Source organism: Dufourea novaeangliae, unplaced genomic scaffold (genome assembly GCF_001272555.1).
Source record: "Dufourea novaeangliae isolate 0120121106 unplaced genomic scaffold, ASM127255v1 scaffold47, whole genome shotgun sequence".
In the NCBI taxonomy this organism is placed as follows: domain Eukaryota; kingdom Metazoa; phylum Arthropoda; class Insecta; order Hymenoptera; family Halictidae; genus Dufourea; species Dufourea novaeangliae.
Window position 1 is genome coordinate 27,167 of NW_015373920.1, and position 72,089 is coordinate 99,255.

Below are 72,089 nucleotides of genomic sequence, written 5' to 3' on the forward strand. Positions count from 1 at the left end.
GTCGATGACAATGCAGAGCCAGGTAGAAGGAGGAGAAGGAAGAAGGAGGTGTTCGCGCAAATCCGATCGAATGGCCCCGTAACACGATCCTCGGGCGATAAGTACTTTATAATCACCCTGTGTACTTGTGGGAGAGGGTTGGGGGGCGAGGGGGTGGTTGCATTCCACGAACTCCCCGGAGGAAGTACGCAGACCGCGGAGTTTGAGGGAGGTTAAGATGATAGACGAGCCGATACGTTCCCACGCGGTCTCTCGCGAGTAAGTCTGAAAGCCGTCGAGCTCTCTCTGGCTGCTCTTTCTCTCCGTTCTCGCCCTCCCCGCCGCTGTAGTGGGCGGTTATAAGGCCCCTCGGGGCCCGAACCGGGGCCCCTAATCACAGGCTCGCCCCCTCGCTCGTACGCGGACTGGTATATACGCGTGTTCTTCTTAAACGCGCCAGGCTTAAAAGCCGAGTATAACGCGAACGTTCTTAAATACACGCTGTTAACTTTCCCCTCCCACCTCCTCCTCCGTCCCAGTGCCGCGAGATTTCTGCCCTTTCGTTTTCTGCAACCTATTCCCCTCTCTCCCCTACATCCCTCAGTGGTCCCTTTGTTTCTGCGCCTCAATCCTATCCTCCGCGCTCCTCTCTATTCTCTTTTACTGCGTCGCTGTGTTTGTTCTCGCGTGTTTTCCCGCCGTTCGTTTTTTCCCCCGGCGACGTCCATTTCCCTTTACCGTTCTTGTTGCCCTTAATTCCCGTTTAACTTCTTTGTTTGGACTCTCGGTCCCGCGACTGTGTATACCTTCTTTGGTTATGTGGCCCTTCCTTTGCTAGGATCTGCATAAGTCTCTAGTATCCTGTCTCTAGATTAACGTGACCCAAGTAGGATACTCGATTCCCATTAATTGTTGTGTTCTGTGAGTTTGTTAAAAAAATTTCACAGAACAATAGGGGATACATTTCAGGAGAGTGTTCTACTTATTTTTTAGGATCAGCGTAAAATTAACCCACTACTCCAGTTAATTTCCGAATCCCATACGCTACGGATACAAGGGTAAATTCTTCGTCCAGTGTCTTTTCCATCTAATCCGTTCCTTTCTGTACACCAGATAGTACCTGGACACTCTACCAAAGCAATCGAAAAAGAAGATTAGATCCACAAACTTTCTCCTGAGAGTCGATAATTCCGTCATCGGCCACCCCCGATGTTTCGCCCTTCGTATCTTCATTTTTCTCCGTTCCTCTTGCTCACGAGCTCGATCATCCGCCTCGTCTCCATTCCTCAGTTATCTCTCGCGATTTCCCCGCACAAGGGTGCCCATCGTCGGCCCCGTAGCTCACACGGAGGAGGATGCTCTCGTGTCCGCCGTTGCATATTATATGTCCGTTGGTCGCGATACACACGCGGTTTACACGCACGACGGGGATATAGCCGAGCCGAATAGGAGGAGAAGGTACAGAACGGCTTACACGGGGCCGGGTACGAAATAAAATTATCGCGAGCGCGCGGCGCTTTAGCGTTCTATGGTAAATCTGCCGGAGGAACGGTTTAAACTAACAGTTTCGCGTGGTGGGCACGTTTGCCATTCGCTGCTTTGCTCTTTACTGCCGCGGGGCTGGTCAATTTACGAGGATCGATGGATCGTCGTGTCCCGCTCGAAGACAGCCTTGAAACGACATTAAACCACCTAAATCATCCCCCGTTCCGCCGACCCGCCAGGATATTTTTCCAGCGTCGATTGGCTTCGTGGAGACCTTCTTCTCTCCGTGCCACTCTCGTATTCGATCGTCGCTGGCCGCCAGATCGTTTCGGAATCGGAGGTATGAACGAACGGATAGAGAGAGTGTCGACGATTCTAATAATGTAGTTGTCCTCGGGGTGAATATGTTTGAGCTGAATCGAACCAGAAATAATTTGGTTGCGAAAAGGCTCCGTTCGCGTGGCTGGAATCAAGCCAAACGTCGAGCGTTTTCGGTGCCATTGGCGGGCATCATTTTTCGATTCGCATCAGTGACGTTCGATTTCGTCAGTGTATGTATGTACATACGCCGATGGGGTTATCGAGAATACGGATCGAATTGAACGCGGTTCCCTGTTCCGTGTCACCAGTTGATTTCATCCTGGGCGGGCTAACAAGTGTGTTTAAAGATTGTTCGTTCACCTGATCCAAGGATCGAAATTCTGATCTTGTTCGAGAGGAACGTTTGGGAATTACTCTGTAGAGTTTCGTCGTTTGAGCTGGCTGGGGCATGTCGGAAATTTATCGGCTGTTAATGCGTTTTAAACTCGTCGGACGTTCGTAAATTTGTCGGACGGCAGAGAGGTTCCCTCGCTGTCGCCGCGGGCGCTGCCTTTCATGGAGAGGAGAAAATCGCGCGCTGTGAATCTGAACGTGTATGATGGAGAGTATTAGCTACGTGTCACGATCCTACCGACACTTCTACTCACGTTCAGATTTTCGATCCTGCAAAGAATCATATCTAATGAGATAGGTTGTCTAGTACTGACTAGATTGTGGATTTTATACATTTATAGCGTAGGTATATTCGATTGTTTAAAATTCGATTTTAATAGTTACAAAATCTCTTAACTGTTCATTCGTTGGTGCATTTATCCTATTCCTATACTGCTGGAAATCTCACTGGTCCGCTTCCTGTATGCTCCATTTTTTCCCCAGAGATAGCAAAGTCGACGTATCTACATCAACGGGAGAACCGTAAGATCCTCGGCCCCGTACATAAATTCCCATCTGCTTTATGAGGTCTGTTTACATCGGGACGTGGTTAGGGGATCCTTTTAACGGGTCTGACATCCTCGCCTGAGATATAAGCACTCGTGTAGTAGCTTCCTTATCCGAACCGCTCGACTATTGCCACCCAGTTCGAAACCTGCGATCTACGACGATCCACCGGCCGATTGGACGGCGAGATTTCGTTGCGAGATAGTGAACGAGGGAGGGGGAAAAGCATCGATTCGGCGGGGACGAATGGTTTCCTTTCCTGGTGTCGGGGATATCCATCTCCCCCTCCCCTCTTCATGGCTGCTCGATCAAGAATTCCGATCTCGGTCCGCGCGCGTCCCAACTACCGGTGGCCCCGGTGATCGTGTCGCAGCGGCGGATCTCCTGCGATCGCGAATACTGTAATTCACCGTGGGTGGCACGTGTCGAGTCACCGTACGCTTCCCTCTTCTTCATCGCTCTTTATGCATCCCATTAAGCGACGTTCACAGCGTGTGTACACCCAGGATTGCTCGAGGGTGTCGCCTGACGAATGGATCGTTCGGTTAACGAGATCAGGGACGGTACAGGCCCGTGGAAACGATCCAGCTTGTGCTCGTAAAATGTAGGCCCATCTGGACAGGTGGGTCCTAGCGATGCCTGTATTTTGTGCGCGTTGTTTTGGCTTTGATGGTTTGAAAAGGTGATCAATGTTGTTATGTAAATTGTAAAATTGCAAGATCTTAGTGAGTTAACCCTCTCGCTGCTACGAGTGGTTACAGTGATACTGGTGAATGGAACAGTTGGAAATTTTGGTAGTTGGATTGAACATCAATATTTGATGAAAAATGACAAGGGTCAAGTCTATATGGGTGACAATACACCCAATAGAAATAAAGCTACTGATTTTTTGAAAAATTAAAATCTTCAAACTAAAATTTCATTTCAGATCGTTAAGGGTTGTTGTAGCTTTCTGCATATTCGGTCCGATTCTGGATGCATTTGTGGGGGACGCTTAAAATATCGAAGCCAGTTTCTGTCGACGAATAATAAGGTTTATCGACGATTAAGGCAGGATTAATTGGAGGGTCGTCGTGTTCGCGTGTCGAATGATCGTCAGCGCTACCGGCACGGCTTGTCGCGATTCTTTAGGCGGCCAAATCGACGCCATGTTTCGGTTAATTAATGCTCTGGACGGATCCTATATTACGACGATATCGTTCACGGTGTTAGTCCTTCTCTGGGGAACCGTGAAACAAGCTCGGTATACACTTGTTTCTCCTCCAAGCTCTGAACTACCTGTGTGAAAATATTCAACGAGCATTACATTTCATTACGATCATTGTTCGGTTTTCAAAGCTGGTGCCGTAACTATGGAACCCCGGAGATATGCGTATAAAATATAGCTGTGTTCGCCGAAAATATACGTTGTTAATCGTGGCTCGGCGGCGGTGGTAACGGAACCGTTAATATGTTTATTGTTGGCCGGTAAAATGGGAATGGTCGCGCTATTAAATCGTCCCGTTGTCTACCATAATCCACGGATATATCCCTCCCATAACCCTTGGAGCCGCTGTTGTTTTATTCGTGTCTCATAAACGGGGGGAAATGTATCAATTCTCGTGCGCGCCGGCGCGTGCGCGCGTTGGGGAGGAATTCCAAGGCGGCCTACTATTAACCGTAACGGTGCTTTTTACCGTCAGGGCACTAAAAAAAGCTTTCCTTTCTGTTCGCGTCGGGGGAAAAAATTACGTTAGCGTTCCCTTTCATCCCCTCGTTGAGTCAGCGTAAAACCGGACAAAGAACGGGCAGTTAATACAGAGAGAGAGTCGACCTTCGCGTTTCAGGGTCTTACGATCGCGAACAGGATCGATCGATCCGTTCCTCCGCGTAGAATTATCAGCTATTAGGTGTACAAATTCATTCCTGGCCCCCTCGCAATTAATTATCGACTCAAAACCGTTGTCATTTTTTTCATTAAAAGACATTTTTAATTGATCAGCTTACATTCGAAAACTCTAACAGTAATAACTGTATGATGCCGGGTCGAGAAAGTCTCGAAACTCTGACCTAATTAAATTATCATCACTTACGCAGTGAATTATTGTCATTTTCAGGTCTCCGTGAGATCGATCAAGTCGACGATCCATCCCGAGGATGCTCCGGTGAAAGCGAAAGAAAACATTTATCGCAGGCGAACGTGGATTCTGGGATCGATCCCCGTTTTCCCAGGCTCAATTTACGAAATTGTGAGGGGGGTGGAAACTTATCCTCGAAATTCGAGCCACGTAGCCGTTGGAGGAGTCGATCTCTGAGCTCAAGGGCCCGCGCAAAGCTTGACCGCTCGTCGAGGATGCTTTCGTTTCTCAAGGAAGCACCGATCGGTAGGGATTCGATTCAATTAAACGTAGCAGGATCGGCCCCAGCCGAGGGGAAGGATCGCGTTCGAGATGAAAGAGTCGTCCTCCACTTCAAGATAGGAAATCCTATTAATCGCTATAAGGTCTCATTAAAACCGCGGTGTCGTAAAGAGAGCCTGGTGGACACCGGCGACACGGATAATTAACTGTTTGCTCGCGAGCGTAGGAAGGTTAAGAGCTCTGATCGAGGGGATTGAAAGAGGAAGAGAGAGAGAGAGAGAGAAAGGGGGATTGATTCCGAGGCAGCCACGAGAGACGCCTCGTCGTTTCCTTGGCCGATTAGAGACGGTTTTCTGAGCCAAAAGGGCCCAGAGATTAATATGTGCTTTGGACGTGTGCCGGGGGCTGGAAGTTACGAGACCGGCGAGAACACCGAGGACACCTGTCGAAAGGAAGACGAGGGAATCGAGGCGCAATCTGGCTACCCAGGTGTAGCTTATCCAACGGGAATGGGTATGCTGCTGCCCGATGAGACGTACGAGGAACGATCCTCGTCCTCGAGACGCAGCTCGTGCCCGAACGTTCTCGCGGACATCGACGAGGTCGAGGCCGCCAAGGCGCTCGCAGCGTTCCGAAAGTGCGACGAGTTCCTCAAGAGGCACGGTATCAGGCCCGAGTTCTTCTGCAGGCACAGGGAACGGCTGGCGTTGCAGACCTGGCTGTTGCAGAGGTCCAAGCTGTCCTCCGGTGAGTCTTACGATGATGATGATGATGAATACATTGGCGTTCAATTTTTTATCTATATTTCTTTGTGGAAGGTTCTTTGGTATCAGGTTCACCTGGGCCGTGTCTTTTTTAGGCGTTTGTATCGACAAGCTCGTCATACTTTTATCAAATACAATTAACCCGGAGGATTTACTTGAACGGTTACACGGTTGTCTATCCCGATTTCCATGTTATTGTTAACAGATTTCGGTGCGAGAAAGAACAACCCGCTCTCGGCGCAAGGGTGACAATTTACGCCGCGTAGACCGTTTCAAGCTGGTCTCGCGTGTCGCAGATATGGAACAGTTAAATTGACCGATCGGACACGAGCAGTTAAATCGACGTTTCTCGTTACTTTCCCCGGTTATTTTGTTGCGGCAGCTTTTTCGCACAATGAAACGCGCGTGCATCGTTCCGGTAATTGGATACACCCTTCCCCCCCTCCGAGCTGACGCGTTTTCGTTAGTGGATCCAGTCGAGCTCCCTTCCACAAAGAGATTTATGCGCCATGGGATCGGGCGTAGAGCCATTGTTCTCTCGTTTTCTTAATTTCACTCCGGTATGTGGATAGTATTAATAAAGTACTACGGAGAATGGTAGTTCAATTAGTGGAAAAAGTTGATCGTATGCGTGCATAGATGGACTAGTTGGAATTTCCTAAGTGATCTAGCTGGAACAATTTGCTCAACACATTGACGACTATGGTGGTCATTGATGATCGGAACCATTGAATTACACGAAGAAATATTTAATTTATAAATAATTTTAAAATCGTTCAAATATATCGAGTATACGAACAATCCTAAGGATTAGATCCTTATCTAGTTTTATCGATATCGCGAGCCCAATTTTCCCTGTGACAAACATGATTCGGTCATTTTTCCAGTGGAGGCTTTGTAGCGACAGCGTCCCCCGTCGATGTTAATTTCGATTTCGGCCGGTCCCCGATAATTTCGTTACGAGAGGGGGGTTAGCGTACTTAACGACCCGGCGGAAATGCGCGATTTCGCGGCCCAGCGCCGCACGCTCGCGCGGACGGACAGCATTAATTTTTCTTTTTAACGAGCCCCGCGTATTTATGCAGCGCGGCGCATTAGCGCAATTGATTTAATGCCAGCGCATTAATCGAGGCCATTCAGGCCCCCCTCCCGTAAATTATGAATGGAAAAGTTAATTTGCCGGCGGCGCGCGTTGTTTCACGTCAACCACGGCGCACTTTATCCTCTCACAATGGGATCTATGGTCCAGGTCGAATCGGCTTTACGATCCCCGGGTCACGATACTGATGGATCATTTCTCGTAATGAAATTCTCCTTGATGAATCTTTTAGCCCTTACGAATTGTTGTTCAATATATTACGCTTCTCAAGAGTTTATCTTTGGGTCATTCCACGCGAAATCTGACATTTTTTAGAGTAACATTTTGGATTTTATTGAAACTTGGACAAGAATTTTTTAACATTTGTCCATAAAGAGGACACATAGGACTATATCTTGCATTTTTTCAAATTTGTCAGTAGTGTTCCGCTATTATAAAATGGAATTTTTTTAAAGCAATTACAGAATAAATAGTTAACATATATCTATTTTAAAATGAAACAATTTTTAAAATCTTCAAAAATCCTTATATTTTCTATCCTATACTACTAAAAACCATAATGTATCCAGTTTCAACAGAATCCGAAACATTGCTCCAAAAAGTGTCTGATTTCGCGTCCAATGACTCTTCTGCTATAGAATACAAATTCACTAATTTTTGAGAAAATATTCAATGATACCAAGATAAGTACTAATCACACAACGCATGATTCGATGCTTTCTTACGCAACAGTTACAGGAAATGTGCGTTAACTATTTGACGTGCCGCGCGGCAGACGTCTAAATCGTCAGATCCTGCACCGCTCAGAATGAAGATCCTGATTTCAACGGATTATTTCTTCTCGACGTGAAGGATTTATAATCAAACCCGCTCGCTCACGGTACGCGATTCATTCGTTTCCTGTCCCTGGAACGCAACGAGTTATGGTTGCTCGACACCTCAAGCTATCGCCTCGTGTATTTTCGACGCAAGCGGTTTAAGACCTTATTTTAGCTTATATCATCATCGCCCGGCAAGTTAGCGTATTATCAGGGAACTAGTTGGACGTGGCTGGCCCAGCATTTGCGGTAATCTTGTCTGACGCGCTGAACGAATAACCGCGGCGTGTACGCAAAGTTCCGCGGCATCGTTAAAATGCCCCAATTCCCCGAGGAATTGTTAACAAAATTCGCGACCTTTTTGCGATTATCGCAAAATTATCTATACTGCTCTTTATGATTGTCAGGTTTTTTAGGAAAGGTCTGCAAAAAGGGTATATACTGTATTCGACCCAATAAATGTCAGGACGAACGTTTATCATTAATACGTTAATGTTCCACCGATCCGTAATAACTTAGTGGGATATATATTAGCTTAGCGACGTTCAAAGGGTGGCCTCTATCTTTCAAGAACTTGCTTCACCCCGTCTTAATCTCGTAATTCCTCGAGAGTACGGATTCGTCGAGTTTAATTTATAATCTCATTATGGCCGTTCCAATTTTCTTCCGTTAGTACCCGGAGGCATACCGGTGCGTAGATCCGTGAGGATAACTTCTAGGCTTCTTTAATCACGGGGCCAGATAAACTTTTCTTTTCAACCCGGTCGACAACAGAAGGTCTCTTTAACCTTCGAGGGGTGGGTAGGGCAACTACTCGCGAGTCTTTACTCGCCCAACGAAAAGTTTCAAGTTCGCGCTGCAAAACTTTCTTAACTATCAAATCATCAGATATCACGGTCCGCTTATCCTACCTTCTCTCCCAGTAGAATCTATCCCCCTGGGGGAAACCCAGCCTATTTACGTTCCGTTTCCGTCCCACATTTCTTTATAACTCCGTCCAGTTCCTTCTCACGAACCACACAACATCCCCTGGGATTTAATTAAATATCTTTCTTCCATAGTGTTTGGACTTCAGCTGAACCCCATGAAAGCATCTCTCAGAGTGTTTGTATCGACAGTCTTCCACGTTGTCCTAGTTATTAAGGTGAAATATTCAACCCTCAGAAGGTGGACATTTTTGATAATCAAATAGACGGTGGTACCTGGGTCCAGACAGACCCCTATTCATCTGTCTTTAGACTGAAACGTCTCAATTAGTAAAACGATAATTATAGAAATTGTTTAAATAGACATCGGTGTCTGAGGGTTAAGTAGTCTATGGCCACGAAATCGAGACCATATTATAGAGAATTATAGCTAATCGCAATCGGTGTGCCATAGGTTATACCACTAATTCCTCGTTCGATCGCGAAAGAAAATGATAACGAGCGATTACCCGGGCCGGAATACGCAATTACGAGTAAATTCCGCGTCGTGACGCTTTGTTGTTTCCAGATCAGAATATAAAGGCCGGCGTAATTACCGAGGGGGTGGGGGTGTATGGTGAACGACGAAATTACACCGTGTTTTATAATCAACGTAATCGCATCCCGCACTCCAAAACGAACAATTAACGTTCACGTACCCGGGGCCCGGTTTTATCATATTAATCGGCTGCGAGCGCGTGTTTTCGATCCTCCGCGCAACCCAAACTGACACGGTTCTCTTTCTCTCTTTCTCTGTCTCCCTCTCACCTGGTGGCACGGTTCTCCATCCCTCTTTTTCTTTCCACCATTTCCAACGTTTGTTTATTGCTCGTCCCCCGGAATCGAATGCAGGAGGTGCACCGTCCCCCTCCCTTGTTCCACCGGAGAGATAACGCGCGGGCCGGGGATTCTCTCGTTCGCTTAACTTTCTTCATATAACTTCTTCCATTTGTTGTCCCCGGGCCCGTATCGCGTTGTCGTCGTCGTCGTTCCCGGCATCAGCGAGTTACGCGCTCGCGAAATTGCATTCATGCATTGGCACTCGCGATAAAGGAACGGCAGACAGCGTGTAAGTGGAAAAATAGCGTCCTCGCCACCCTAGACTCTTGTAACAAAAAGTTTGATAAAGCGCCGCCAATTTTACAGCTTCGGGGGAACCATTGAACATAACCGGTGTGACGTGGTCCGCGACGACGCACGCTGAGATATGAGACGTGTTCCGATTCGATTACGTAATTTTTCCTCTTGGGGAGGAGGGTCACCTGCTACGCCTATGCAACGGTATTATGTATATATGAGAGGTGAATTTCAATGATTAATTGAAAATTCACGATGGTTACGTTTCAAATGATATGCCACCGGGCGAGATCCACCTTGATTTGTAGCACGGCAACAGTACAAGGCAACGATGTACGAATAGGCTAATTGGAGGGCTCAGCAGAACCATCAGCAGTCAAAGATAGAACGACACGAAATCGTGGCCCGTGTGTCTACTTAGGGCTGGGGGAGGAGAGGGGGCTTGTGTGTTGGTCGTGGATTCACGTAATTAGCGTACTCGGTGGTAATGAAGCCTCCATTATAGGCCTGGTCCGTCGGTTAATTAGGTTGCGCCGTGATTTATTGCGATCGCGAGGTGTCCGTTTGTTAGAGACGCGTGGACGCGCGTCGTACAGCGCGGACCTCCTTCTCCGCCTCTGTGGGGGGATCGTAGGTGAAAACACAAAAGAGTCATTTGTCTTGTAATTGAAAGGGAACCGAGGGCGTGCACTTTGACGCCTCCAGATCGGTGGAAAAGAAAAAGTGCATGTAGACGGATAGAGAAAGGCGGAACGGGATCTGAAAAATGATATTCTAATTGGTTCTGACGTTCTGACGGGTTGCCTGAATTGATTTCTGTAGTGGAGATTGGATCGAAGCGATAGGAGTAACGTAAAAACTGGATGTTAGTAATGAACGTGTTCCGCGGTATAACGAGTATTCCCTACGAACCAGCAGGCCCCATATTCAAGTCTAGCCAGATGCCAAATCAATTTTTAATAAACTTATACGAGACAGAGATTTATATTTAGCAGCAGAAAAGAATTTTGATTTAAATTTTAAACAAAAATAGTAAGAATTCTAAACCTACAATTTAAATTAAAAGTTTCGTTACTTCAAATAAAATCCAAAATGTCGAAAGGAACTGAAACTCTGATATTCAAATTTGAAATGAAATTGAAAGGTATTCAAATTGAAATTTGAAACGCCAGGTTTAAATGCGACATAAAAGTTCTAAAATGGAAGTTTCAGACTAAAGTTTCCCAATTGCACGGTGTAAAAAACGGTGTGTAATTTCGTTGATCTGAAAAAGAGGTTTGGTTCTGTCATGAGTATCATCGAAAAGTATATTGCGTGTGTTTGATGAAGTACCAACCGATATATCAATGGAACGCTTGCGCACCGCGGACGTGCGAGAAATCTTCGGCAAATTGGTCAAGCAACACAGACATACGCACACGACGACAAGAGAGACGGAGAAACGCACGTCATTCGTTTTCGTTCCCGAACGGACCGCCTCGAATTTACTTACTCACCAAACGATAAATCATTTCGCGCGCGGTCTCTCTAAATTATGGGCTAAGCATCGCGCGCGCGCGCGTGTACGTTTATTCCGTTATTCATTTGGCGGAAATTTACGGGCACATATATTATGAAAATTGATATTTTCAGCAAATGGTAGACACGCGTCCGTGTTTGACGCTCGTCGAAGCGTGGTTCAGAGAAGGATACGAAACCGAACGAGCAATCAATTCCCCGTGATGAATTGAATGTGGCGTTAATCGAAAAAGAATCGCATGGGGCAGCAGCTCCCGTTCCCGTCGATGCGCTTTTATAACAGTTTATACACGGTTGTTGATCACAATTATTATTCCAACGTATCGTAATGTATGCAATAACGAACAAACGTAATTACCGTTCTTTCGCCGTTCGTAAAGTCACAACGATATTCGTGTTATTCGCATAAACAGGTAAATCGATTGCTTCTTTCCGGGACAAAATTAATGAGCTCGCATTGCAAGAAATTTCGCCCTGTTTTAGTACCCGTCGTATAAAACAAGCCACCGTTAAATATCCCATTGTGCCTGTTGTCGTGTCACGAAATTCGGAACGTCAGGAAACATTTCATACGCATTAATCTAGTAATTGAAAGTACTCGCGATGCGGAAATTAACGGCGCGGGATCGTTGTTCGAGCTCTAGCGGACAATGGGTAGATTGTCCAGGGGGGTGGGAGTGGGAGGAGGGTGGGGGAACGTATGAAAAACAACTGGCGTGCTTAATCCGATGTTAAATTGAAACGCGTCGGTTCAAAGCGTTTATCCCCGCTCAGAGAAGTGTGTTCGGACCGTGGCCACGCGGAATAGGGATTACTTGGGCCGAATCGTGAATTATTTTAACTGCCATGGATACTCTGGTCGTATCGCGAGACCCCCTGGTTCTGGTTATAGGAGGATTGCCGGGGCTGAAACCCAGTCGAATATCTTTTTGTTCTGAGCCCCAAATCGTTATCGGTTCAGAAAAGTTAAACCAGGCCTCGAAACCGGAAGCTTCCTTCTTCCTCTTAAATTCGTTTTTAACGGTCTTCCGGGGGTGGGGGCGGTACGATTAATTCCTTGTCGGAAGCGCAAACGATATCTCGACCGTGGTCAGCGATTCAACTTTTTTTTTATATTTGTAATCCTGCGTATAGAGAATGGACCACGAAACGTGATCAGCTTAGACCATTCTACTGCTAGCTGTTCGATCGGAAAAATTTCTTCCTAGTATAACATGACTCAAGGAGAGCTTTAAGATGATTGTACTAAATTTTTTATCAACCCTTTTTTGTCCAGAGTTAAGGTCACCGTCAGAATATCGGCAAGCATAATTGTAAATAATTGTTTTTCTTCTAAACCAAAGAAACATTAGGAAAATATCATTTATCTTAATTGAAACGATGTTAAAAATGGAGACCACCAGCTGCAATACACTCGAGTGAAACGATTAAGAAACTGCTTAGTTCTATTTATGACGTATGGTTATGTATGCAAAAAGATTTTTCCATTGAGCAGCTAGCAGTAGAATAATCTAAGCTGATCACGTTTCGTGGTTTATCCTGTATAGTGGTCGAAATATTACACGCGATATCCATCAGCACCGTCTAATGCTTTATGAACAACGCTTATAAGAGACCGGTTTAATTACGATCCGGAATCGAAGTTTCGTTCGGCGGTTCTTGCTCGGAATATTTCATTTCCGGTCGCGTTTTACGATCCGCGCACCTCCGCGCGAGCTTTAACTGTCCGTCCTGTAATCACAGTGCGCCGAGAGGGTGAAAAAGAGAGAGAGAGAAGCACAGTTATTATTCCTCGAAGCGAACCGTGTCGTCGACGACTCTGTGTGTGTTTTCGAAAAATTTTCATCCTTCCGGATTATCCCTATGCCTGTTGCGGTCCTAAAATATCCTCGCGAATACATCGTAAGAATAATATTGATCGAGATGTGAGGTTAGTAGTACACTTTGTGCCGCGTTAAATATTTGACGGGCACGAGTCTCCGTCGGGGTTCGGTTCTTTATTTAAAATTTGATAGCCAGGGTGTGTCAGTGGAACCGGGATTAAAAGCAACGTTCAAGGAAACTGTAATTACGCGATTAAATTGCACGCGAATTGCTGTTCCTCCCTCCTTTCACACTGCCAACATTTGCTTTTTCTACGTTTCTCGCCTCCGGTTGATTTATAACCGGCCACGCTTTTTAATTTACCTGGGGAGGGATTGACTTCTAGAAGGTGGCGTATCCTATGGGATGTTCCCCGCGGTGTGCAAACAGATTTGTTGCGCTTCCCAAGTCTCAATTAACGTCAATTCGACGCTGTTTGCCGAACATTGCGGATTATTTCGTTGTACGAATGAAGCGTGGTGAATAAAACATTGATCTCTTTTGTTCTTCAACGTCTTAAGATTACCAAATAATTACCAAATAACGGTGTACATGATTTGAAGCTTTTATCTGGATAAATTTAATGATATTGTGTACCTTGACAACCAACTGAGAGCAATTCTGCCAATAGATTTAAACCGTGTAATCAGGGGGGTTAAGTCGTGTATAGGAACACGTAAAAAAGTTCAAAGATCCGATAGAAGCGTCTCGATAGGTACTTAGACGGTGAAGCTTCTCCGGGGTTACGGAGGGAGAGGGAGTGAAGAGACTGGAAATTTTATTGGGATTTATTAGCCACGGGAAATCGACTGGGGCTCCGGTAATGACCGAGGCATTACTAATGGGCGCGTGAGGGGAGCTAGGGGGGCAAAAAAGGGCGGAACTGGCTGCCAACGTAACAACGCTTGATGCAAAAGCGAACAAAATGCCGTCAGGTGTTGCACCCATAAATCACGTCGTGCACGTACTACCTTTCTTAGTCTTCGTCGTGACGTGGGGCGCGCGGGGGGGGGGGCGCCATTGGCATCGGGGACCGATGCGTTCGATAAATAAAACATGCAGCGCGAAGAGAAGGATAGATTTCGCTGACGATTGCATTGCTAATTCGGGTGTACGCGTCGTTGCGTAACCGCTTCGTCACGTCGCCGTTTTAACGGACGAGTTTCTTTCCTCGTACCTGTGATCTCGAAAGCGAGAGACAGGGTGTTTCGACGAAATGGGAACTTTATCCCTTGTGTAGGCAACCATAATTATTCACGATTGCTGTGCTATCAGGGTACTCGGAATCACCAATTTATTACCGAATTATTCCTCCGGTTATCTTTTATCCCCTTGAAAATATCGAGTTCTATGGGACGTCGAAATAAATAACCGGAAAGCCTCTTACAACGGAAATTCGCGAAAGCAAAGGGCGGGGAGGGGGGCAGTGAGGGCTCGCGTGCTCTTTCAGTCAGGCCAGCGGCACAGATCGATTTTTCGCTTCCCTCCGATATTTTTTTCGCCGCTGGCTTTCGTCCAGCTGTAAATTCTTTCGTGTAACGTCTCGTGTAACGGCGTGTGGGGGCTGTGCGCGAACGTATTACACCCGGCGAGCCTATTTACGCGACGAGCGTCTGCTTCCTATTCACGACGGTGCAGTAAATATAGTCCAATGTAGACAGAAAGAGAGGGAGACACTTTCTATCGTCGTTATCATAAATTTGCATTAGGGCAGCCCGGGTCTGCGGTGGGCGTCGTTGCCCTCTGTCTCTACGGAGGGCAGAAAACCACGGAACCGTGGGTGTCATAGACCACGTTGGATCACCTGTTCCTGCGCGAAATGAAGATTCAGTTACGTCCACCACCTAATTCAAACGATATTTTCATGTCATCTACAGGGTCTGTTAATAAAAATGTGCGATACATAAGTGCACAAAATCGGCAGTCTAGTTCTAAGTAGTATAATCTATCGAGTCAGACATATTTTAGTCGTATTTTTCCTGTATTTTCAACAATAATTAATAATATACCATTTCTATCGATGCATAACCTGCGTACCTGGTGAATTTTGTACGATGAAAAACGGTAAAGGAATATCTTTCCGAAGGTTAATCACGAGATATTACGCAGAGCTCGACGAAACAGAGAAAACAGAGTATGGCCAGATCCACGAGAACACAGACCGATTTGGTGCATTTGCAAAATTTCCATTTTGCCTGCCCACACCGCTCAGATAATCTACCTAAGCAATTTTATTCTCCGCGCTGCTGGATTGAGACTGAACAGAGAGAGACAGAGATAGCCGCCGCTGGCTGGCAACCGGTAGCCCGACCACTAAATCGCGAGTAAATCCCACGCAAGCTCGAACCGCGGGCGCGCGTGTGTGCTAGCTAGCTAGCGGTCACACGAGGTTTCCGTTGTGGAAAGAGTCCACAGTCCCACGCGCTCGCTGAGGCCCTGGTAACGGATCGTTAATCATTCGCGTAGGACCGAATGGAGGATCACAACGACGAAAGAGTTTCGTCGCCCGGTACACCGTGGCCTTATCGGTCGAGCAGGGTAATTTTTTAAGCGAGCCCCGGTAATTACAAGGCATTATGAAGCATCGATGTGTGAGAGAGAGAGGGAGAGAGGTGGACCTTCGTTATAAATCAAGGGAGAATCGTAGATTCCTACGAGAGGCCCGGCAGATAAATCACTTGCCCGCGAGAACCTCCTTTAAAATTCGTCGAACTTACTATATACATGTATGATATACATATACGTACGTACATATATATGTATATGCGGGAGGAGGACTCTCTCCGGTTGCGTTTTATCCGCTTTATCAGGTTTCCAAGCCGGGGCCGTCCGATACGCCGTCCATTGTTCGGGGGCATAATTAGATCGTTGGCTCGCCGGATCCGCATATATTTATTGCCTTCTATGCTGCTGAGCCGGCGGCGGCCGTGTGTGCACGTTGCTGGTGCTCGCGGGAATGTGTGCGCGTGCGTGACCACGCGTCTGTGTAGACGAAATACACACAGATATGGAGAAAGTGTGTCTGTTTGTGAGAAAGAGAGAGAGAGAGAGAGACAGGGCCGAGTGGGACGATAACTCAGCTAGGAGGTATACAATTATCAAACTGCGTAATTGTTAATTATTGTGCCATTGTTGCCGGCCGGTAATTAATGCGGTGCCAAACTCCGCGGGTACGTGTCTCACGCGATCGTACGATTGATTGGGGAATCCTCTTCGGTTGGTCGCCGTACGGGAACGGGACCTTTAAACGCCCTCGGGGAGAATCTGGAAACGTTTGATCTTGCGAGGCGTGTGACAATACTGTTTCGAGAATCATTTTTAGCGCGTACGGTTCACCGTTCACTTTTAGGGAAATGAAGTTGTACTCGATACTTTATTGTCATTATCTGGGAATCTAACGCAACGTATTTCATTTGTTCCATGGTTCAGGTCAGTGTAGTGAGTCACCGAACGTAAGTACTTATCTCACTTGATTTTGATTTGCAAAAAATTAATTTTAATAAATGTTCAAGGTGATGTGTCTATCAATTTCGATAAGTTTTTGCACTAATTATTTTGTTATTTAAGTCTACTCTCAGACATTAGTGGATTTTTCGTACTCGAGGTCACACGAAGGTCATTTGATTGGTCTTGATTTCAACTATTACGCCACACTGATAAGAATATGGTAATAAATTATTATTTCCGAAACTTCATTGTCACATTTCGTACGTAAAACAGTCCTTGCAACAACCCGCCTCATTACGTGCATTTATGTCCATTTACCCGCAATTCCCGAATAATCGGATGTATCCGTAATTCAATTCCTGAAAGGTTCCGCGGGTAGGTCCCGTTACAGGTGTCTATCGATACACTGCGATTCCATCGATCACTCCGGGCAATTTCCCCGTCGAACGCGATGGATTTCATTTTCTAATTCTATGCGGTCGCCGCGGGAGCAGCCGGCCGAGCGATCCAGTTTTCTGGGGATCGTACATACATACGGTAACGTTCGCCCCCTGTGTTGTGTTCCTACGGAAAATAAATCCGGGCGGGCGGGCACAATCGATCATACCCGCTAATTAATTCATCCGTCAATTAGCAACGGTGCCGCGGTTTAACCGTGGTTCGTACGTGTGTACCCTGCCAGCCATCACGCGCACGTGTGTATACGTGTGCGTGTGTATGCGATCGTTCTCGCGCCTAAGAGATTTCTGGCCACGGCGGACACGAGTAGGACAAAAAAGAAAATGTGGTGTCGTACGGAAGAGGGAGAAAGAGAGAGCGAGAGAAGAGGGACGGGAAAAAAGGGGGCGCGAGAGTGGAGCCACACCGGGAATTTAATTAAACGGAGCAGGCAACGGAGGGGTAAGGCGATACAGGAGGACTCGGTGTCGGCTGCAAGAAGCTTCCATCGAAGCCCCCGTTCTTTCGACTCGCCTCCCTAATGATTTTCTCGCTCGCTTGTCTACCTCTGTGTGTGTGTGTGTGTGTATCGCGCGACGGGGACCCGCGAATGCGAAGCTTCCCTTGCTCGCCTTCTTCCCACCTTTTCTTCCAGCTTCCCTCGCGAGCGAAACGACCGACCGTCGGTCCCTCCTTCCCCTGCTCGGTTTACTGCTCTTAGAGACGCGTGCCTGCGCGTCGAATTCGTCCGGTCGCGATAAAAGCGTCGATCTAAGTTCTATGGAACACTTTATATTCAAATATGGGTCTCGAATTGCTGCTACTACCGAGGGCTTTTCTCCTGGTGGTGTTTCTGGATGTTGTCTCTGTCGGTCGAAAAGGATTGTCCAAATCTTGTCCTTGCATAGATTCGTTGGATTAATGTGCTCGGGTTGGATAGCACACCGAGTTCGCAACTGTTATAATATATGTGTCTTTAACCATGTTGCCTAGGCTGGGAAGCTTGATCATGTCCGAGTATATATTCGCCCCTCTTCCCCTCGAATGTGTTCCCGGCGATGCTTAATTGTGTTCTCCCAGGTGTGTGATTGGTGTGGCCGGGACTACCGCTATGGTGTACATATACTTGGTAATGTCTGATTGTGCTCTCGCAGATGCGTGCGCGATGGTGTTTCATCTTGTTGTGCCTGATTCTGATATGAGCGTAGGGAGGTTGCTTGGTACAGACATTTACACGTGAGAGGTCAAAAGATTGAGCTCGTTCGAAAGTGGATTTTTAATGAGGGCATTACAAATGGATCTTCTAGCTTCTAGACCGTAAGAATCACCAGTGTTTTTCATGAATTTTTGTCCAAAAAAAAACATTTTTTTATGTAAAGGAGAGTATTGATCTTATGAAAACAGAAAATGAACTGCTTACTACGAACTCTATCTCCCACCCGCAGACCCCAATAAAGGGTTGAAGACCCAATATACACCATGGGCAACGATTCAAGCAATCCCAAAACGAGCCCAGAGAATTTCATTAATACTCTACAATCACATCCCGGCGCGCAGCGATTTCCACGGCGACACCGGCGAAACAGCATATTTAGCATCTGTTCATCCCGATCGCAAAATATTAAACAGCGGGTCCGATTCAAAGGGAGGGGTGCGCCGCAGTTTTTATCGACAGCTCCGGACCAGGCCGATAATTAATTGTCGTTCGATAGATATTACACCGGTTCTCAGCGAACTACGGTGGTGCTGCTCTATACATTTTCTCTCTCCCTTTCGCTTCTTCCTCCTATGATTGAGTTTACAATGGAATACGAGGCCCCGGTAGCGAAACTCGAGGAAATAAATCACTCTCTTTTCCGCTCTGAGTCATTAGTCATTACCGGGTCGCTTATTACGATTCCCGGGCGGGATCGAGCCGGATAAGGAGTCCAATAAATTCTAATTAGATCGCGAGACAAGAGGAGGACGCGCGAGCCATTTTCTAACGCCTGGATCGCTCGTCTCTAGTCGTTCGAGTGCATTACCGCATGTACCACGGCGTTGAACGGATATAAATCATCTATCGCGATGCTGCACTCTGTATACATACATACATGGCCACCGTGTCTTGGCCTTACGTGTCTCCTCCAGTCGTGTCGGAGGATCTCTTTCATTTCTTCGCGACCAAGCCTATCGGATCGGTGCTGAGCTCGTTACCGTGCTCGACGTTCCACTTAATCGATTCGAAAATTCACGCTCGACATCGGTGAAAAACGTGCCTCGAAAGACGTCACGAAAGTACTACAGCACACACGATCATATCCAGCGTTCCGTCGGTTGATAAGCCTCGGTGTTCGAGAGCCTCCATCAGGTTTCCCGGCAGACTCTTTTCTTCTTCCCCTCCTGGTCACGAAAGGCTCGATTGCGTCGCGGAAAACCGTCTTGCCTCGCTTAAAACTGCTCGGCATTGTTATTGCTCTCGCCGTCTCGAGATAGAGAGGGAACGGTTGCCGAGCTAATTGTCGCGAAAAGTCTCGCGGAATCGTCGTCGCGACGCAGTTTGTTCCACGGTTAATGTCCTCCCGAGTCGCCCTCCAGCGTCGTTAAGTGCCCACTGACGCCGTCGGATATCCTCCTTTTTTTTTCTCTCTGGGGAGCATGATGGGAGTTGGAGGGGTTTCGAACCCGAAAGAAATTGAATTCGACGTCGGTGGACACCGATTTTTGTGATGGATCACCACCATTACGCGCCCTTGTTCCTAATCGTCGACGAGACTCGCGATTGCAAATGAAAAGGGAAACTGTTGTCCTCGTAAGTTAGGTATCTCAAGGGTTCAGCTCTATCCTCATCGTGAAACCCCTCTCGACAGGCTTAATCGAATGCGGATTAAACTCGTATGGGCTACCCGATCGAAATTAGTTTTTTTTTTTTACCGCTAACAGTATCACCGGGGACGGGTACGTGACACTGTCATAAAGTTGAAACAAAAACGAGAATGAAATTGGCGGCCGGCCAGGCCGTGTCCGGCCTTTTCCATATAAATCACTCGTATCCTCCACCCCCTCTCTACTATGCCACGATATATCGCCAAGAGAGGGAAGGGAGGAGTGGTGGGGATTAAAAACAAGCGGAACAATCGCGAAGTGCAGCTCTCTCGGTACTCGTGCAACGGGTTAATCTTCTATCATGGATCTCGAAGAATCATCGGGACCATCCACTATGCATAGACGCGTCTCGAACACCGCGCCGCGGCCCATACCGAATCTCATTTTCTCCTATGGCCGCCATAGCTTCTCCGAGCGAGATAAGCCGTGTACTCGTTGAATCTTAAGGATGCGGCTGTGAGTCTTCGGCGAGTAGACGGCCGTAAGTAGAGGGAACCGGAGGGTAGATAAGGCCTGGTGGATCGTTTCGAGGTATCCTAAGGCACGTTCGTCGAAACGGGCCGTAATATTAATAGCGGGGGCCCGCCACCGCGGCGGCCCTCTCTCTCTGTCTTTCTCCCGTGCGCAGGTTCTTCTTTTCCCTTCGATATCGTGCCCAGCAATTTTCGTAATCCCGCGATACACCTACGGACCAGGCGGTAAATATCAAAGCACTCTCGGTTTCGTGATAGCCGAGCGCGCACGGTTGGCCTTTCGCGCGATGGTCTTCGCGATCCTTGGCTATCGGCAGGTATCGAAATGGATCGAGCTTGGACTTCTGCTGTATCGTAATTTGGCGGTTCTTTTTAGATACTGCTGTACTTCTTTACCTGATGGGTCGATCTTGTTCCTCTTGACCCTGGTAGGCTCCTCGGACCCATCTTTCGACTTGAAACACGTTTTCGGTTCATTAACACGTAGATTGCCGTTCAGTGACGTCCTGGTGGTCACAAATGTACTGGGCAATTTTTTAGTCCTTGAAGTCTTCTAACCTTCCTTGGTCCCCTACTCTTTTGTAAATATCTGTTCGATCAACGAATTTAAAACACTCGTCGCTTCCTTACTAAAGCGATCAACTCATCAAAAGACAAAAGAAGATGCTGGATTCTCGAATGTATTTGTTCAACGAATTTAAAGTACTTGTCACCATCAAAACCCAAAAAAAGATGATAGATTCTCGAATGAAAAGTAAAAGGGACCAGATGATTTTCCTTTCGACGAGGCCGTGCGTGTGTGTGTTTGTACGCGCCAGTGATACGAGGATTCGCGCGAGCGATCCATCATTCCGCGTCGCCGGTGCTACGAGGTACACGAGCCGGCATAATTTGTTCGCTCGATTAGATATTGAAAAGCAGCAAACCCGGTCTGATCGGGTCGTCGAGTAGTGAACGAGCGAAAGAAAGAGAGAGAGAATGTTCTTCGAGGATCTCGTCGCGCGTGCTCGCCGGAAAGAGACACGCCGCGGCTCTCGCGTAGGTATACCTCCATCGCCACACTTTCTGATCTCGATACACTCAAGATTGGATCTTCTCGCGAGGTGTCCATAAAATAATCTGCCTCCTGGCGCGTGCAGGCCTCTGTAGGCAGCGTTGGGATTCGAGGAAGCGGAAAAAAATCGGCCTAGGCGGTTTCCAACATCACGCTGAGCTCTCTGCCTTTTCGTGTTCCCGTCCCCGACGAGAACCAGTTAAAAGTACACACCGTTCGCTTATCTCTCATCGTTTCTCCTCATATATATATATATTTTTTTTTTCGCTCGAGGATCGATCATCTCCGCTCTGGCGGAGACCGGTCCTCGTTTCGCCGAGCGTTTCAGGCCACACCGCGAGAGCGATTACGCGACCAGGACGACGAAGACGACGACGGGCCCCGTGTTTCGTGGGTCGATGCCTCCTTCGAGATCCGTCCAATTAAACGTCGACCAGAGGGGAACAGGCTGAGACGGCGAGTCGGAGGAGAAAGTAGAGGAATAACGTCTGTATCAGGAAAATATTCAGAATGGGGGATACATTTCGCAGATTCTTTATTTCATCCTCGAAGGTATCCGGTCACACGTTTTTGGTAGGTACGTTCGAATTTTCTCCGTCATGCGTGTCACGAGTATTCGAGGAGACGTTTGGTGGTAGCCAACCGCGTCCGAGAACGAAAATGAGGCCGATTTCGGGGGCCACAGAGGCGGTAGCAGGCTGGAATTCGAGTGGACGCAAGATGAAGGAATTCATCACCCAGAAGAGATGTCCCCGGCATTTGATCTCCTCCTTCGTCGTTGTGCGCACGGGTTTTCGTTGCCTCCTTTTCTTACCTACGTCTTTCCTCTCTCCAGTCCCACCAGAATCCCCCGGGCAACACGCAAAAACCGAATAAGCTCTTGGCGTAGCGATCCTGAAATAACGTTGCGATCGTCCTCAAGAGCTGTACTCTCTCTCCTGTTGCCCACGGTACGGTTACTACGTACTACCTTTGGAAAGTGTCCCTTCAGGCGGAGTTGACACGTGTTATTCCAGCCGTCAGGCGAGCGTGAGTTATAAAGTGTTGTCGTTCCTCCCGTCGCCGCTGGGATCAGAACCCGCGGATAGATCAATTTGCCTGGCACGACACCGATACCACGGAATTTTTCTGGTAATCGTAGCCGTTGGACAGATGCTCGTCGAAAAAACCTTCTGTTCGTCGGAAGAACACGGAATCGTCGCGCAGCACACACCTGTCCGATCGAGCGTTATCTAATCAATTACAGAATAGAGGCGGCGGCGACGACGACGACAAGAAGAAGAGACAGGAAGAAGCATGTAGGAATTTCTTCCGTAATTTGTTCTCCCCGGCCACGAGATTTCGCTTGCCCGTTCGCTTCTCGCGAACCACTCTCGCGTCGATCGGTCTCTTGTTCCCCTCGAAGTCACCAGGAGTCTTTTTCCCCCCCACGACTCGTGGGGCTCCGCTTGATCGCGATCAACGGGCGCGCGCGCGTTTACCGCAGACTGGACAAACGCAGCGAGAGAGAGAAAGATAGAGGTTTCGGTGGGGGACCCAAGAAAGACCTTGGGACGGGCTTACGGGCCCATCCGTCACCCGCTGACACCGGACCCGATGCGTTTTTGTCTCCCTCCGCCTGGGCCCCTCTGGCCGACTTCTGATTCGCCGACCCGCGGCCTGCCAACGAAACCGCCGGAAAAAATTCGGTATATACCTACCTTACCCGTAACCACGGCCTCTCGTCACCGAGGGATCGTCGTTCGGGATCGCGGTGGCTTCTGGCTTTCGAACGATCGCCTCGAGTCTCTTGCCCGATTTCTTTTCTCGTGGAATACCGTCCGCGGACGTTAACGACCGTGATCTTTGGAGATTCAGGAACCAGACGCGTTCTGGCATTCTTCAAGGTTTCCATTGTATATACCTGGGTCTAATCAGATTTTCGGTGGAATACTCTTTGGGATTATCGAGTTGTTGCTGCAAAGAGGACATTGAACTCTTTGTGGGGGACCAGAGCAAGAATCTCTGAGACTTGCTGCCGAAGTGTTCTGCAATGTCATCTGGTTCTTAACACTATGACGACCGATTGGTTTCGCAGTGACCGGTTGGTCTTGTCGAGAATTAACAAAATATGGTTTTTGCTAAGTGTATAAAAAAATTCAGTAACTTTTGGTATGTGAGAAGTAATTGTGGCGTCATCGGTCGTCGTAACCTTAATGATCATTACTCTGCTCCTATCCAACAATTTCTCAATTTCAGTACACTCTTAGATCGGCAAGATCGTTTGGAAGTACCAAACATTTCAGCTCTCGCTCGTGATAGTTGTGTTCAATGCATGAACCGGTTCATTTCAAAGACCATCAAAAGACTGCCGTCATGATATCGAAAGTCAACTCCGTTTCAGTCTGTTTCACACTTTATAGCATTATTATCATTCGCTTGTTAATATTATCATATTTGGTCTCGCTTTAATCCTGTATATCAGATAGGGTATGAAAAGTGTGTGTACTACTGAATGAACGTCAGAAAGTGAAGCGAAAATCCTCCATTTGTAGTCATCCAGCTGGTAAAACCGGGAAGACTAGAAAGTCAGGAATGGAACTGCGGTGCACCGTACCAGATCGGGCATTATTTCACGCCGCCTGACGCAAAGTGGCCGCGTCATCGTTCGGCGCGGATGGCCAACGATTGTTCATCCCTCCCTTCTCCTGATAATAGGGGGCGAGCCTCGAAAGGGATCGCGAGCCAGGCCAGCGCAAATGGGACGTCCCTGTTCTGTCGACTTATCGGCTGATAAGCGCCGCGACAAAAACGAGAGAGGTAGATAGGAGGCGAAATGCTCGCTAATCCAGTTTTCTGCGTCCGTTGATTACCCCGACGCGACGCCCCGGTCCGGTCGTTCGATGCCCACGTATCGGCGATCTCAAAAGCCTGGCCTAATTAAAATACTCGTTGCTTCCTCTCTCTCCACTGTGGGGGAGGGATCACTCGAAGCCTCGAATCCCTTTATCCGGAATCCACCAACCACCACCATCCCCCCACACATACTCAGTTTAACTCCTATCTTTCGATTTTCGTTATTTCGACTATCGCTTCCCGGCAGGATTTTAATGCTCGATCATAGAGAGATTTTCAACGGGGGGGATAATCGTCCAGGACTCCCCGTTACTTTCGTCAATACGAACACACGGCACGTTGCCCCGGTTTCGAATAATCCGGACTTGGAACATCGCGGAATTTATTGGAAACGTTACTGGGGATCGAGTATATAGGGTGAGTCACTTAACTGTACCACCTACATTTATTTATGATTTTTTTTAGTAGTATATACTCCTACAGAACTAATGTACGCGACAGCAATATCGAAAAGATATGTTTGTAAACATTGAACTCTATTAAGCAGATAAGTGCTGTATGGACTTATGGGGCACAGAAGTTCCATAATCTTTTACTACAACAAATTTCGGTGGTACAGTTAAGTGACTCACCTTGTATATCGGTTCTATTCGAGAGAAGCGCAGGCAGATCATGTTGGATTTTTGAACGAAGAAAAGTGGATTTTTTTTCCGTATCGATCGCGCGTAAACAAGCAAAACCGGACGAAATTAATGAATCGGAGAAACCGTTTACGGGTGGATAACGAATGAACGGATATATGTTAAATGTTTCGAACGGAGTAATTTATCAGAGAAATCGTTTACGCCGCGCGCACGCCCATGGGATATACACTACCGGCCAAAAGTATGAGACCAGAGTTCATGATTGGTGGAACAGTAACTTATTCTTCTGTTACGATATAATAAAAGTTACGGAATCGGTAGATACACAAATTATTTCCAATTTGTTTTAGCGTATTACATTCATCCAATGTTTGTAGAATAATATTTTCCTCTTTCTTTAATTATTACACCTAGTCCCATACTTATGGGCGGTAGTGTATGTACATAGTAGTGTGCTCTTTGCCGTAAAACGCGATAACGAGTAATTGCGATCGTCTCGTGCACTTCATTACAGGCGAGTAATTGATATATATTCGATGGCCTCGGCGGCAATTCTCTGATTTTTCTGATAATCGTTCTCCCCGCCCGGGATTGGTTTCTTTTTTTTTTTGGTTGTTAACAAAATCTATGCGTGGAGGGATACTCGCGGTGCTACGAGAGCCGTATACGGGAATTAAAGGCCCTTTATAGGCCATGGCGTCGGACGAAAGTAATCGTCGGTGATTAAGCTAATCGTTTTCACGCCTATTCCGTAGCGAAAGCAACATGCAATTTCTGTCATCGCCGGGACCGTCTAATCGGAACCGTGACTAATTAACGCGCGTTATCCGGCTCCACGCGAGTTTTGTCGCCTCGATTATCCCCAGCCACTTATCCGTTTCGTAACCAGCGTGATATAATCGTGGAAAATTCTTCGCTGAACGCGATCGAAATCAAGCCTGGCCGCGAACACGATTTCGCGACACGATAGGCATCGATTAACACCAGTTGTATTGTTGGAAACCCGGCGAGCCATGCACACAAGGATGACAATATAATAAATATATTTCGAGTACAACGTGGATTTTTCCATCGATGGAATTTTATACGATCGTGGAATACGTTGAGTGCAATAGCGTCACTTTGATGTATGTACGGTCGGCGGTCATCAAGGGCCATATTGGTCTTTGAAAGGCAATTAAAAGTTTCCAGTACCTTCAAAGGATCACCGATGCCCTCTAAGTACTTCTTAAGGCTTAAGGCCCTTCCAGAGCCCTCAAAGGACGAAGACCAAAAATTACGTCGACGATTCTCCTGTAACGCAAGCTTGGGACGATTCATCGTTTTTGTGAACTTTCGTCCAGGTTCATTCGTTTCACGGGACAGTAATTCGCGAAGACAAGGGACCAGGCTGGCCTAGCCGGGTGATTAAAACCCGCGACGAAAATGACTCGCGGTAACGACCAAGAGATACAGAGAGAGATAGAGAAGCTAGAGCGAAATTACGGTACTGGTCCCGATGCACGATGTAAATTATTGACCCAGAATCTCGCCCCGGCGCCTTCTTTCACCGTAGGAAATATATCGAGCCTTGAATCACTCGGAATCATCTCCCGTCCTACGTGTGTACGATTTACGTACGTGTCTGTGGTGTGTGGTAGGTACGTGTGCTCGACTCATTACGGTGAGTCACGACCGGCTTGACTCCCTTAATCGAAGGTTAAATCGTGCCGCATGGCTCCGCTGGCTCGATGTCTGTATTTTATTAACACTCCGTGAGCGTTCCTCGACCCGCCTCCGCCGCCGTCGCTGAGAGAGAAAGAAACGCCCTGTAGTGTGACCCCGAAAGCGGCACTAACGCGCGTCGCCCCCGATTATTGCTTTCGGTGAAGGTTTATGGATCCGTCGGTGTCTTATATCGAGCGCATCTTGAAGACACGTTCACGGGAGAGATTTATTGGGTGCTATAAATATCAGACGCGGCTGGATTCGAGCCCTTAATTGCTCCACCGAAGCTGGGGCACCATCGGATGCTGTTGGTCCTGACGCTCCCTTCAGGTAGACGTCAGGTACTTCAGCTAGACGGTGGGCTCTTCTTCTCGAGGAGTAAGCTTCTTTTGTTTGCTTCGAGTCTCGTAATCCACGCCTTAACAGAATTCCCGACGAAGACTTCAAAACAAGGATACAAGAATTTATGTATGGAGATTTAAAACGTGAGGATTACGAATTACATTGCTAGATGATGAGATGGAGGTATTTATAGGCTTCCGAAACACGATCTTCCACTCTGTAAGTAATCGAGGATACAACTTGCTTTATAAGTAGGACAGGTAGAATGAAGTGTGAATGAAAAGCAGACTAATCCGATACACGTGACGAATTAACATCTTGACCAACCAGTTAACAGCCTCACCGCAGTAGCGACTATACTCCATCCAACGAGTCGAGTCGGTAACCATAAACAAAGGGAGACGATGACAATTTAGGTAGGCTGTAGCGGACTGACCAGGATGTCAACTTGACCGATGGCAAGTAGACCTCCTTAAACATTAAACAATATATTAAATTGTCAGTAGCTCTCCCCCCTGTATTCTGACAACTATTTTTAAAACAGTTGTCAGCCAATAGTTGAGCATAACACATGAATATTTCGTTTATTTTTACTGATTCGTGTCGTTAAACGGACTATAGACTCAGGATTTTTGTTCCCCTCGAGAACCATCAAAGGGTACCCACGTGAATCGACTTTCCACGGATCGGTAAAGCATCGTCGGAGCAGAACGGGGCCCGTTCACGCTTGTCGGTAACGTATCCCAGGGCCCAACAGTCGAACACTTGCGGCGCCAGCTCGCCAGATCGTGCTGTATGTACACGGGCCCCGTTGGTCCCCCTCGATCGTTGCCTGTTTTATCGGCGTGGAGTTACCACGAACGGGGTATGGGGCCCGATGGCCCCCTCGAGCACCGTAGCCAGCTTGATCGGAGGGAAGGAAAACCGGTTCCGTGCGGGCGTATACACACGGGAGATCTCTCGACGGAGATTTGAATTTCACCGCTAAGAGCGGATCCTCTTCCTCCTTCTCATCGTCGCACCTTTCTCCTCCGATCGAAAAGAAGGCTCCGGGGCCTGAAATCAACGACGGAGGGTAGGCCCCCGATGTGTGTTTCCATCGAGCCCAGGTCCCCCGTGTTTTCGTTTGCCTGGCGCGGTTTTACGCGTCTCGGAACGATTACACGGTTCTCGACCGTGGATTTTCGATGGTACCCTGTTCCACTCGAAGACTCTATCAAGCAGAGGAATATTTTGCTGTGGTTCGACACAACCGGGCTGAGATTCTTTTCGCGTTTATTTATTATTTTAGGGAGTTTGGTAAAAAATGATCGGATGTTCTCGTACTGATGGTGCATTGATTCGAGGTACCTACCAAGATGAAGCGGTGATTAGTGAAAGATTTTAGTGGCCGGTTTCGGTGCACGAGACACCGGGCCTGCTCTTAAAATCTCACGCGCGACAGGTGCTACGACGGGGGCCACGCTGGGAGGGCCGAGGCGTCCTCGAAATTCAGGCTCTCACACGTTTCGAGGCATGCGCTCGTTAATCAACCGTGTGGCCCTTCGGGTAACCTCCTTGCAGCTGATCCTTCGCCAAGAACCTACTTACTTAAACGGTCGTGTGTCTCTTGGCAACCGTTCGGATCAATTCGGGGACCACATGTGTTAAGCGTACCAGCCGGTCTATATCTTGTGACATTCGACTTTCTTAACCTCGTGCCACTCTCTTTGTCCACTATACTGGACATCAACTTTATTAATGGGTTACTAATATCGGAAACATGGTATATTAGTATCTCATTGATAAAGTTGATGCTATGTATAGATGACAAAAACAATGGGTTAACCGCGATGACCACATACGGATTCAGACTTATTTTTTCCCTAGCTAAATATCTCCGTTCTGTCATCTTTATGTAGAAAATTACGTCGAAGCCTTTATATAGACTGATCGAATACAAAGTTGCATCTGTTTCTGTAGCTCTGAAAAGGTTTCAAAGCCAGCTCACGCACCCTCGACACGAAACTCCGTGCCAAATCTCCGGACGGTGTAGCAACGAGCCGAGTTTAATCTCCGCATAATCGTGTTCGAGGAGGCCGAGCAGGTAGTGGGGGGAAAGGCAGGCGGTAGAGTTGGGTCCGGTAGTGGTCGTCGGCCCCTGGTGAGACCTACCTTTCCTCTTCTTCCCAGCGGCTTCCCCACGGAGCCTGCGATCCTACTCTCGTGGAGGGTCGTAGGAGGCCCGGTGGAGTGGGACGACGCGACGCGACTATGGTGCGGTTGCTCCAGAGGAAAGGGACAGGGGAGGGAGATCGGAGGCAGCTAGAAGTAGCGATGGGAGTCCTTTGGCGTTTGCGTGTTCTCGAGCTGAGTCGATCCTATGCAAAATTAAGATCAAGACTGCTATACAATGCCGAACCTCTTCTAGGACTCTAGATCTCTTAATTTTCACTTACACGTTCCATGACCCCATAAAATATCAGTATCCAACATTCATGAAGTTGACGGTTGATCGAGTCAAGGCGAAAAATGTTCCTTCGAAGACGTTCTTCGAGGTTCAATTCGTATCTCGAGGACATCGTTGGCGCGATTAATGGACAATCTCTGGCGCGATTAATGGAAAAGGAGAAAGACCGTACACGAGCGAAGTCGGCCGACGATGACGGTGTATTGTTTACGACACAGGGTAAACCATCGGCCATATTGGATTCCTCTCGGCGCTGTAGATCAAAATTATAAGGCGGAACACGGTTCGGGACGTCCGTTCAGGATCCACCCGTGAACGAGAGACGTTTCCTCCTCCTTTCCCTCTTGTCGCCCCAGGATCCATCTCGCTCCGCCTCGACTGAATCTTGTTCCGTCTCCATTACTCTCACGACCGATCTGTCTGATTCCCGACCTGGTTGGCCCGTCGGCGAAACAGTGAAGACACACAGCTTCGATCTTGTTTCGGGTCGTATCCTTTCGACGGTGCCTGGTTAGCAGCACCGCGAGTTTCGGGAAACCATTCAATTGGCCCGATAGCTCGGATGACACGCGGTATCGCGTGTCACCGTGCCAGTTTGTACCCTACTTTGTCGGTCAGAGGGATCCTGTGGAGCAGGGATTGGCTGCGGTACACTTTTTGCGACCTTGATCGACCGTGTCGTTCCAAAGTAAGCACCATTCTGTTTCTTATGGTACGAAGCTTTAAGAGAAGCAAATCTTCGTTAACCCATTTCATTCGTCCCCTCCCCATTCTTCGTTAAAACTCCATTCCAGTAAATAGACTATTCTTACAATATAATTTATACCTTCTACTTGACTCTACTAAATCGGTAATATGAAACTTGAGTGGGTATGTACTTCAATAAATTGTGTTTAACGAACTGTACCGAACATCAGCCGGTAGGTCTATATGGGCTAAGCCTCGCCCAGCCTATCCAGGTCATTTTTGACTCATATTTCTGGTCCAATAATATAAGCGTTACTAGATGATATTTTGTATATAAAACATCAATATGGATAAAAAGTGACCAGGATCGACGTCTTTTTAACAAGGCGGTTCGAAGGTTAATTCAATGCACCACTAGTACCCTATATTTTTTAGTAACCTCGAATGTCTTCTACTCCCTTCCTAAAAGTATATTCAGACGTAGACGTAACATGCCCAGGAATATTGACCGAACTCGACTGCGAGCAGAATGCTTCGGGTACACGGTGGAAAGAGCGCATTATTACCCGATGCGTTTCACCCCAGGAGTACCAGAGGGAGCGACGTTTAGTCGAATGACTTTATCGTTTCGCGAAGTATCCCGATATCTTGAAAGCCGTTCACAATGTACCTGTAAGGGCGCGCGCGCTCAAGTCACTCATTTAGAACGTAGCGAAACGTCGCGCAACTTTCCGCGGGGGAGACGCGCGTGAAGTTCCAAGATACGCGAAGTTAAAGTGGCGGTATTTACAGAGAGGCGGTTGTCGCTTTAACGTTTCCTGCTCTCGTCGTCGGAGAGCGTTTAAGTGGCGTGGAGAACGGCGGGAGGGGGCAGGCGGATGACATTTTAAGCCTCTGTACGGCGCGAAGTAGCGCGACACACGTCGAAAATACACGATATTCCTTTCATCCCTGCTGTTCCCCCCCAATCGAGAGGTTCGAGTGATTACCAAACGTTCGAACCGATTCACCACCCCCATCACGGTACGGAAATGACGTTCCATGTATACATATATTGGACGACCTATTGACTTTGAGTCACTCTACGAATAACTGTAACCACGCGCTACTCTGTCCTAAACCACTTAGTTACCCTTATTTTGCCCAAAGTCCGAAGTCCTTACTCATCCTGTACTAAGGCCCACAAGCACTTTCTCTCTACCACAGGAAATACAGGCTGTCTATAATCTATTGGTTATTAAAAAATGTTTTAAACAAAAGATAAATGATATCAGGGGACACACAATGTGGATGCGTAGAGGTGTTGCACTCGATTTTGCAACGTATATATACATTGGGAACTCGACCCCTGGCTATCGCTTTTTTGTCCCTTTCCACTGTCATCTTTGTCCTCATCGGAACCATTATGAAACATTGCCGGAACGAGGTATTTAGCGTAACCTCGGCTCGGTTTTTACGAACGAGCTGCCGCCGTAATGCCCTGCGCCGCGGCGGCGGCCCGCGTCCATTAACGTTAACCACGGCTCAACGTTTCGGGACGGGCATAAATCACGGGTAAAGGTCCGCTGCCTAGATACGGGGTAACGAGCAATTAACAATGAACCCCGACCACTCGACTTAGGTAGCAATTATCTCTACGCATCGATAACTCGTGGTACCGAAAACGTCTCCGTGAACGCAGGCACACACAAACGGTACGGGGGACGTGCAATTAAGAAACACCTGGTTGGTAACCTTGTGAAATCGTTTGTAATTCACCCGATAAATATTATTCGTTCGTTCGGTTGCGAATGTCCCTGGTCGTCCAATTAACGGTTTGAAGAAAGAAGGAATGTTTAGAACGCGCAGGCACGCTTCCTTTTTTCACCCTGGTGAACGTGTATATACATCGGTTAATTGGTTGATATCGATTATCCATTGGTCGGATCTTTTACGTTCGTTCGAGAAACGCGCGTTCGAAAACAGTCTGTTTTTTGCCTTCGCGTGGTTTTGAGTACTCGTTGAAATTCATGAAGAGCACGCGCAACCGTCGGGACTCACGGATTTCGATAACAAAACAAGCTTGTGTGTGTGTGTTCGTTCAGAGTTCGGACGATTTAAATCAGATTGCGGAAACCCCCGATGCGATGAATTTTCGAAGAGAGAACGAGATATCGGTCACGCCAGATGCTGTTCCCGGTGGTCGAATCTTCGATGCTCTCGTATGGAACATCGGAAAAATCGAAATTCGTCTCCTCTGGACGGAGGAAAGAAGTCTCGAACGAGGAATGTATACAAATTTTCATCCATTTTTCATTCGCCCACCTGGAGTAGCGATATGTCAACCATGTTAACCGAAGAACCCCTGTGTATTTCTTTAAAAAACGAAAAATTCATACAAGATATCATAACCGACTGGTATAACTCTGTTCGAGCATCATCCACAAGAAAACCGAGCTCGTAATTTCGTTCGGTGCAACGGGTAATTATCATCGTGTACAAGCATCCCAACGCAAAATATCAATCTGGTATCCAGTACATCGAGCGCATACGTAAACAGCAACAGTTCATCGAACGACGCATAAGAAGACTCGTGTGTGTTTATGTGTGTTTTCCCCGGCGAAAGAGGATCGAGCGGAATAAATAGTTACTCGCGAGTGGATCCGCGGCAAGCCTGAGGAGGTCGAGGTGGATGCCTAAGGTGAGTCTAGGACCCCAGCCATTTTTCCGCTCAGCATCCACGAGCAACGGTCCAGTCTGTGGTACGGTAGGGTGAGGGGGGCGTAAGGGGGCCCGTTGCCCCCTCCCCCATCCCCCTCTCCGACCACCCCCTCCACTTCCACGGGCCTATTGCCCGGCCAGACATCCTGGACCCCGGTACGCCCGTAGTACGTTCCACCTAACTCGCGGAGCGGCCAGGCGAGGCTCCCGGAGTTATCCCGAACGGACCTTAGAAGAGATAGGGCCCAGGCCACGGAGGTGGGTTCCAGCCAACAATGACGCCCAGTTCAACTCGGCGACTCGCCACTCTTCGTGCCTCCTGGTAAACGCGCGCAGCGGGCCCCCCGTGTGACTCTTCCTCGACGGGAATGTTCTAAGGTTACGAAACGCTCGACAGGTGTCAGTGGGTCTAGAAAAGGTAGTACTGTATCCTTGTGCCTGGGGGCGAAAAATCGTGGGCTTCTTCTGTGCAACGCAAGGAACGAAGGAGAGGAGACAGGAGAAGGAGCATCAGTTGCTGCTCCTGGAGTGGGATGTAAGGGACAAGTATTTTTCGACGGTGGTGTTTCTGGACATTTCTCGAGGAAAACTCGCCCTCCCCCCACCACCTCCAAGCACTTCTTCCCATCATTGGACGGGGTTTTCTGGTTCGAACTTCGAAGAGAGAGAGAGAGAGAGAGAGAGCAGTTTCTCGGTCACAGGCGGTGTGTAAAACGGTTAGTCACCGCGTCGTCCTCGCGTGTTCGGATCGTGTCGTACCAAACAGATTTATTCACGGATTTCCTGGACGGTGCTCGTCGACCGGTCGTGGGCGCCCCCGGGGTGGAGTGGTGGTGTTCCTCGACTCGCGATCGGCTGTTGGTGGTGCTATGTGAACCCGCCAAGGCAGTGTGTTTATACTCGAGGGGCGCGCGCGCGGGGCCAGTTCTCAGCCTGCTGGGGTGACAGGTTCTCAGGATTATTTCAACGGGGGGGGCTGACAACTCGAGGTGAGGGGGCGAAGATGTGCTGCGAGTGCGGTGACGAGTGTGCCGAGGACACGATGATGATGAAGTGGCAGCTCGCGAGACGTCCCGGTGATCTGTGAGCATAATTGCGATCGTGTTTCGTGTCTGTCACAATATCGCGTATTTGTTTTTGTTTTTCCTGTTTCCCTCGGTGTTATACATATATATCAATACGTGCTGGTGTGCGAAACGGTAGTGTGAGCAAGGTGTGCGTTCGAGAGAGAGAGAGACAACGCGTGAACCAAGGAGAAAGAGAGAGAGGGGAGAGGCAGCCGAGGAAAATTCTGGCCAGTAACGAGCCTCGAGCGCCTGAGATGGCCACCCTCGGCCTCTCCAAGGTTTTCATACTGGACAAGTACTTCACGGAGCTGCAGAAGTTCTGGGAGACCGAGAAGAAACTGCAAGGTACGCCATTGGAAGCGTGCGCGAGCGCGCGCGCGTCCCCGCAATATCCTCCTTTTTGGCAGCCGCTGCCGAGCGTCGATTTCATGGACGTTGCACGATTTAAATACGACTTGTGGGAGAAGGGGTAGGGGTGGGGGGATTGGTCCACGAGCTTGTGCTTTCGGTTAGAGGACCGTGAAGCTCTCTTGTACGTACTCCTCCGGTGCCTCGAGTTTTTTCATCCGTAGAGAAAAAAGAAACAATCGGGTGGGTGGAGGGGAGGACTTCGTTTGACTGTGATTCAGAACGTCGAAAGCACCGTGGGACCCTCGAGCCGTGGAGCGAAGGACCCGCGGATTAAGGGGGAATTTTTAATAGTTGTTGGAAAACTCGGCGACCGTCAGCCGTTTATGCCCTTCGCGTCGTATGCCTCCTTTGCATTTCATTCTTGGCGCTCTACCCCTCTAGTCGTCCTGCTCCTTTTTACGCCGCCATCAAAACCGCCCTTCTCACTCCCCGGGTTTTATTCGTCGCGCGGGACCTCGATTCAACGTCTGAATCGTAATCAAGTCACAAGTGGCCTTCCCTTTTTTTTTAATGTGGCTACAGTATTTTGAAATTGCCAGGCCCTTTAACCAGACGTAAGAGGGAGGGGTTAGGGGGGAAGGGGGCCGACGGACGTTCGCTACGCCACTGTCAGCTGAAAACGAACAGGATAGTCGTTAGGCGAAGTTACCTGCGTTTTACAGTTAAAACAGTCCCCGCGGTTTCTCCGCGCTGATTGCCACGCTGCATTCTTGCCACTGGATGGACAGGTTAAGGTCTTCACCGGGGGGGAAAATCGTCGGAGATTTTCCTCTCGCCGCGTTTTACTATTTATTCAGACGCGCTCGAGTTATCTGCCACTCCCGCTCTTCTTCATCTTTCATCGCTATTTGGACTCGTTAACGTTAAGTTTATTTTATATAGAAATTCGTGAACATGATTATTAACTCGTGGTGGAATAATTCTTGTTCCGTTAGGTATATTCGAACGTTCTCCGTTATACAATTAAACCCTTGAACCATTCACTGTCGTGAGCCTTATTTTGGAATCCACGCGTATTTAAGCTGCTCGTTGCATCGTTTTGGTATCTTGTACAAACATTTCTTTTTCACATAATCATGTATACGATCGACTTGCCACTTGAGGGGTTAATTACTATCAACATGCTTCTTCTCACTTCCGATTAGTTTTTGTCATTCAGAGATTAATTGAACTCAGTTGGTTAATTTTCTTTCGAAAAGTATATTTGTCGATAAATCAGTTCCTTTTTTCAATGATCTGCAATATTCTCATATACGGAAGCATCGTGTATTCCGTAACAGAATCTCACAAGTGAAATTCGTCGAACCGCAGAGAGATAAATCTTGACGATCGATTCCGCCTGAGGCAGTAAGCTTCTATACATTATTTTACTCCACGTCGTTGTCTCGTATCCGCGAGGTTGAGTCCACCCTTATTTTCGAAGAATTCTTCAGACTCCCCCTCCAATTTCTTTTCGCGGCAGTCTCCTTCCAATTCGCGGAACTTTTCAGATTTCTGGAGTCGTCCCTCTCTCCCCCCTCCTTCTCTATTGCTCCTTATCTGCTCGTTTCCCCGCCGCAATGCCACCGGATGCGGATTCTACGGGTAAAAGAGATTGGATCCGTTGGCGGTGGGTGGAGGGGAGGGGGGTGTAGATGGTAGCAGGTTAGATTCGAGAAAGGGTCCTTCGCGCGGCGGCGCATCTTCCTTCGCTCTCTATTTTTCTAGAATTTATACGGTCTCCGCGATTCCCGTCACGTACGCGTTGCCGTAATCTCCCTGACGCGACAGAGATTAAAATTTTCGAGCGTTTTCCATGCCGTACACTTTATTTCGCAGCTTTTCACCCCATCCACCCAGCCTCCCCCCTTGGTCCCTTTTTCTCTCCTTTCTTCGGTCTGTGGAGTTTTCTTTTTTCCTTTTTCTCCCACGCGCAACGAAACCCCCGTTGTTGTTGCTGCTGCACATCGCGGTACGTCGGGCGCGGGCGCGCAGTTAACGAAATTTATTATCTCATCACAGTTTATTCCGCCCTTCTACCGCGACGCGATGGCAATCGTAATTCTTACTTTATACATTAATCCCCGGAGGCATATTGTTTCCTCTCATAGAGCACCCGCTGAAACATTAACCGCTTTATCATCCGTTTCAACCCGTCGTTTCTGGCGCTAGTTCCTGAACAACGATACGAAAAGCAAAAACGAACTAGAGCTTGAAGGAACGAACAGTTAAAGAAACGGGGGAAACAGAGTTTATAAAACGAGTGTGTCTGAATCACAAAGAAGGGACTCGGTTTACGATAGTTCCTTTGCACACAACTGGTCACGATTCATTCTTCTCTTTCGTTCCTTCCCTCCTCCCTTTGGTCCTTCTGATATCCGAATCCTGGCGAGTCGTCGAGCACCATTCTGTGCCCACTTATTCTCTCACGCCCACACACGCGGCGATCGCGCTTCCATCGTCGTGAGTTTTTTTGTTTGTCCAGCGAAAGGCGAAACCGCGAAAGAAATTGCGAGGGACTCGGCTGGTGTACCCGATTTCCGTTATTAAGCAACCCCCGGACGATTGGCCAACCGAGCGTCGCGTTACGTTCGAACACGTGCTCGATCCGGAACGATGAAATTTATGGCTGCCCGAGACCGTGCGGAGCGCACCACGTTCACCGAGCAATCCTGATGGGCTGCGATCGATGTTCCTTTTCACGAAGAAACGATCGATGTTTCTCTGTGTACAGGTCTTTTTTTTTATTTTTTTTTTTTTAGGGTTTCGGCAGATTACTTTTCGACCCTCATCGTCGAAGTATTGCCGGGAGATTTTGTATTTTAAGAGCATTCTATTAGAGACGATCGTTGTATAACACGGTAGTTCGGGTTTAATGGTATCCTCCCGTAGTGTGAAATCATGTTAAACTGGCCATAAAATCCTGTACAAACAGGGGGGATTATATTCCGGAAGTAGAGGAAAATACCCTTTGGAATCTTAACGTTTCTTAATGCACTGTGAATGTTTATGTAAAGACAGATTTCTGTTGCTCGATTTGCGCAAAAGGGAATTGAAGAAAAATTTGTTTATAGTCTATAAACTACTATCACTAACAGTTATAAATATGGATTCCTACGATTGATTTATAGAAATAGAAATGGAAGAAAAATTGGATTATATTCTGTAATCTACTATTACTAGCAGTACTAAACAGTAATCCACACTAATCCGAAGTGGTTCGTTTCTACTCCAATTAGCGAACCTTGTTAGAGTTCATTAAATCGTAAGGAAATGACATTGAATCTCTTGTAGTAATTAAAAGAAAGATTGTTTCGAGCACTGTAGGGTCACTATTAGTTGAGAAGCCTCGAATCGATCGTCCGCGCGAAACACGGATTGCCACGAGTCTGTTATCGCTGCAACAGATTGTATATCGCAATTACGGGGACAAAAGGAGCGAATGCACCGATTCAATTGTGAAAAACAGAATCAGCGGCACAGGAAACGGTTGCTAGGCCTTGGGCTTAGTAATTATGTTTCTTACGAGAGGAGGCACGCATAATTGTCTCCCGGACGTGAGGGATCCTACGAGGTATCGTTACATTCCATCGTGTTATTCAGGAATTTATTCTTCCGTCTCCTCCGTTGGAGTAATTAACAGTTTTTGCCGTTCGATTAAATCACGCTTTCGTTGATTTTACTTCGTTCCACGTGAAACCGACCACCGTGTGGCTGTTGCCAAAGAAATCACCGGAAGAGACACCGTAGTAAGTGTAATTGGGGATCGATCCGTTTCACAAACGACGCGTGGTACACCTCCGATTAAATCCGTCAACGTGTTAGACACACTCGTGCCGCGAGCGTGTCGAAAGTTTTCGGAGAGCGAAGGGTACCACGGTTTGGTGTGAAACAGATTGGAGGGTCTGACGCGCGGGGTGTCCTTGAGGATCGTTAACGATCGCTTTCGGTAACCGGTCGACCGCCCGCGTTCCCGTGACCTTAAGCGAAGAATCTTTATGGTCGTGGATCTGCTCGAGGATCGTGCGTTATATTCCCTGTGCAAAGAATATTTTCTATAATGAACCGTTTCGATACTGTATGGGCGACTATAGTCGCTTACTTGGAAACGATATCCGTGTGCTATGAACGACTAAAGTTGCCACGAAGTAACCACCGGGTACACTACCGGCTAAACGTATGAGATTAAAGAAAGAGGAAACTATTATTCTATAAAGAGTTTTAATCAAGGTAATGTGTTAAAATTGATGGGAAGTGATTTGTATATGCACTGATTCCGTAACTGTTCCATGAATCATGAACTCTGGTCCTATACTTTTGGTCGGTAGTGTATATGTAATGGACCAAGTGATTAATACGAGCATACAATTAAACAATTCTGAAGCTGTCGAAATAGATTCAATATGAAAATTTTGTTTAAGTGTCTACTAAACGTTCCTTCTTTCATTCGAAGATTATTCATAGAAGGATAACCAACCTTAGTACAGTTCCATTCGAACAGGCCGTATCATAATCACGTGACACGTTTTACTAGATGCACACAGCCGACACAGTCAATCTACCGTCTCAACTGACCCACAATCGTTCAACTGGTAAAACCAAAAAGGAATAATCCCAACCGTGGGACCTCCTACGACCGGTTCATCTCGCCTCTATCTTCCATGCAACCCAAAGGATCTCCCAGAAGGCCTGCTGGCGAACCTTAAGAATCACAAGCTTCGGCACGGCCGAGGGTCCTTCAATCTGTTTATTCCCACGGATCTCGGCCGGGGTCCAACTTCCTCGCGACGTCCACCCGCGTGACGTCTCTCCCGGCGGACTCCCTTGACCCATCTTTGAAAGTTCGCGGAATAAACTCCGCGTACGGAATCCAAGAGGCTGACCAAGGGAGGGTAGGGGGTGGGGAGGACTCCAGGCCGCATCTCGCAATCCTCTCGCTCGGATTTATGCGGGGCAACGGCCTAAGCGAGTGTGTGTGCATCCACTGCAACTGTCCGGTTCGTGCTTGGTCCTGGTGTGCACCACGTGTGGCCGCGATACGTGTGCACACCGACGAGCCCAGGTAAACACGGACGCGTATTGTGCATAGCGACTAGCGATGGCCTCGAGTCGCCTGTACGGTCCCCTGAGAAACGAGTCCGCGGTTACATTTCGATTCCTTCGAAATAGCAGTTTATACTTTATAGGGCAGTGACGATGCTTTCTGGTTTCGAACTTTCGTCCTGGAGGACGTGGTCGTTTGGACTATACAGCGTTTCTTCGACGGGGTAAAACGAGAGTCAATGATGGTTTCATGAATTTTGTATATGACATGTATACAATGTTTGTGTAATATTTTTAAATGTATGGTCGATTGCTTAGAATCTTGTTGAATCTAACTTGATCGGTATTTAGAGCGAACAGAGCTGAAATCCATAGGAATCCATGAGTGTTAATACTTTGTGAAAGTATTTGAGAAATTATCCGTCTGAAGTATAGTCCATTTCACATTCTCCTATAGTGGTAATTAGGAATATTTCAGGAAAAGGATGGTTTTCTTTAATTTTTATTTTATTTCAATTTCAACCTTCGTCGATCCGGTGGCTCGGAAACCTACGGAGCCAAGGCAGCCATCGCTGACAGCCTCGCGAGCCCGCACACACGCCTCTACCGTCACGATTGCCCCTGTGTCTGTGTATTTTTCTCGGTGCAGGTCGCTTTAAGAGGCGCTCATACCGAAATCCCCGTGATTCGAAGAATTTTCATAGGAAGATCCTTCCTTCTCCCGAATGTATCCTTACCATCGTGACATAAAACTGAAATCTATCGATTTCGAATCGTCAACAATATGTAACCAGTAATCGATGCCAATTAATTTCTGTTGCACCAAGGTCTTCACCTTGAATTCCTGAGCCAGTCAGTTACAGAGAGATATCGCCAACTCGAAAACGACCGTCTTCGAGGCGAGCACAGGATCGAGGCAACTCTTTCGCTCCGAATCGCCGTTACTTCTGCTTCCTGGTTTGATAACACGGCCTGGCGCAAGGTCGTTACGCTTATTGCCACTTCGTTACTGTTATAAATTTCGAAAGCAGATCGCCGCCGTGGGAAATGAAGGTGTAATTAAACCGCGTCCGATTTCGTCCACGCTAATATGCTGATACGACTCAACGCACCGTTTGCCTTTCGTTCGTTGTGTACGTTTTTATTTATTTTATTCTTCTTTTTGTTTTTCGGCTCCTCTTTGAGCGGCTACGTTACCGGTATTTTTCCGAGCGAACGCTCTCCCGTGCAATTAAGCTGTTTTAGCAGAATCCCACCTCGCCTATTCTCCGCCCCCGCCCACGACCTCGTAATTCGCCAATTTTCTCGCAGTTTCGCGGTACATATAACCCTCGCGTATTCACCGCCCGCTAATGAACAACTTCGTTGCCATCGCTGAACGCCTCGGCGGTTTCAGTTTCCTTGAATTCCCATTACGAATCGAGCAAGGTGATCTACTCGAGGCGAGATTAGATTCTGGTTTGCTCAACGCGAAGTTCGACTCATACTTTGGACCAAAATGTTAGATAGACATTATTAAGTAGATTGTAGACTCATTAAGCGATAGTACATTCCATGATTCGATATCGATTAAAGAGATTGAACTGGAAGGTTAGATAACCGTGGCGATATTAGACTACGTCCCTCCTTTAATTAAAATCTGCGAGTCTAATCTAAATTTGCGAGATCTACAGTGAATCATCGATAAGTGTTCGAAGGCTCCTCGACATTGAGTATTGTCGGATGACGTCTGAACACTCAGCGTCAAGGAGCCTTCGAACACTCATCGATGATTTACTGCATTCCATATGTAAGGGATGCAAAGGAGTATGACCCTACCATAAGAACAGAGAAACGACTGCAAGCATTTTCCTGAAATTCAATTAAACACCAATCACCTATCTGGACGTAGAAAGGAACCCGAGAATTACAAATATTAGTTGAAATCCACTTGTTAACGGTCCACTTTACGACCACACCGTACAGTTATGCTCCTAGTAGAATCCTGGGACGATCATATCGTTGTTGGACCCGTACTAAGAAGATCGACCCGGTCAGAGTTCGTCTTCTCCCACGTGTGTGAACGGCCCTTAAGGGCAGAGAAACAGCCGGGATTAACCCGCATCTGATTAGACCCCGAGGTCGAGGCGGGCTCCTCTCGCGCACACAGAGACTAAGAGCCCCGGGGTCTCTCTTTTCTCTCTGTGGGGCCCCCTTTTGTATATCAGCGCGAAGGCGGAGCGGAGAGACGGTACTCGCGCGGGAGTTTCGGTTTCACTCGAATGGTCGTGAAAAAGGTAGCCATCGACGCGTATTTCGTCGACTTTCTTCGACTTCTCGGAAGGTATACACACGCATTCCCAGGGCACGACGTCATCCTCTCGCGTGAGATAGTTCACTGGGCGGTTTCGGTCGAGTCCTCGAAAATTTTGCGTTTCTGTATTCCGTGTTCATCCGAATTCCGTGTGTCTCTCTATCTCTCTCGATGCCACAGATAGGTTCCTCGAGAACTTTGTTTTTCGAATATTTCGGCTCGGTTGACCTCACGTCTGGTCAGTCTTATATAAAGGATTTCAATTCTCGGACGATGCTTCGTGCTCTGCCTCGTTTATCTAGCTTCCTCTTTTTGGTTCGGTTTTGTTGTTTTGTCTGTGGTCTCGAAGGCGCAGAGCCAGAACGATACTCGTGTTCGATTATTAGATCGATATATCGTGCCCGGAAATCATCGACGGTGGCTTTCAACGTGATCCGGTAATCGGCGAGCCACACGGAGGAATGCTGAATATCTTGTCCGATCGATTCGTCTTCCTTCTTATCTGGCTACTCGTGCCGAACAGGCGTACTTAAGATAGCCCCTGGGCTCTCTCTTCTTTCTCTCGACACTTTGACTTCCTTATTTCGATCTGCTCATCTTTGGTGGTTTATTTTCCTATCGATTATTATACTGCTTTTGTTTGTGTATTGGAAATATTATTTCCGAAGTGTATACATGTACTCGTAATTTCTATTCACGTGTAGGAACTGAGGAATACGTCGATAGACTGAGAATAGATGGGTCATATTACAGTCAAAGTGGTCTCTTCCTGCTCGAAAGAAAACGATAATATTCCTTCGACTTCACCTTTTGATATAATTCAAGTCTCAAAGCTTCGAACTGTAGATCCCAAATAATTGCGAGTTTCTTCGCGAACTGAACTTCTCGAAGAAGTTTACGATCGCTCTGTGAACTTGCACGACAAACGCATTTAAGTGACTGTATATAATTTCATTCACTGTGTAAAGAGTTAAGAGTTTCAACGGGTCTCCCAGCTCCGGTGGTATTCGAAGCGGAAGGAGAGGCTGTCGTGCGGCACGATCTTAATGAAAATTTCCATTCGAAACTCTTGACGGACGGTGTGTATCTGGGGCAAAGTTTTGAGTAATTGGACGACCCCGTTCGTCGGGTTTTTAACATGGCGAACGAGGATGGAGGATAAAAGTATAAAGAACATACCGGTAAGAAATCTTAACTTCGGAAACTGTATTTCTTAATACCACTAGGAATCTGACGTTTTCCTTTACGGTAACAATCACGTTCCTCGGTTCATATTCAAGTCATGCATTTCCTAATTGTTCAACTGTTGATTCAACAATTGATCCTAAAATTGGAAGGTCCATATTAACGCTTTTATGTAAAATGCAATAAAACAGAAACTTGATAAAGATTAACAGTAGAAATTTTATTCAACTTAAATTCACAGTTACATATGCACATACGTGTCGGTATAATATACGAAGTACTTTATTTTAGACAACTATGTTCACGAGAATCTTATAAAAAATCTGGTAACACTGGTCCAGTTCTCCTTCCTTCAAAATATTTTCCTATATAATAACCTGACTAGATCATATCTATGCAAATTCACATTTGTGTGGAGTCATTTTCCTCATTCAAATGTCTTAGAGCATAAAATCCTTAATCTTCTCACAGCAGAGCTCGATCCACAGGGTCTCAATGAGGGCCCAGAGTATCGAAAACCAAACAAGGCCCCCTTGCGTCCTGAGCTTACCTCTGCTGATCGTCGCAGAGTTAATGCGAACGGGGTGTAGAGACACACGCTCGCGCGCTCTGTCCCGTGAGAAGAAGAAGACGAAAAAGAACTTGTTTTCTCCGAAGGAGAAGCGTTCAGCCCCGAAGGTACCTGTTCGCTTTAATTCCGCCGCGGTAGGACCTGCTCCTCTCCCGCCGCGTATACCTGCGCCCAGAGGCCCAGCGTCCTTTTCGTTTGTCTCTCGTTCTGCTCTCCTCTCCTCTCGATTCTCTCTCCCATCGCTCTCCGCGTACATGTATACGTATAGTCGCCGTGCTCGTTCACGACAACCCATCGAAAGTGGCGAGGATGATTAATCATCAACGCGCGTTGGCCGCGATCCATGACTTCGCCTGGGAAAAGCCGAATCGGTATATACATACCTGGCTGGAATGAATTTGCGGTTGAGCACCGATCACGATTGGTTTCGGGAATGGTGACATCGACAGGCACTGTAGAGCACACGGTGACGTATGGATAATCACTAATCAGGGAGAAACCTACGCTCCCGCGCTCATAAGTACTAGGACACTTAACGAATATACGGTAAACGTTACAAGGTATTACGAAATTGCTGAAAGCCTGAAATAAATATTGTTTAGGGGATATTGAAGCTTGATTGACAACACTTATGCCAAATTAAAATAATAGGAATCTTTCTTTCGTTTTTTCCAGTACAGATGATTGTAGATCAAAATTGAAGCATTTGCACTTACGACCTAATATTAAAATTTTTTAGAAACCTTCGTCCTATTAGAATACGCAGTGTTATTCCACGTATTCGATTGGGTTTGCTATCAAGGATCTCGTTGGGCTCCAAGCAACACAAACGTTTCAATCTACGTTCATTATATCTGTTATCGTGCTGACAATCAGACGATATCGCCCGCTGGAATCGCATAAAATTCACAGTCTATCGATTCCACGTAAAAACTGTAATCGGCGATCGGTTTCAACGGTATCCAAAATCACGGGGTTGATCGCTCGTATCAGCGATGCGTTGCCCGCGGAATTCGACTAATTTTTATTTTGTGTACGTTTCGTAAAACATCGACCACTCTCGTCTATCAACCGATTGCGCGGCTGTGTCGCGCGTCAATGGGCCTGCGTTTCGCAGCAATATTTTTTTTTTACATCTCGATCGGTGAATCTACTTCAATTAATGCTACCGTCCGCGAACGAAGTATCGATGAGAGCGGAGTGGCTCGATGTAAAAATTGTTTTTATCGCGATACTCGCGCCACTTAAAACGCGACCCAGCTCCGCCGGTAAACAATGCATCGGTTCCGTGAATAAAGACCCCACCCGTTCGTATCGCTTTCAGACTCGACCGGGGTTTCGATTGCCCGGGCAATTGAAAGTGTTCACCCGCGATCGAGGTTTTATGAATCGCGATGCATTTTCTGGGTGTCCCGAGAATGGGCCACTAAACTTTTACCTCATTGTGATATACGATCCCCTTCCTTCCATTCGTCTCTCTGTCTCTTATTCTGGTCTGACTCTTTCCTATTCTGGTGGAAGTTTTGGTTTTGTTTCCTCTCCACCTTTCGATCTTTCTTACTTCGTCTCCCGATCGTTTAGTTCCATCTATGGTTTCGTGGCTCTCTATGGTCTATCGTCGTCCACGTTTTATTTATTCTCCTCTTTTCCTTCCCTTTTGTTCTTTCCGGTGGTGTCCCTTGCCTGTGGCCTCCTCTGTATTTATTCCCGTTCTTTTAGTTTCGTGGCTATCTTTAGTCTTTCCACGGTGAATTCCTCTTTTTGTGACACCGTTCTCTTGTCGCGGCTTCGACTTCATTCTAATGTATTCCGTCTGCGCTACCTTTCGTTTCTTTCCTCGATCCCTTGGGTTGTCTTCTCCGTGTACGATGTCTGTAGTGCCGCGACCACCCCTGTAATTTTTCCTTTATTTTACCTTCTCATTGTGTTCACCTGGGTTCTACGTCGTACTTCTACACAACTGGTTTGATGTCGATTTCCGGATGCGAGATTAGTTACGTAATCGGTTCTGAGAATTGGAAATATATGTTATTTAACGCCGGATCGGCGTGCATACGCGCCGTTATTTACGTGACTGGTTTGTCTCGGTGTTCCGCGTTCCCCCGATCCTGCAAACGTGGGATCGATTCGGCATTCGACGCGATAATAATAATGTCTGTCTGATAATCGACGCGGTATGGACACGATAAACACAAGACCCCAGTCCTAAGTTTGATCTGAAGCTCGATATTTGAAAACATCCTCACTTTAAACCCTTTTTGAACTCCCAAAGATCAGTTCAGGCCCTAAAATGTAAGGTATGAGATCAGAACTATGTCAGGGATATAAAAGATCTAAAAGACAACTGTCGGTTGCTGTTTCACATTCGACCAACGTCCTCCAGACACCAGGAACAAGGAAACTTTTGCCCAGGAAGCGGATAGGGGGATCGCGATATATCGTCGTAAATTCGCCACCGCAGAAAATCGACGACGGTACGAGTCGCGCGAACGAATCCGCGTAAACGCGCTTTTCAACAACGGTCGCGCACACCAGTTCGACTGGTTTCACGAATATGGGACACGAGGGAACGGCCGGTTCCGTGGTCCACGGGGTGTATGTACATACGCAGATACGCGTAGGTCGGGTCGTCATACCACCGAACGGACGTGTTCGTTTTTTAAACGGTCTGATTAGAAACCAGTATATACACGGTAGTTTCCGCGGAGAAACGGACGCGAGACCAGCGCTAATCTGGACGAGTTCTCCTGGCCTGTAGATGGAAAACAGTGATAGAACTCCATGACTCCGAGTAAACCTAGCGCCCCGAGACAATGTTTCGATTGATATCAGCTTGGCGAGGCGATTCGTATCGTTCGAAGGTGTCCTGCGGGGACCACTGGCATAGGTAGATTGAATTCCTTGTAGGCAAGCAGCTGCAGAACTGCAAAGCAGACTTTGCCCCCCTCCCCCCTTTCGACGATGATTCAGTCTTGGTAGCTGTCATTCCATGTGAGAAAGTATCAGGCTTAACGATAACTATTTCTTGAACAAGTTCAGCGTACAGTAGGGAGTACATTAATCATTATACTAACTGGTGCTGTGAAGCTTGAATATTCATTGGTGGAACCTAATTACTTTCCTTACCTCCATCTATCTTTATACCTGTGGGGTGTAAAATGGTACTCAAGTGTATCGACCGTTACCAGAATCCGTCTATATTCTCGACTTATCTCACACAGAAGCACTTGCTCATCGTGGATTTGCTGTATAGTGGTGTAAAGAGGTTTTCACAGTCTTTAAGCAATGACTGTCCCCGATCATCTTGAATTGCACCAGGTCTCAATGTCAACTGCGTCACAGTTCCCCGAGTTTTTTCGCCGATGTAGGCAAAAAAGAACACATCTGTCGATTTAACGCCAGGAGGTCAGAAAAGAGAATAGCACAGCTGTCTCTCGCGCGACAGAGCTCTGAACGGATCGAGGGATCCTCTGTCCCGAGTTTACGCTCGTCCCTCCGCTATTGTAGTTCGGATCAACGGTACACAGGTGCGCGCAGAGGTCGAGAACAGAGCGTCGCGAAGCTCGCAGGTGGTTAGAGAAGAGAGAGCAACAGCGTCCAAGAAGAAAAGCACAGTAGGACAAGAAACCGGGGCGCCACTTGTCGCCTTGTTTTTTCCTCGAACCGTCGAAGAAAGCCGTGGCTTCATTTTTTTTTACCACAAAACTTGGGCCGAGAACGGCGCCAGGGCCAAACAGGCTGGAAAGAACAACCGTTCTCCTCCTCCTCATTTTTAATTTTATACGAAAGAGTGGAGAGCACCAAGGGAAACTTCTTGGTTTCTTTCGAGAATCGTGGCTGGAATGAAGGAACTCGAGTCTAAGCCGAGTGTTACTACGTAGGAAATAATTACATCCCCCTTTTTTCAAGCACGGTTGACAGGGAAGGAAGAATTTACGAGCGTCCACGCGCGAAAACAACACGAGAACAACACACACCGTGGTGGACTCTGTTACTTTCTCGCGCCCCATCTCCGCCATTCATGGACGATCGACCGTTTTCATTCATCTTCGACCCCCTTCGCGATTCTTCCCCCTGTCTGCCCTCCCTTTCTTCCGTCCACTTGCCATCCCCCTCCACCGCCTCTGGCCGCGATAAAACGGCTGGGAATATTTTAGATCGCGTGGTCTTCTGGTTCAATTAGCCAAAATTTAACTGGTCGAACCTTGACTTTGACTAGGCGAAAACGATGCTACCAGGAATATATCGCCTACAGGGAACCAAGTCTCGTTATTTAATAGACACACCTCGTATTTTCTAGAAGGGATCGATGAATAGTTTCTCGTGGCTCATCCTCGTTTCAACAGGTCGTCTTGTATCTTTCATTAAGTCGTTACAGGTTTCTCTACAACCTTGAAGCTTCCACCCGAACAGTTTCTCCGACTCAGGAGCGCTATTATACCACTCGCAATTTACGCAATGCAAATGACCGCTAGAACGGCGAGAGACCGAGCGAATGGGCCCATTAGCGTCCGCGTGCCCGTCACGCAACGACAACGCTACAGTAAATCTTCACCCGGCAATAAAATCGCGCGCAAACCACCGACGACGACGACTCGACCTCGAAGTTTTCCGCTCGCTCGGACGATTCTCGGATACTCTCCGGTGGCCTCCAAGCGTACTCCAACCTCGTTTTCGATCGTATCCCGTTGATCGCGGAACGAATAAATAACTAATTGCTCCAGCGTCATTAGAGCGGGGTTGGGGAGTGTTTTTGAGGATGGCGCTGTGTGTCGCGCGGTAATTTCCCTGAAATATTCATCGGGATTCGCGGGGAAAGAGGCCTTCGACGGCGAGTAATTTTCCGTTATTAGCGAAACGCCGCGCTGAACATTTGCTGGGCCTTTAACGCCCCCCATCCCTCGTTAAATTGCCTATAATGTGGACACGCTGGAAAATGCAGTCGCTGCACACACACACACACACACAGTAGCGAAAAGTCCGGTGAGGATCGGTGGTCCGAACGGAATTTACGCTTTCGCCCTCTCGTACCCCTGCCAGGTAGAAATAATTCATTTAGAAAACGAGGCCCAGCCGAATTTGCGATACGTTGTTTGCCCTGGCTCGCGAAACGCGTGATAACCCTTTTATCGTGCGCTCGAGAGTTCGTTTGCCCGGTCTCGACGGGGCCGTGCCTCGCATCGGCAACAGTTCGTCGAGGAGAATTTTTACGTGGGGATAACACGGTTCGAAGGTTGGACTGGGTGGATTTTACTGATTAAACTACTTCCCCGCGTTTAATCCGTCGCGTTATGAGTGGGGAAACAACCGTGGAACGTCGATGAATGTTAAGCAGCCAGTAATTGTTTCTGGGATAAAATAATATTCCACGTTTGATTGACCGTTTGCAACTCTTCTATACTGAATCTATTCGTTGTTTATCCTTTTCAACGGTTTGCTGTTTCTGACTTCCGGGTGTGAAGTGCCTTTTGACCGAACAGTTGTACAGTGTAAATAGGTCAAGGGAATTTGTTGGAGGTGTCTGTATAATCCTTGGGAATCGTGGGAATCATTTTTCGAGGGAAAATGTCTCACATGCACTACTGATCAGAAGTATGAGACTAAGTCTGTAAAAGTTCAATAACTGAATCTTCCACGTCATCGTTATTCAACGTAAGGTCCGGATTTCAAGAGCCCCCTCCCCTTTCTCCACTAATTTCTCTACTTTGTCTACATGAATTACTAACTATAGTAATATAATACTACTAAATACTACTTTGTCATACACTCAAACGAATTGTGGCGCGAAGAAGGGACTGGACTGATGGTGGAGGGGCCTCAACCTCGCTCCGAGTAGTGGCGGGAAGTATCGACCGTTCAAGGTCATCGATCCCCACCATCATCCGTTCGACAACCTTCGATCCACGGAATCCCCACGTTCGAGGATCAACGGGGAGAGCTCACGAATCTGCTTTGCCTTTTACAGATGCCTCGTCCTCGAACGAAGCGGTGCATCTACAGCAGCGTCTCAGGAGCCTGAGCACGGAACTGGTGACCCTGAGGAACCGGCTGCACGTCAGCCAGCCGGCGAACAATTCAGGGCCGAATGGTGCCACCGCGGCGCCCCTGTCGTCGTCGAAAAGCCCGGAAAAGGGAGGTGGCGTGCCGTCGTCCCCTGCGCCCGCTGTACCGCCCAGGACCACGCTGCCGTTGGCGAACACATTGCCGCACGGCCTCGGTCATCCTTCGGGGCACACGTTGACGGCGTCCGCGATCGTTCATCCGCACGTGAATCACACAGGCGCGAACACGCTCGGCCACAACTCGACCGCAGCTAACAATTTAATATCTGGTCAGTATATCCGATACAGACGAGTCGGTTTATGATTCCGTGCTGTGCATTCTCCGGGGGGATTTCGTGACCAATGCCCCCCACCCCTCCAATCCTATCTTGTCACTCAGGAGTGCTCGAGAATACGAAAAGTGCTCGATTGATTTGGTAACGATCTGTGTATAGTGGAGAGTGCAGATTTTCGATGAGTCGGATTGAGTATACAGACCCTTTTCATGATCACACTCTAAATGTTTTGAATGATGTATACACGGACGACCTGGATGATTCAGTCGGGAAGAACGCGTTATCCAGCTGTTCTCGGAAACTCGCAACTTCATCAATATATTATCCGGGCGTCGGTCGTTGCATCATAGTCTCTATATTCGGATCGTTACCGCCCCCCTTCTCTTTCGATAACACATACAGAAATTGCTTGTAACGTAGCTCGGCGAAGGTTTTAATCGGCGTTGCATTTCGAGGCGATTATCGCGAATTAAAACGAGGACTCTGGATCGTGTGTACGTCCACGTGGGACAGCGTGCATTCATCCAACTCTGGGATGGAGGTGGTTCGTTAATATTTAAACGCCGCGGTAATATCGTCACTGCGGCGTTAATTCGTGATACGCGCACATTTCCTGAAAACGACGATCGTTAGAGGGACGGCGCCCTTTCGATCGTGGGAATCATATATTTTAAATAACCGGGAGAGGAGGGTGGAAGGGAGGCGATTTCTCCGCAAAATCATCGGAATTGGTGAACGTTTCACCATGCTATTTACACAACGGCGGCTATTTCCCCGGGATTCGAAGCGTTTCATGATTTATTTACCATTTTTGGCGCCAGAGTCGGTCCGCTGCTTTTTTCCATTCGGTAGTTAGAAGGAAAGGAGAAAATAAATAAAATTCGCCCACGTTTAATCCATCGATTCGTCCTCCCCTTCACCCATCCGTGATTTCGACTGGACGGAGAATGAAAATATTTGCGATGCCGGCCAAAGCGGTTTACTCGCGCGATCCAGTCCGTCTGATCTCGAATACTTTCTGGTTAATCGAGCTTGCTGAATCGAGCGCGGAGTATATACAGTTACTCCGTGGTTCGGTTCGAATTCACTTCCGTTCCTGGCCATTATCGCCGCGATGATTCATTGTTCTGGAGAAATTTTATTATATTATGGAAAAATTAAAAATCCTATTTTACACTAGTCTGATATTTACACATGTCGACGTGGGATATTTCCCGCGGATTTCTGCGCAGACTTGGACTCCCCGAAACGTCACAATGGGATCCCAGACGATGGTATAGTGTCCTGCGTGACGGCTCTGGGCTGTTTACGGTCTCCACCGATCTCCAGTATCATTGCGGACGTGAAAAACGCGAAAAGCAACCAGGGCCAGCATCGATGTCCCCCGAAAGGGACGTCAGCCTCCTCCGGTCCCACGACCTCCACGGCCTTGGACGACCTCATCCACCTACCGGGCCCCCTGACGGAGGATGCCGTGCTTAAGTGTCTCCAGGCTCGATTTTGCGCCAAGCAGTATCACGTAAGTGCTGTTAGATATTTAAAAATCGTGATCCAGAAGGTCAGTACACCTATGTGCCAAAATATACGTCAGATACCGATTGGCCAATTCAATACCAATTCAATTCTGGATATCAATTTCAATTTTAATTCAAAGACATTCCATTCGCAGTTTTGTGGCTGCAGACGTGTACGATCGTTGGCCTCCCTCACCGTATCGCCGAAAAAAAATATCGGAATGTCGAAGCTGGACGTAATATATCGTCGACGTCACACGGAAAGGTGTCTTCGCTAAATACCACGCGGGTGTACCGTACATGAGAATCTCGATTCGTCCAGCAGTCGTGGGGCAAATCGGGCATTCATCTCAATTAGAAAGCCCGCGAACTTACCGTGTCCGCGTCCGGCGACACGCTCGCGTTGCTATCGAGGTGATTGATGCGCCTCCGCGATTCCAAACGGAGGACACGCTCGAGGATCGAAAACCGTTCGATCTGCCGTAGTTTCACGAGTACGCGGAATTGTCCCGATGGAGTCTGAAAGCGTTTCCTGGTCGTCGGAATCCACCTAGGCGACGATTCCGGGGCTCTTAAGGCGGTTCCGTGAGCGTGCTCAGTCTCTTCTCTCGATATTTGACTTCGACGGCCTTCACGAGCGTGTGAGAGCTTTTTGGTTTAACTACTTCCGACAGGATTCTTATTTTTCTACGAGATGGTCCGTCATTGGTGGTACCCAGTCGCCAGGGGAAGTTCGATTCGTCGAGGAAAAGTATGACGATAGTCTAGAAAATTGATCTGATGTGCTGTCGGTCGTGGTTAGTCGAAGTAGAAACTGCACGAGGTGGACAGACAGGTTAATGGAATCCTATATAGTAGTATATCACTATGGGATTTAATCTGAGGAGAGATTATATTATGTTTTGATATGCATTCGCTGAATATAATTTTTCCTCTATTAAAGGTTGAAAATCTTTTACTTTCTCGTGTTTTGCATATTCACATTTACGATAAATGCATAAAATCTATAGTCTAATTATTAATAATGGGCCACCCTAGTTATTACGGGTATATATTATAGGCAATATTAAATCGTGTCACACTCGAAGCTTACTCCTCGTTCATCAAGAAACCGAGCATTTCATAGGTTACAGGCTAATACGATTCTCTCCCTTATTCTCTCTCCACTCTCTTGTTACCACCGCGATATCTTCCTTCGGGCGCGCGCGCGCGTCCCCTATTAAGAATTCACCCTGTCTCGGCTCGGTGAGCGTCGTAGCACGCGCAGCTGGCACGCTCGCATTCCATTATCGTGCTCCGTGTTTTAATTTCTCTCCCCGGCATTCCTTAACGCGTGCCTCTTTTTTTTCCGCTCCTCTGGTGGAGAGAGCACTTCATCGGGCTCTCCTTTTCGTTGGGCAATTCGACCGAGAAGGGCTACGATCTCAATTCCACCAATCTTTCGTATGCTTCCATAAAATTTGTACTTCTTCTACCCTGTCGTGAATCCTTCAGCAATAACGAAATCTCGAGAAATGACGCCGTTCTGTCAGGTTCGATCTAGACCCCTCCGTGGTCCCTAGGTCTACTCTTCCGCTTGCCCCGGATCGATTACCAGTGTTCGTCTTTCGTTCGGTTGTCGGGGCTTAACGAGGCCCCTTCGTCGATGCTGCGAAAATCTTCTCCCTCTTGCACACGTGCATAAGAGATGAGAGAAAGAGAGAGAGAGAGAAAGATATCGTGAAGCAGAGTCGGCGGTGAAATCGGGGAGATTTCTCAATAGGTCGTTTAAACGAGGGGAAACTGGGGGTGGGGGGTCGAAAAGAAAGGGAACGCCGCGGGTGAAAAAGTCGATAGACTCTAAAATCGGTGACCGCGGACAGATATCATGCTTCTTGATTGGATCGCCGCGCGAACATCCCCCCACCCCTCCACCCGATGGACGCCAAAAGGGGCCTCGTTTCCGTCCTTGAACCGGTTCGAGCAATTAGTCGTCGACGAGGATGCCCGTTACAGAGAGAGCATCCTCGACGGTATTTTCCGAGGTTTTAATGAGGCACACCATCCGATAGGTAGAGAGAGGAAGGGAAAGTGCCTCCCCCCTTGCCGCAGAGCGGGAGAAGAGGTTTCTAAAGGAAACCCGGGCATCGATTCGATTAGAATCGCTATATTATTCAGCGCGCGGAACGATTAGGCGTGGAATCGGCTCAAGGGAAGGGGGATTCATACAGGAAATCGTAATTCCTCGGTTTAATTGGGCCTTCGCACTTTCACGATTGAGTTACAGCTCCACCTTCCGGGTATAGAGGGTCCGATCCTGGCTGATCTTTAGATACGGGCAAATGCGTAGATCATGTTCTCGATCTCCTGTGTCCGTGTTTTTCCTACGTCAAGTTTATTCCTGTTTCTTTCTCTTCCTTCTCGTTCTCTGTGTTCTCCCTTCTTGTATTTCTTTTTGTTCCGACCTTTTCTCGTCTCTCTGTCCGTTCACCGTCTCCTGTTTCTCTTCCTCCTTCTCTGACGAGTTAGGTGGCTTGTGAGTAGCGATGGGTTTGATATGATTCGCGGGGAAAATAGTATAAACACGATATGTTGCTTTGTATCGTGATTTGCAGAGAATGATTTATCAAGTATACTATCAGGCAAGTATATTTTCGATCAATGTTCGAAGGCTCCTCGGAGAAGAATACCATACAATTATTATTCAGGATATTATTCCAAGATTGATGAAGTGAAGTTTAGTACACTTGCCATTTTAATTTATAAACCAACAGTGTCAAGAACTGTCAAACAGAAATTTTAAATGACATGAAATGAATATTGTTTGGAAAATTGATCCCACCACTAAGAAACGCGAGATCGTATGATTGCACGACCCAGTTGCTCGAAAGCTCGGAGCAGAGAGTCTCAAGCGCCCATCGCTAGCCACGGGCCCTGTCTTGGGACCGGTTCTTTCCCTCCCCACTCGGCTGTCCGGGCGTTTTTCACCTTTTTGTTCGTCCTCCGGCGTGTTGCTTTCTCTAGGTGGGCTTCTAATAGGTACCAAGGCCCGCCAAAGCCTCGCCGCTCCGTAGCCTGTTGCACCACCCTGCGCTCTTTGCCTCCCTCGTCCTCTCCTTCGCCCATCCATTCCCCCCTCTTCCCGTTCGCTTCCTCGCCCTAACTGTCCCGATTTCTAAGTCTCCGACGCTCCTTTCATTCTCCTCCAGGGATATTATTCGAGGAAGCTGCGGTCATGCGGACGGCGCAAAGTGAAATATCAGCTCGCGAGATTACTCCTCGGGAACGTTTATCCGGGGATTGGCTTTGATTTCTGCGTTGCAACATTAGCCAATAGATTAATTTTTCGTTCTTGGTGGACGTTGTTCTGCATTAACAGCTGAGTGCTTGACTTCTTCAGGAAACAAATTTTCTAAATAAGAGGAACTAACTGGATACCCTTTTCCTTGTTTAGGAAAATAGACTCTCTAGCTGATACTCCGACTATCCCTCGTATATTCGAAACGGTTGTCAAGTTGATACGATTAACATGACAACAGGGCGACCCATGACTAATCTTCCCAAACACTTTCTACTCTCTATATGTATACTTGTCCCGAGAGGGAACCAGGTTTGACAGACAACCGACAAGAATGACATTCCCGATGGAACAAGAAGGTTCTTCCCGTGTATTACCCTTCCCCCCCCCCATTCCTGTCATCTGTATCTCATGAATTTCGTAGAACGTCCCGAACGCAAAATTGATAATCAGACGCCTGGATAATGGGAATGCGCATTTCAGACGAACGTGGGCCCGATTCTGGTCTGTATCAATCCTTATACGGACGTCGGGAATCCATTGACCTTAACGAGCACCAGGGCTGTACCTTTGGCCCCCCAGCTGAACAAAGTCGTCCAGGAAGCGGTGCGACAACAATCGGAGACCGGCTACCCCCAGGCGATAATTCTTTCTGGTAAACACAGTCGACGTCTTTCAACGTCGTTTCTATGTGTCTGAACTGCGCGAGTTGAACATTTTGTACGTTCATCCACAGGGACGAGCGGCTCTGGGAAAACGTACGCCTCTATGCTGTTACTTAGGCAATTGTTCGACGTTGCTGGCGGTGGACCCGAGACCGACGCCTTCAAACACCTGGCCGCTGCGTTCACCGTACTCAGGTCTCTAGGATCCGCGAAGACTGCCACCAATTCGGAGAGTTCTAGGATAGTACGTGGCAATTTATGATTCGATAATAGCTATTTTTAGTGAGAAACCAAGAAATTGGATGTTTCCTCAGGGTCACTTTATCGAGGTCCAGGTGACGGACGGTGCTCTGTACAGAACGAAGATACATTGTTATTTCTTGGACCAGACGCGAGTGATCAGGCCCTTGCCAGATGAGAAGAACTATCACATATTTTACCAAATGTTGGCTGGCCTCTCCCACGAGGAAAGAGGTAGAGATCAAGACTCTTAGGAGACTCTAGCAAGAGTCAGTAACATACTGTAATTGTTTATTCAATTTGAGAGTGAACCTGATTCCGTTGTGTCTTGCTCAATAGTGAAACTTAATTTGGAGGGTTACAACTTGAAGAACCTAAGGTATCTTCAGCACGGGGACACTAGGCAAGACGAAGCCGAGGATGCCATCAGGTTTCAGGCGTGGAAGGCCTGTTTAGGTGAGCACTTCAGCCTCGTTTATATTAATCTCTAGGAGAGACCTTTCAACATCATTCATCGCAAGTGATCAATCTTAAATCAATTATACATAGATGTTTCAACACAGACTATTAGATAATCGGACTTTCATAATTTTCTCTCCAGGTGTGCTAGGTATACCCTTTCTAGACGTGGTTAGGGTCCTGGCAGCGGTTCTGATCCTCGGGAACGTGGGCTTCACGGATCGTCCAGGCGTGGAGGTGGGGGTGATAGGCGAGAACGAGCTGGCCAGCGTAGCTGCTCTTCTGGGTGTCCCCCCGCCGGCCCTGCTTCGAGGTCTTACGTCCAGGACCCATAACGCTCGCGGACAGCTGGTCAAGTCGGTCTGCGACGCGAATATGGTACTGTGTAACTGTGCGATTTCGCGAGTGATCTGACCTAATCACCGTCTAGTCGGGGCCGAACCATGCTGAACGGTGTTTGTTTACGCAGTCTAACATGACCAGGGACTCGCTGGCGAAAGCGCTCTACTGCCGCACCGTGGCCACCATCGTCAGGAGAGCGAACAGTCTGAAGAGATTGGGCTCCACCCTTGGCACGCTCTCGTCGGACTCGAACGAGTCGGTTCACAATCAGGCCGAGGTTACTAGCCAGCACGCGTCGACCATTGGTAGCTCTGCAGGTTAGTGAGGGATCATGGAAGGTAGCTGACCATCGTACGTTAATGGTCAGCAGAAGTGACAGACGTTGTTTCTTGTTTGAATGTCTGAAAATTGGATTGGTTAATATTTTTCAAGAAAGGATTTAGGGGCTATTAGCTACCAGCAGACTTATACGAATACTGTAGAAATATTGTAGAGGTAGAATGTTTCTGGATCGGACCAGAAGCATTGATTAGCCCTGAGGAAACTCAATTCCACCCTCGGAAGTAAAAAGCAAATTGAACATTGTTATCAACTATCATGGAACTTAATCTAATCTCTTACGTTCATTCTGCTACCCACCAGTTTCGATGATTCATGTCTGTGTCCAGGTGGTACCGGTTCCAGAAGCATGACAGCCCTAAACAACGCCGTGCGACACGCCACCGACGGATTCATAGGAATCCTAGACATGTTCGGCTTCGAGGACCCAAAGCCCAGCCAGCTCGAGCACCTGTGTATCAATCTCTGCGCGGAGACGATGCAACACTTCTACAATACCCACATATTCAAGAGTTCCATTGAGAGCTGCCGCGACGAGGGTATCCGTTGCGACGTGGAGGTTGACTACGTCGACAATGTGCCGTGCATCGATCTCATCTCCTCCCTGGTGAGTACGATAACTCTGAACCTCTGTTCGTGTCGACCGCAGGTTGCTTTCTGCCGAATGTGTACCGTCGTTTCGTCCGCAGCGTACCGGATTGCTGAGCATGTTGGACGTTGAGTGTTCCATTCGCGGCACGGCTGAGAGCTACGTGGCTAAAGTGAAAGTCCAGCACAAACAGAATCCCCGGCTTTTCGAGCCTAGGACCGTCGACTGTAGATCCTTCGGGATCCAGCACTTCGCCGGTAGAGTAACTTACGACGCGTCGGATTTCCTGGGTGCGTGTCTAGCCAAAAATCCTTTCCCCTTGCAGTCAGTAGAAATCAGGACCAAGTCTATCAGAGTCCCTAGTCTCCCTGTATTCAGAATTGAAAAGTAAAATTCAACTTCGTCGGAAGTTTCTTCATCCTTTCTCTTGAACTCTCTGTAGAAATCAAATGTAAACTATTTTGAATTTCACGCGTAGTCAGATCCAATCATAGTGCAAGATCATTTGGAGAATCACAGAGATATATGTATACAGATCCCCCCAAGATTCGTTGATCCTAAAGCTCTGCAGCCCCTTACCTAGACTATATGCTCCATCGGCGAAATACAAGGGTAACTTTTCTCCTCCCCCTCAAAGATACGAACAAGGACGTGGTGCCCGACGACCTGGTGGCGGTGTTCTACAAGCACACCTGCAGCTTTGGTTTCGCGACCCACTTGTTCGGCAGCGAACTGAAAGCTTTGTACGCGAGCGACACGGTGCCCCGGGGTGTCAGCTTCCGGATATCGCCGACCTCTCACACCGACCTGTAAGAACACACCACCATCTATTCTCTCTGCCTCGAGTTGAAATTCCGGGTTCTATCCACGATTATAAGCACTGCAGCACCATCGAAATCGGCCCGTGTGTCTGTCTTGTGGTTTTAGTTTGAACGGGGACGAGCCGATCTCCACGTTGACGCAGGATTTCCACACGAGGCTGGATAATCTCCTGAGAACTCTCGTCCACGCGAGGCCGCACTTTGTCAGGTGCATTAGAAGCAACGGGACAGAAACGCCGCTGCATCTAGACAGGGGCGTGACTATGCGTCAGATACGATCCCTTCAAGTTCTGGAGACAGTGAATCTAATGGCCGGCGGTACGTCGTGAAACTACTACCGACGTTCAATTTCCAACGCTCAGGCATCCGAACGACTTTAGACGTTCGCCGTCTGCTACCCTACCCATTCGGAATGTCTTTGGGTTGAGATCTTCATCGGGGTGGGATCGATTAGAAATACAAAGTCACTCGATAATTCGTGCTACAGCGTGTAGTACTCGATCTGATCTGACAGAGAGACGGGGACGGGGGAGTTAGGAACACGGGGATTTCGAGCTGAGATTAAAGGGGCGGGTCTCTCGACTATGAATTATTCGTGACTCTATCGTTTGCTATTGTTCACAGTGACTACCGTGTTATCTAGATCGAGGCTGTACATTGACTTCGACCACGAAACGACATTGTACAGGGTAGTTGGAGACCTACTCTTCTAATGATTTTATAATCGCAGGATATCCCCACCGAATGCGGTTCAAGGCGTTCAACGCGAGGTACAGGCTGATTGCGCCTTTCAAGCAGCTGCGTCGGGCGGAGGAACAGGCCGTCGAGGACACAAAGCTCATTCTACAGAATGCTCAACAGCTGAAGAGCAAATTCGGCGCGAGTACCAGCTGGGCGTTGGGCAAGAGGCATATCTTCTTGAGCGAAGGCATTAGGCAGCAGCTTGAGAATCTGAGGTCGGAGACGAGGAGAAGGGCCGCGACTGCGATACAGGTGAGTTAATTTCTGGTTAAAAAATCACTTGATCGGTCAATTAATTGTTTAATTCATTTAAATCCATCCAAGGTTTCGTTACGTTATTCTTAGCAGCCTCAGGAAAATTATTCTCTTACAAATAGCAAACTAATTAACATCCAAAAGTGATAGACAATTTAACTCCAGTATCGTGACACCTGTTTATTTCCTTGTACACGATTAGGCCACCTGGAGAGGTTGGAGGGTGCGTAGAAGGTGGCCGATCCGGAAGACCACGATAGGTGTGTCTTCCGTGATCGGTCCGAAGAAGCCTCAACAGCCGACGTCGACCAACACCGGAACCGTTCAGAGGAACGTGACGACCGGGACAGGTACAGGGACCGGAACACGACCTAGGCCACAGCCGATCTCTGGCACACCGCCTCCCGATCCCTCGGAGAAGTGCGCGGATCAGAAGATGATCCAGCAAACGTGCACCCTCTTTGGGCTGGATCTGGTAAGCGCGTTGCCTCTCGTGATATCCTTCTCTCCCTCCGATTCCTCCGTTGAGTTCTCCGCCTCAACTTGCGTTCGTCGTCGAGACGGTAGAGGAAAGTCTTTGAAACTTTGTTCGCAGGAACGACCGCCCCCTGTCCCGCCCAGCAGGAGTTACACCGTGACAGGCAACACGAAATTGGGCTACCCGCAGACGAGGATCATGAAGATGCCTTTCCCAGGTAAGAGCCATTGGATGTTCTTGTTTAAAACTGGATGTCTGTGTTTCTCCTCCTTTTTTTTTTTTTAAAGAACTTCTTCTTTCCGCTCTTGTTGTATCCTACACGGGGACGGAACTCACGGTCTCTTTCGTGAAAGTTTCCGAGTGTAGTCTTGTTGGTGGATGAACGGCATCAAATCTACTGTTGTTTAGTCAGTCATCACAAGCTAATATTCTTATCAGTGGTAACACAGCTTTTTATAGTGGCATTAGAAGTATTGCAACAGACTCTTTCATTTTCCACAGTGGTATTAGAAATTGTAACAAACTCTTTAAATTTTCTAAGGTATGACAATGGGTTTAGGGTTGTAGATTTCTCGTCATGAACAGATTCTGTATCGGGAGATTCCCGAATTCCCAATACGCACGAAATTGTTGTTCTTTCAGAAGAGGGCGAAGGGGAGGTGGTCCTGCTAAAGGGTGAAACAGTTCTGGTCGTGGGGGCGTCCCCCAGGCGAGGTCACCTCTTGGTGGAGCACAACAACACCACGTTGCATGTACCCTATCAGTTCATGGAGCTGAAGCCCTGTAATATCAACGTTTGAACGCGTTATTTATTTCCTGTTGGCTCGCTATATTCCGTTCATCTCGTTCGCGCGTGGGGAATGAGTGTTTTAACGAAATTTTCTCGCTATGACGGCCGAGGATCTCAGTGACCATGAAATTAAAAATCCATTGAAAATTCAATCTTCGAAGGTGGCATTAAATTCGGAACGTGGACTGTCGAAGATTCTCCGTGAATAGCTTAACGACAAAAAGAAGAAAACGAAAAGCTGTGGGGTGTGGGTAACCAGGATTAAAGTGGCTCAAGGGCTTCTCAGGACACTGAACTTCGTCCTTTAATTAATTACACCGGCCGTTAAGCGAGTTTAACGCGGAAGTCACTACACCGGTGCTTATCGCTCGTTTGAGACGCTGCCGCACAGGTTCCGCCGCTTTTCCACCACTATCCATTCCCACGAATTAGTAAGCATGTTAGCCGTTAAATACCGCCGAGCCCAGACACGGCTTGCATCGCAAACCGGAGACGTACGACCGTGTACACGTTGATAGCGTTCAAGACTTCCGGGAGTATATTCTGCCCTTCCGTGAGTGGTCGAGGGTCACAGAAAATTATTAATCGACACGGTAACCGTCACCTGAAATAGAAGAATTCTTACTGTGTTAAACGTTTTGTTGTCGAGTTTCCTCAATTATTTTTTATAACTTACTGTAGATTTTAATTGAATCATTAGGTGTACCAATAACTAGTTCACTCTAGTTTCAATATCGTAGCAATATCTTTAATATTGGTAAAATAGGATAGGTACTTATCAAAAATAGTGGACTACTCATTGGTACACCTAGTACAATTAAGACTTTCATATGTGTTACTGGACCAATTGCAAAGTAGACCATTTTTTTAATCGATCAATTAAATCCTTGATTCTGGATCGATAACAACCAATAAGAATTCAAATATCTGTAAACAAATAATGGGAATGAAATCCAAGATCAACATGTTTGTATCATGAGACCCTAAACGGATCCAGAAGAACCCAATTTACATCCAGAAGTCTTGAACGCTACGAATTATAAGACACCGGGCCGTGAAAGCCTCCAGTATCTCTTAACCGTCGTATACATGTAGATTTAACGTGTATAGTGTAACTCGTTCCACGGATTTCATCGAGCCGGACCAGCCGCCAGACCGTCAAGTTTCAGGCGAGGGGGGAAAGGGGATCGTTTCTCCTTTTTCTTCTCGGGACTGGAGCGGAGTGTATAAACGGAATATTTTCCGACGTTCTCGGAGGAGGCATTAAAGGTAACCTTATTGCGTCTGAGAAGAAAGTTGTAGAGAATGAGATTGAGAGATGGGCTCGAGGATCCCCCGGGAACCGTTTCGAAGATCGGCCTGGACGACGAGGCGGAGCTCGAGGAGGTTAAACGATATTTACCAACAGTATTCTTTCGACTATCTTTGAATTCTTAGTGCCAATTTCTAGAAAGGAATCTGTCGCTACGACACGGTCTAATAACCAAAAGATATCCACCCCCAGATTTGTCACGTTTCGATCGACTTGTGGGCTCGATTAAAAGAAATGACAAAAGATCAACATTGTGTCATGGACATTATTCCAAGATCGTTTCATATATATATCGTATCGTCGGGTGGAAGAATTTGGTTATTCCGCTGTGCATTAAGTGTATTATATTAGATACGATAAGCCGCCATCGACAGTAGCTATAAAGGATAGCCCGCCCGCTCGACATTACTTTATCATGCTATCGCGATAATCGTAACGCAACAGTTCTAACAGCGACTCGGGAGAGGTAGAGACACGACCGCTTTGTAGATACAACGGGGAACTCGTTCAGTTCGAAACGATAAGCGTCCATTGAGAGAACGGTGTTCGCCCTAGAAACTCTCGAGAGCCACCGTCTCGAGGACTGTACATACCGAGTATGTATGCCGATGTTACGTAGTTTACAGATACCGGAAGCCTGAAGTATGCGTATAGGTAGCTGTAAGCGCGTCTAGAAGTTTTTAATTTTTACGGAATAAAATGTAAGCGTCCTTAAAAACGAATTCTCCGACGTATTATCCGAATACCGTAAATCCTCGATGAGTGTCCGAAGGCTCCTCGGCACTTCAAAATTCCAAACTCTATCAATGTGCTAAACCTCGTTAAAAATGTCAGGGTTACACCTGAGGACCTTTCCTTCTTAGTGCTGAGGAGTTTACTATGATAATACATCTCCACCTCGATCATCCCCTACAGTTAATAATACCATAAATCTCCTAATTTTTTCCTTTCAGAGCTTAGAATTTTCTATTTTTTCCCCTAAAAATAGAAGTCTAAGCCTATGGTTTTCAGAGCAACGTTGGTCCATTTTTAAGAAACTTGCTAAAGGGTTGTCGTGGGTATGAGGGAGCGAACGACTTACACACGACTGATTCCACGTGCCAGGACGCACACGTGGCCTCCCGTGTGCACGTTGCAGTAGCACGCACGCCGTTGTTACAAATAGAAATTATGTCGCGGGTGCAGCAAGTTAATAACAACGCGATTTCTCGCGTACGTCCGGGCGATCTCTGTTTTCCGTTCGGGGTCGCGCGCGGTTTAACGAGCGCGACGATATTCTACGAATCCAACGATAATTAGCTTTTAATTAAAATCGTTTCGACGGGAGCGCACGGGGGCAGCGGGGGGTTCGCGTTTACGCAACTCGGTCGACTCGTTTCCGCCGCGCTGGCTCGGTTTCAGCTGCTCCGATCGCGTCGCGGTCGATGGGAATTTCGCTAATTGTTTCGTGAATTTCGAGAACGACCGTGGATCCGCCGCGTTTCGACCGTTATCACTGTAGACTGGCGGATGTTTATGCATTTATAGCACCTCTTAACTTGGAAAATGCAATAAAGATGAAAGATACAACCCCTCAAGCCGGTAATTATTTACCAAAGAAATGGCACTGACGGTAATTTATTTATATGAATTCATTGTTTCGTAGTTATTTAATACATTCCATTATTAATATATTAACCTATTTAATATATTTGAAATTGTGAATCTGCATAAACTTCCGCAGTCCAATTATCAGATTCTACCCTTGTGCGCACTATTGAACGAACTGAGAATCCGTTTGTTTCTACCAGAGTGTGAGAACTGAAACGGGAACAGATCGACCGATAGATCGCTACAGTCGTCTAGCCGTTTTCTTTCCCGCTCGTTCTCCACTGCCAGATTTTATATTCCGCTGAGACTCGAAGAGCCTTGCCTCCTTCCCTCGTTCCATTGTCTTCCGTTCGACGCGACGATGCCTAAGCGAGTTAAAGGCCGTGACACTCGTACGCGGGGGAGGATGTAGGTGCCGTTCGCGCGTTTCCGGGACGTTTGCCACCGCGGAAGAATGCTAGTCGCGCGGAAACCCAGTGGGGGAATAAGAATTCCTCTGTGTCAGTCGCGCGTCCGTGAACGTGAGTCGTTCGAGCGCGAGGTATGCGTCGATATGCGAAATATTCTCCACTGTTTCGAATTTCACCGACAAGTCACCGAGAGTGCTCGGTGAGTCGGCGCTTTACCAGGGTGTGTCTGGGTGGGGGGAGAGCTGAAAGTCTGGATACTGGAGAATCTGAAATCGGGAGAATTTTCCCTCAAAGTATGGTTGTGAACGAAATTTACTGAATAGGATTATGGTAGATTTTAATTAAGGGCTCCACAGTGTGTATCGAGATACTTCCTGGTTTTTAACGAACTGCCCGAGTGGGGAAGTCTGTAACTTTTACAATTATTACGTACGAGGAGAAACATTGGGGGTTGAATTCGCGACTGATTATAGTCTGTTATGGCTGGCTGGATGTTCCAGTTAGAAAATTTGAGCTAATGTGTTCTCCGAGATGTATTATTATAATGGTATGTCCGTTGAAGGATCTTTGAAGACATCTTGTGCACATCTGAATGCATTAGGGCCCGTTAAAGGATTCCTAGTAAAATCCCTAAAGACTATCGAGGTTTTTTCAAAGAATATTGTCAAATGCATTTGTTAAAATGAAATTCCACGCACTTCAATTCAGTTGGCCTTTCAGAAATGTATTTATACTTCGGATTAAAATTTATTATCAATCCTTTATCATAAATAATTGCTTTATACGTTCACGCGAGATATCGTGGATGATCGTGCGCGCGCGGATTCGACGTTGCCCCTCCCCCTCCTCTCTCAGCTCCTCAGCGGATGTCTGCCCGGGCACGATAAGGAAAATCTCCCCCCTTTGGTGCTCTGAAAAATGAGTATCGCGCCGTACACTGCGCGCAGATTCCGCGAAAGGCGGCCAGATAAATAGCCGTTTACGTCGACTTTGTTTCCAGCCGGGGCACCGCGTGGCCCCGGGTATTTGGTTTAAATATCGTCGAACGAAATAACGAGAATGGAAGGAACGTGTGTCGGTGAAATGCGATGCGAGGTTTTAATTAAAAGTAGAATACGGGCCGGAAGATTTCGCGAGCGGCGAGTAGGTAGATACTTTTTATGCTTTTTAATCAAGCTTCCGGGAAATTTAATTTTTCAACGATTCCATACTCTATTGAACTTCTTTATAAATTTATTAAAATCAGGAGCTTCTGGGAATTGAAAGACCTTCATGCATATTAATTCTGATACCTCATTGCAGTCACAAAGCAAGGTTAGTTCATTGAATATTTCTATGGTCCTCTTTTGTATGTAAGATTTTATTATTAACGTTGATCGCAAAATATTCGTAGCTATTTAATGTAAAGAATTGAAGTAAGCTGTATTGCATTTGAAACGTTGCGGTCCTCGAATTCTGAAGTTTTGTTTTATAAGGAGAATGTTTTGTGGAGCATGCGATCGTGGAATCGCAGGATCTCCAAGATCCTCGAGCCAATGTTCCACCGATAAAACGATATTCCCCGCTACAAGAAATTTCTGTTTGTACTCCCCCCTCCCTACTTCAACTGCCCTCCAATCCCTTCCGACACTCCAGTTTCCGCCCTTCTACTTTGCCAGAAATTGCTGGTCCACCTGGAAAAGGGAGTGTCTTCAAAGGGACTTTGCTTTCCGCGGCGAAGTCTGCTGCGAAATAAAGTTAAACGAAGAAAGAACGCTAATCATGACCAGGGTCTTGAAACTTCCGTCGTTCGGACGGATATTCTCGTCAAAAATTGCGAAGTAAATTAACTTCGGACTCTAACGAACTCCCGGGGTACAAACATCGGACGAAGAAACTGACCATTGCAGTACGTACCGAATTTGAGAATTACTTTTTCTTTAAAGATAGAATTGGGCACGGTAAAATGACTTGAAAATTAATCGTTACTACTCTCAGGCTTTTATGAAATATTACATTTACAAAACAATTTTATTCCAACATTTGTCTAACAGTTATGTATTCGTGGCGGCAATAAGTGTAGAAACAGAATTTAATGAACAGACGCGTTAACCAAGGCCTATTCGATAACACGCGTGTCCAATAAATATTCAAATTCGATTATCTCGTATATTATTCTACATTTCGACTAATTTTTCCATATGAAATCACGTCTTCTCGGACTCTATCTCCAAGTTGCGAACACCCAGTATAAATGCAAAACCTACCTGTCTGATCATATACGATCTTATTTTACTCGTCTGTCAGTACATCTATTCTTTCTGTCTGGCTACAGCCACTCCTCATTCCACTTATCCAGTCACTATAAGATATCTTATAGTTAGATAAAAAATATTCATCAGACAGGTACACACGTAGTTCACTAATTTGCTCCGGTGCTTTCAGTCAATAATCCTATTTTTTCAAATACCAATGAATCGCGCGTAACAGTATTTGTTCGAGGAGAACGAGCCGCAAAATCAGAGACTGTCGTCATTTCTGTTCGCGTGAGAATTCGGTGCACGTGCGTCGACTCCGGGTCGCATTCACAGAGGAACCGGGTCAACGGGGGACCTATTGTTCCTCCGGGAACTCCATTATCTGTCATTAAACCCGTTCATCTGTGTTCGTTATTTCGGCCGGTAACGCGTTCGTTTTGTTCCATCCTTCCCCCCACCACTGCCAGTTTTAACGAGCCCCCGCTGCCTGGTGTCCGTTCGGAATATTTCGGGGTGGCGAATTGCAGCCGGTTGTGGCCTCGAATTTCAAATATACCGGAATTCCCGGTGAATAGGAATTAGCTGCTGATTTAGGCGACTGGTGGGGGAGGTTAATGGAAATTAAGGGGGGATGCGTATCGTTATGACTTGAATTTTTGCGGGATATCTTTGATATAACAGAAAAACGACCGTCGAAAAACCTAGTTTGACTAAATTCGAAACGATTACAAATTCGTGGTTCGTAGAAAATCGATTGATATTAAACACCGTGCTTCGAGAGAATCGGATCTACCGAAGAGCACTTTGAATTGAACTCTGATTTCAGCAGTGAAACGAATATTAGTCGAATTTAATTTGTCGTGGTGTATAATATACAAACACATCAGGTGGCAGGTAATTCGAAGCTCGATCCGGGGAACAATTTGAATGCAATATGGTAACTGGAAACGAGAAGTTCATCACATTTCATAACAATGTCGTTAATTTATCGCTAAATCGGTGGTTTACGTGTTTCTATTATAGTAAATGTAGGAAGCTGGTGTAAATTAAATACACAGTAACCTGTCTAATTTGTTAAGTGATCACTGTTCCACCACTTGTCGATCATATTCCTCCGCGAAAATAGAGAACAGTGCAAGGGTGTAGTTGCACAGGCTATTACTGCCACCGTTTAATCAGTCAGGGACCAATTTTCTCCTCCAATCTTATACGAATCGATTAAAATTTTCTCTCTGGTTGCAACAAATTTATCGGACAACCGCATGAAACGTTGCATGCTGCATCGTCGTATCTTTAAGGTCTGAGTAACAATGTTTCAGAATTTTCGATAGAGAAGAAAGTTGTTCACAATTTTAAATTTATTTGTGTCCCCTGTTCGGATGGCGTGGCGTACAGCCCGAGCACACACACACACACAGCATTTGCGTTTACATTCTTCTCTCGTTAACAATTTTCGCGGTCGTCACGCAGCGGGAACCGTTCGACTATCGTTTTCACGAAACCACGCTCTGAATGGTCTCGGTGTCAAAAATTTACGTGCAGCCCAGCTCGGACGAGATAACCGCACCAGGGCACAAAATTTGCATTCCGATAGAACCGTTTCTTGCCGGCTTCGTGCACAACTACTGGACGGCAAAAACCGCGGAATTATCGCGACGCTGGGCGTCGTATTGCGCGGCAATCGAGCTCAAGCTTCCCAAGCGGTTCGGTCGATCACCGTTTCTCGAGAGCTTTTATAACATCGTGCGCTCATTTTCTAATTGAACCCGCCGGAGGAACGTGGGTTCATTTTCTAAATTACTTAAATTAAAAGCATAGTAGATCTTGCACTTTGGAGAGTTTGAATGGCTCAATTAGGGGGATGCGATCAATTCTGAATACTGTCACATTTTAATTTTTGAAAGAGTGGTGGGTGTTGTAACTTTAAGTGTATGCCGAATTATGGATTGTTGAATTTCGGGGCGTGTTCAAGATAGATCTTTAATTCTACCGAATTTCGGGTGCTCAAACATGAGGGAACACTATTCAATTCTGAGCAATACTGAATACCGATTATATCATACAGTGTTGTATCATATTTTCAAATTCAAGGCGCGTTGATCCTCAACTGTACCAAACTAAAATCGTCCAATTTCGTGGCACAAAATATCCTCGACCCTACCAAACTCCATCTTCTAAAAATTCCAGGGTGTTCCAATTTCTGAAAATTCCAGCATCAAATTTCATCCATACGATCTTCACCGTGGTGCTCCCACGCCGGCTCTACTCTAATAATTTCTCGTTTTTCTCCAGTTGCTAACACGCCCCATCTATAATAATCGCGGGGGCCGTTTCTCAGCGAAATTTCTATGGACCGAACCGTATCATTACGGGTTTCTGTGATGCGGGATAACGAAAGGTGAATTACACACGGCTGTTAGCTCGGTTTTATAATCTTTAAAACATTTCCAGCGGGGGCCTGCTGGGTTTCTCGGGGATTATGGGGGATCGCGACGGTGGTAGTGGTAAGGGGGGTGGGTGGAGGGGAGAGATAGGTAAATAGAACGAGCAAGTATGAAATGAACGGGGGTAACGTTATCGCGGCCGGCACGTTGTAAATATCCAAGCCCGCGTAAACTTCTCCAAGTTATCGCCCGATAGGAAGGAACTCGTTCAGCCGAGCTCGATTTTCAATTAACGCCGCGGAAGAGATTTACCTCGCGGTTCCGCGCGCGCAGGCACGCCTTCCTACGAGGCGGGGAACGGTGCGCCGTTTTTAATCAACCATTTGAAATTTCTTTGTCGCGTTTCCGTACGGATTAATATAACCGGACGATAAGAAACGAAATTATTCTATTAGGTTGATCCGAGAGTGTGTGCACTTGTAACGGAGAACGTTGTTATTATAAAACTCATATATCTTGGGAGCAGGTAAGGGTCTAATAAGGAGATATTAACAGTAGAATTACCAAAGCAGTCAAAATGACTGGTTAGTGCCTACATTCTTAGAAGCACCAAATTAAGGATGCAACCTGAGTAACTCGTTTTCGATATAACATGAACTTACCTCTATTCCGAGTTAATCCAGATCTACTGCACTATTTCATTTCACCCGAGAAAGTGTATATTCCCTCTGGTTCAACGCTCTTCTTTTTGCTCTGTCAAGAATTGGAAATTTAATTGTAGTACATGTTATACTGAATTTTAACAGAATTCTCTCGATTAAATCCGCACTTCTAACCACCACCAGACTCGTCCAAAACACGGACGAACCGGCACACGGTGATAATCACGCGGCGGAGGGGTGGTTGCAGAACTTTTTTTTGTCGGGGTAGGAGAAGGTGGGGGACGAAATGATAGGGCGACCGATTGAAATGCAAATCGGAACGGCCGAAGGTTATTTCGTTGTACACGCGGCCGTGACGCGCCTCCAAATTCGATCGGCCGTTTCTCCCATGGGTGACCTCCCCACTCCCTCCTCCTCCACCTCTGCGTCGCAAACAACCGAACTCGTTGGGCGAAAAAAAATCTCGCTGTCGAGCCGGCCACCTCCAACGTTGCGCCACCGGACCACCCCCGTTGTTCTGCACAGAGCTTTCCCCGATTGCGGTCAACTGCGCCGAGGTCACTGCTCGTCCATGCCGGTACCCTGATTTGCTGGGAATTCTTCCGTGGAATTTATGACGCTTAGGTGCACCGGAAACCTTTGCGGCGAAACCGATGGTTGGTCCATCGAATCGGGGACATTTGAACGACGTTTACCGTTTCGAGGTTATGGTGGTTCTGGGTTACGGCTTCTGTTTGATAGACGATATACTGTTTGTCTTGGCAGATATGAGGGTCTTCAACTGGATTTCATAGGGTTGTGTGTTCTGAAATTTTAGTATTCTCTTTGGATCTACTGTAGTAACTTTGGTAAATCAACCATCATATACTTCAATGTATCCAAAACATGTTTTCTAAATGACACGGAGTTAAAATAAGCTTCTTTCATTTCTGAGTCGTAGTTTCATACTGTTCCCGCTCCGGTGAAGTACCTAACATTACCCTATACTTTCAACTACCCCGTATGTACAGCCTACCTTGTATTTAGACCACCTTCTCTACCTTTCTCTACCTTCAATCACTGTAAACTTCTGTTCAATCACAGTAACTTCGTTCTGTTCAGTATATTTAGTATACAAGTGACCTAGGAGCGCAAAAGCTCCGTTTCATCTATTGTACTTCAAAAAAATTAAAGCCGTTCTTCTTAATATTCACCAAGGAATAAAAGAAATCAATCATTACGACAGTCGTCTCGAGGCGTTCGCGTGATTTACGTGCGGTGGTCTTGGGAGAAGGGGGTGAACAGAGGGGGGTTGAGGGCGGAACGATCGCGCAGATTCCTCGAAGGCGGACGGAAGACAGATCAGAAAAGTTTCGCGAGCCAATCACCAGACGTGGATATCGGGTCTGCCGATAAAAATGACAAAGTCTCCGAAGTTTTCTACCCCCATCTGCCCCCCTTTCCATCTAGCCGATTCCTTTTGAATTCGCAGACGTATTTCCGGCAGGGGCGATCGCGATTCTATCGATTCCCGGGTCAACAGACGAGGGGGGCGAACTATCCACGCCTGGACCCGATACCGCCGATGAATATTCGATGGACGTTTATTTGACTTGGACACCAGATGCATTAAACCCCCTACCCCTTGGGTCGTGACGTGGCGCGAAATTAGTCGTGGTAAGGTGTGTATCTTTCACGAAAATACGTTATCCTCGCATCGGACGGGATTTACATGTATAGAACAGAGTCCAGTGAAATATGAAGTTCTTTGAATTTAGACCTCGAGCAATTTGTGATTCCCTACAGTAAGAAGATCAATAAAGAAAATGTACCAAGAGACTTACCCTCAGGATCGTCTGCCCAATGCTCCTTTCCACTCTGAGATTCGAAACGGTACTTTCAGCTCAGGAACCCTGTGAATCGCGAAAAGCGTTTGAACAAAAAGGCGCTAGGTGAATCAACCAAAGACGAGTCGTTTTCTAACCGCTCTCATTTATTTGGTAACTCATAGATATACACGTTAACGTCTCTTAAACCTAGAGAAAATGGAAACGTAAGAGGACTGCGTGTCCCGTTTGGATCCACGGGTCAAAAAACGGGCGCGTTCGCCGAGCCGCGAACGTCCTAAATCATTAGAAAAATACACAGTTTACGCGCAAATCCTTTTCAACTGAATCGTCGATGTTCCGAACTTATCTCGCGCTTAATGACGTTGCTCTTCGTTCCCCTAGGCAAGTGTGTATATGTCCTGTGTGTTTTTATTTGTATGTGTCTCTGTGTTTGTTCGTGTGTGTCCTCTGATACGCGTGAATGCTCGCCATCGCACGCGTTCCTCTCGCGGCTGTCATCCTCCTCTGTCGATTAAATCGCGCGGATGCGTTAAATTAATTCCGCCGGACGTGTTCGCTCATTTACAGGTTTTTCTACTTTGCCGTAAAAACGCGCCAGGCCGAAAGCTTTGCCTCTCGGATCCAAGCGTGTGTGTCAGCTCACGGTTCGCCTCGGATGGTCGCCACCCCCAACCCCCTTGCCCCCTTTTCTGTTGGTTTAATTTTCGATTAACGCGTCAACCAACCCCTTGCCAATTGCCCCCTTCCTCCTGATCCTAGCTTCGTTCATTATTTCTCTTTGGCCCGTTTAGAATTTGCGCAAAAGCCAGCGAGAGCCCACGCGATTTTCTTTGCTCTGTGATTTCCACCTGCTCGTTTCCGACCCGAAATTGTAATTCGTGACAGAGGCCTGACAGTCGAGAACGCTTCGCGGTTACCCCGCCTCGACACCATATACATTCGCGAGGGAATTTGGACCTGGTATTTAACCGATTATCACGTTTACCCCGACACAATTAACCTAGTGACCCTCTCTGTTCAATGAAATAATCAACGTGTACCGTATCTACGTTGGGGTCCGAAAAGTATTTGAGCCTACGTACCCAGACGCTCGATCGATTCCCACAGGTTCACTTCGATCGTTAATTCAGCAACCCTCGATATCTAATTAAATATTTCACGTGATATCCCTCTACCAGCGGTCTCCTAAAACGAGGCGTTCTCTCTCGAAGATATCTCATTAGGTTTTCCACCTCGATTCTCGATCGAGGGGTGGTCCAGGACCGAGCACACAATAATTGTCATTATAATATACCCCCGGTACCAATCGATACCGAGAACCCCGAAAAATCCTTGCGCCAGTCGAATAGACAGCCTCGTTCAGCCCTCGACGACCCTCTCGGACCAGGCTCGTGGAAGAACGAAGGAGGGCAAGGAGGAGACCTGGGTCTAGCCCATCGAGCCACCCAACGAACCGAATCC

General features: G+C 47.2%; 1 protein-coding gene across 1 annotated transcript; it reads left to right on the top strand.

Annotated features, from left to right (window-relative positions):
* Positions 1–5,443: 5,443 nt before the first annotated feature.
* Positions 5,444–60,214, top strand: LOC107194471 (unconventional myosin-IXb). The gene is made up of 17 exons (XM_015584101.1): positions 5,444–5,810; positions 49,323–49,688; positions 50,927–51,213; positions 54,969–55,140; positions 55,222–55,394; positions 55,465–55,624; positions 55,730–55,846; positions 55,992–56,227; positions 56,319–56,508; positions 56,860–57,137; positions 57,220–57,409; positions 57,757–57,928; positions 58,047–58,258; positions 58,671–58,933; positions 59,139–59,411; positions 59,532–59,631; positions 60,057–60,214. The coding sequence occupies exons 1-17, from the start codon at positions 5,444–5,446 to the stop codon at positions 60,212–60,214; spliced, it is 3,714 nt and encodes a 1,237-aa protein (XP_015439587.1).
* Positions 60,215–72,089: the final 11,875 nt, after the last annotated feature.

What these genes read in the sequence shown, in the direction of transcription:
- LOC107194471 (XM_015584101.1), top strand. Translation starts at nt 5,444, where the DNA reads ATGTGCTTTGGACGTGTGCCGGGGGCTGGAAGTTACGAGACCGGCGAG. An exon ending in GACCATTGGTAGCTCTGCAG is followed by an intron (nt 56,509 to 56,859) that starts GTTAGTGAGGGA and finishes GTCTGTGTCCAG; the next exon opens with GTGGTACCGGTTCCAGAAGC. An exon ending in CATGAAGATGCCTTTCCCAG is followed by an intron (nt 59,632 to 60,056) that starts GTAAGAGCCATT and finishes TTGTTCTTTCAG; the next exon opens with AAGAGGGCGAAGGGGAGGTG.